The sequence below is a fragment of the Pinus tabuliformis genome, chromosome 7 (genome assembly GCF_031772625.1).
Source record: "Pinus tabuliformis cultivar Carrire ecotype Pingquan chromosome 7, CPIR1, whole genome shotgun sequence".
NCBI classification, from domain to species: domain Eukaryota; kingdom Viridiplantae; phylum Streptophyta; class Pinopsida; order Pinales; family Pinaceae; genus Pinus; species Pinus tabuliformis.
This window is the reverse complement of record NC_142293.1, coordinates 162774485-162846573: the sequence shown is the minus strand read 5'-3', so window position 1 is coordinate 162846573 and position 72089 is coordinate 162774485.

The following is a 72089-nucleotide window of genomic DNA, read 5'->3' as shown; positions in this document are numbered from 1 at the left end:
ACAGATAAAACCTGGAAGGTCACTAAAGGATCCCTGGTAATAGCGAAAGGAGAAAGGGTTGGTACATTGTACTTATGCAATGGTATTTCTAATTCTATTAATGCTTTAACCTCTAAAGGAGAAGATATGACATTGTGGCATCATAGGCTCAGGAACATGAGTGAGAAGGGGATGCAGATTCTTCACTCAAGAAACTTGTTTCCAAGTTTGAATCATGGTGATTTAAAATTCTGTGAGAATTGTGTTTATGGAAAATAGAAGAGAGTCAGATTCCTTAGAGTTGGGAAAGAAAAGAAGATCAAAAAATTAGACCTTGTGCATACAGATGTATGGGGACCTGTTGAGGTATCATCTCTTGGTGGCTCTCATTATTATGTTACTTTTATTGATGATGCAACCAGAAAAACCTGGATTTATTGTATTCAAAATAAATCTGATGTATTTGATACTTTCAAGAAATAGAAAGCTTTGGTTTAAAATTAGACAGGGAAAAGGTTGAAGTGTCACAGATCAGATAATGGAGGTGAATATTGTAGCAAAGAGTTTGATAGGTACTGTTCAGAGAATGGAATTTGCAGAAAGAAGACAGTTCTAGGAACACCACAAGAAAATGGTGTGTCAGAAAGGAAGAACATGACAATCATGGAGCGTGAAAGGTGCATGAGATTGCATGCAGGATTGCCTTTACAATTTTCAGCAGATGCTGTAGACACTGCTATTTATCTAATAAATATAGGGCCTTCAAGTTCCTTGGATGGTGGTATTCCAGATGAGGCATGGACGGGTAAAAAGTTGAACTACTCATTTTTAAAGACTTTTGGTTGTGAAGCCTTTGTCCACATTAACAAAGAAAATAGAACAAAGCTTGAGGCAAAATCAAAGAAATGTACCTTTATTGGATATGGTGTTAATGATTTTGGTTATCTCTTTTATGATTATGAAAAACAAAAAATCATTAGGAGCAGAGATGTCATATTCAATGAAAAGGTTTTGTATAAGGATCAACTGTAGGAAAAGAAACAGGAAAAAGAAAATAGAGAATACACAGTGCTTGACGATATCACAGGAAAAGTGATGGTGCCTAAAAATCATAATGATCAACAGCTAGAACAACAACCACAATAGCAACAAGCACCTCAAACACCTGAAAGTGGTGTTAGAAGATCTACCAGGATAGGTAGACCCCTTGAACGATACTCTCCTTCATTATATTATGTATCGTTGATTGATTCTAGTGAACTAGAATGTTATGAAGAAGTAGTGCAGGTAGAAACCAAGAAGAAGTGGGAGCAAGCCATGAAAGAAGAGATGGACTCCTTAGCACATAACCAGACTTGGGACTTAGTCAGGTTGCCTGAAGGTAAAACAAAATTGTAGAATAAATGGGTTTACAAGTTGAAGGAAGAAGATGGAGGTAGAAAAAGGTATAAAGCTAGACTTGTGGTGAAAGGGTTTGCACAGAAAAAGGGTATAGACTTTAATGAGATATTTTCTCTTGTTGTGAAAATGACTTCAATCAGAACTATTCTAAGTGTAGTAGCAGCTGAATATTTGCATCTTGAGTAGTTAGATGTAAAGACAACCTTTCTCCACGGGGATTTGGAGGAAGAGATATACATGTAGCAACCACAAGGATATGAGGTAAAAGGGAAGGAGAAACTAGTTTGCAAGTTGAAGAAGAGCTTGTATGGCTTAAAACAGGCTCCAAGGCAGTGGTATCTAAAATTTGATAGGTTTATGTTTGAACAAGGTTATACTAGATGTCACTCTGACCATTGTGTTTATCTCAAAAGGCAAAATGATGGCAGCTATATTATATTGTTATTGTATGTAGATGACATGCTTGTTGCAGATTCTAACATGCAAGAAATAAATGTTCTCAAAAGGAAATTGGCAAACTCATTTGCAATGAAGGATTTGGGTGCTGCAAAACAAATCCTTGGTATGAGAATAACTAGAGATAGGAAGAATCGCAAATTAACATTATCTCAAAGTGAGTACATAGAAAAGGTGTTGAAAAGGTTTAATATGGAGAATGCAAAACCAGTTGGTGTACCTTTGGCTAGCCATTTCAAATTAATTAAGGAGGCATGTCCCAAGACTTAGGAAGAAATGGCTGATATTTCTAAAGTTCCATATGAATCAGCAGTTGGAAGCTTAATGTATGCAATGGTTTGCACAAGGCCTAATATTGCACATGCAGTGGGAGTTGTAAGTAGGTACATGAACAATCCAGGAAAAGAACATTGGATCACGGTGAAGTGGATTCTCAAGTATTTGAGAGGTACCACAAATCAAGCATTATGCTTTGGTGGTTCAAACATTGCTCTACAGGGATATGTTGATGCAGATATGGCAGGTGACAGAGATAACAGGAGGAGCACTACAGGATATGTATTTACTATAGGTGGAACAGCTATCAGTTGGGTTTCAAAAATATTAATTGTTGTTGCACTTTCAACAACAGAAGCAGAGTATGTTGCTTCTACAGAGGCTAGTAAAGAAATGATTTGGTTACAAAGGTTTCTGGATGAATTGGGTAAGAAGCAGGAGTTGGGCAGGTTATACAGTGACAGCCAGAGTGCCATACATCTTGCAAAGAACTATGCATTTCATTCCAAGACTAAACATATACAGCTCAAGTACCATTTCATACAGTCAGCATTGGAAGATGGACAGTTGAAGCTGGAAAAGATACACACTAGCTAGAATCCCGCAGATATGCTAACAAAAGTTGTAACCAAGGAGAAATTAAGAATCTTCTCAGTTTCAATTGGTATTAAAGTATGTGTTACACTAAAATTTGTCACCATGACTATTTGCAGTTAGTATGGCTCCATCAACTGTCATACTATCCTCCTTGGCAAGTCTTATACCTCTGCTCCTCATGTCAAACCCCAAGAAAGAGAGAAAGTCCTTAAAAAGTCAATTAACTCTGGTTACGCAGTTTCTCTTACCCTTACCTGCGTGTACGCACCTCAAGTTCACAATACTTGCGTACTTGTATGCTTTGTCTGTAAAGGGGTGGGTGCGTACTCCTGTAAAGGTCAAAAGGCGCAAGTTTTACTTCAAAAAAGTTACTTGTGGTCGATTCTAGAGCATTCTAGAAGATGGTTTGACGTGTATTGAGCGCCTCCAGATGGTTCATGCATCCCAAAGAAAGGGGAACTTATCCCATCAAGAGGGGAGCTATCCCATTGAAAGAGGGGCTTATCCCATTGATGGTGGACCTGATTAACTTCCTCCAAAGCATTATAAATACAGGCATTGGGCCAGAGGGAGAGGAGGTTGAAAGCTGAACATTCCTAAGGGTAGATGCTACTGAAATTAGGACTCCCTTTTAGAGCTTGAGAGGAGAGATTCCAATCCTTTCTTAGCTTCATTTGGAAGTGGGTGAGCTGATCAAAGTAAAGGAGAACTCTTGCTGGACCCTGGGAGGGACCTGCACAACACCAAGGCACTGGTTGTAATGGTTTCTTTTGTTTCCAATTAATACAATTAAGTTCATTTTTCTCAACAAGTTGTTATATATAATTTGTTTCATAAACTCCTTGGTCTTTAGGATGAATATGTTTTATTATATGAGTTATTCAAGTGCTATGTAATCGTTTGCTTGTTAGTGAATGCAGGTTTCAAAGAGAAGGAGGAGCTCATCTGGATCGGAGAGGCTTGGCTGCTGTAAACAAGCGTTGGACTAGAGGTAAGCCTTAAACACCTGGTTGCTTTTATTCTAAATGCATATTTAGGGAAAGATAGTGCTTGATTGTTTTGTTTGTCACTAGAAAGCCTTAGCTTCTAGGGAGGTCGGTTTTGTCTGCAAAATTGACTCTTTCCGCATGACAGTATGATGAAGAAGATGAGAAACAACCATGTCCAAAGTGGAGTCATTGTCTAGCAAATGAAGCAGTGGTGGAGTTGCTATAATCAGTCTCCAAGTGGGAGATTGTTGGGTGTAGAGCCTGATTATCTTCTGTATGCAAAGGTTTCAGCTGGATGTATACCCCAGGAAGATTGTACACCCCTCCACGTGGGGTGGCTAATCCCCCCTAGAAGGCAACCCCTCATTATATATGAGGGAATTGTATTGCAGCTATGTATATCTATGTTTTGAGTGAGGAAGAGAGAGTAGATTGAGAGCGAAGAGGGAGTTACAGTGGATCTGCTGTAGGTTGTATCTCTTCAGTTTGTTGGATAATATAATAAAAGAAGGACTGGTTGTTTCTCCATGGATGTAGCCCAAACTGGGTGAACCACGTATATCTGTGTCTCTCTTGTTTTATGTGTTTTCTATGTTTATATTTCTGCAATATTGTATGTGTTCCATTGCTCCATAATATATAATTTTCCAACAGTCACCTTTCCCCATCAGATTTAAAGTTTCTACCCATTCTTCTTTCATCCCTTTTATTAAAATGGCTTTTAGGACTATTTTTGTTAATGTGGAGTGAGGGGATATTTGGAAATTGTACTGAAGCCGTCCGACATATTCCTCTAGAGTTTCATTATCCTTTGCAGACATTTTAAATATTTCATTTTTTAATTCCCTAGTCCTACAACAGTCTTGATATTTAGTGAGAAAAGAAGCTTTCATGTCATCCTAGGAGTTAATGGTTCTTCCACCTAAACCCATAAACCATCGCAAAGCTGTTCCTTTTAAGGTGGAGGGGAAAAATTTCAATTTTTGAGGATCAATGGTGTAATCAACCTCTGCACAAGACGTCAAACTCAAATAAGAAATCATTTTGATCCTTTGAGGTCATCCCATGAAAGGTTGGGATATCTTGCAAAGGAATAGATTTCATTGGGGTGTTGGCTACTGGGTTGACGATGGGATATTCAAATGTCATCTGACCTTGAGGTGGTTGATTCACCATTTGGTCGAAGATGTACCAATATTATTTAGGGATTTTCTGGTCAGGGGGTATTATCTGAGTGGGTGGAGCACTAATGATTTGAAGGGGATTTTCTGCACTGCTCAGATCTAGGATCATAAGAGATCCTAATTCAGACGGTTGTGGCTATACCTTAGTAGCTCCATTAGTTTCTCCCCCTCCTTCTCTCAAGTTACACAATTTTCCCTCTTGTGAGGGACCAGAGTATTGGTGATTTGGACTTTGGAAACATTTCTCAGATCCTTTATTTCTGCTATGGATCTCAACATAAGTTGTGGTTGGTGATTCTGCTACTTGAGGGATCGAAGTAGAACCATTTCCAGATGCTGTCTAGGGTCCTACTGACACCTGGGATTCAACTTTCATATGATTTCGTCTATAAAGGTTGGTCTCTCGAGGGTCGCCGATCCCTGGGATTTGGTGGTTTTTGGTAGTGCTTTCTAATTTATTGATATCATTTTTCCCTTAGTCATTCATTCCTACACAACCTCTATGCATCTTCTGAGAGTGGGCATTAGGAGAAAGCTTTTTTCTTTCTATGTATGCAGGTTCTTACCTCTCGTTTTCAATACCCAATTCTCTTCAGAGACACAAATTAACTATTATCTTTGACAACCTCCCGACAATGATGCCAAAATGTTGGTGCACTAAGATGACTATTTAAATCAATCTTAATTCCTACATTACATTATCAACCTAGGATTTGTCTATTTATTTCAAGGATGTCGACACTATCTGTGCAATAGAGATCAGAGGTTGTTACATAACTAAATGAGTCTAACACTTCATCAAATCGTTGCAATAATGTATTAACAAATCCTTAATTCTCGAAGTTCAATCAAAGACAATTCAAAGAATAAATCTCAAAACATACTCAAACCATAAATCTAGATCCAATCATAACTGATTTGCAAAGGAAATGAATTTCAAGCATGTGCACTAAAAGAAACCATATCTAATGGGCTACTATCTAATCTAGTAGATGGAAAGAAATACTACAACAATATAACAACAAGTAACTACTTCAATATTTAGCATAAATAGGAAAGAACATCAATCAATTGTAACACTCGGCTTAATCTACGCAATTCATTAAAAGAACAACATTAAGATGTGATGTAGTTTCACCTATTCAATATGTTAAAGTAACAATGTTTAAGGATCTATTTCAAAATGCAAATGTAAACTGTAAATAATAACTCGATTATGTAAAAGAACAATATTAAATATTTGCAGAAAATAAGGAAATAAGTATGAGACAAAAGGGCAATGAATCTTCTAATGACCGGGACCAAAGCCTCCAAAAGTTACTGCTGATAAAGCTCAGAACATGATTAAGAGAGAATCTTTGTATTTCTCATTAATTGAAATAAAAAAAGTACAGAATTATTGTAATGTCAAAATATGCTATGTTTAATGCAAAGATAAAATAACGGGTAAGCATCTTGATCCTTTTCACCCATCGAAGTCTAATGGAAAACTAATGGATGAAATAAAATCCCAAGGATCAAGAGATCCTCAAGATTTTGTGGCTAAATGATCATATTTCTGTTTGCCAAATTATCACTTTCTTTCCTATCTTTCGATAGCTCGCATATCCAAGGAATGGCTTTCTCTCCTAGTTTGGAACTGTCGTTCTATCGACTAAACAACAATTGTCCAATTCTGATTTCCTGTGCATAAAAACAAGAAAAGTTAGTCTTCTCGTGCTAACAACTTGTAATTTGTTAATGATTGATTTTACCTAACTTTCACAATCTTTTCTTCCAAATCCTTTCCAAGAATGAAGACAAATACATAGAAGTAAGTGATTTATCAAGTAATGTAAGGTTAAAAACATACCTTTTCTGTGACACAACAAACACTCACACAAGAAAACGAAAAAAAAGTGAAAGAAAAAGTGACAAAAGACGATAAAAGCAAAACTCACCCAAAAAAAAAACGACAACTCCACTGAAGGTTCCTTGAACTCCTCGGGAATGTTATAGCTCTAAGATCAAATGCAAAAATGAGCTCTAGAGGCGTCGATTAACTATATTTGAGAAAACAAGGGTTTATGACACACATGCCTAAAATCAAGGAAATCCGACACTGGGCGAAAATTTCTAAAAATAACAATGTGCCTTCTTCACGAAAGTAATAATGGATCCCTAATTCCTAGGAATTATTTTTACCCTTTAGTTTTCTTGGCTTTTCTGGGAAACTAGCCATGCATGCTACCGAGAAAGATTGCACAATTATGGGGAACTGTTAGCTCTGCTACAAACTTCAACATTTGGAGGACCAAATGTCAGCTCAGCCATGTGTTTATGCAAAAAAGGAGCTTTCTGCAGTCATTTACCTTCTTCTCCTTCAACTTCCTCATACTCTCTTAGCCCTCTGTATCTTTGTTTTTCCTCCAAAACCCTGTACAAACTCGCTTTCCATCAGGTCCCAGGGCACAATGTTAAACCCATGAAATTGTGATCGTGTGACCATGCACTTTTCATAAGCCCTTTTCCCTCATCGCTATAGGAAAATCACATCATGTGTGTATAAGGCCCAAACCCCTTGACTTCCGCCGATGCGATATTCCTTAAAAAAATAGTTAATTCCTAATCGGGTCTGTGGTCTAATCACAAATCGGAAAACGCAAAGGCCCAAGGTTTTCAAAGGAAAGTGCCGATCTAATTACTCCTTCTCCATTGGATCAATTCCGCCATGATCCAATGGCCCACGCCCTACAAACCAATCTCCACCGTCCGATCGTCCACCTCCTGATCCAACGGTGTTCGCTCTTCCCGATCCCGCGAGCTACGCCCTCGTTAACTTGTGGGGAAAGCGGTTTTCCGCTGGTCACATCTGCCACGTGTCGAGTGATGATTGTGATTGCGCACCCGTTGTACGAATACCACCATCCTCTAAAAGCGGTGCAGGGAATACCACTTACCACCCATCCACCCGTCCCCGCGCGTTAACCCCCGTGCACATCTTCCACCCGATCATCATCAGATCTGCTCGCCCACGATTCGACGGCTCATGATCGTCTACCCTGCTTCCGCCATATATCCTCCACTGACTATTTCCCGCCGTTGATCTGCGCGATCCAACAGCCTATCTTCCCCCTCAGTTTGCCCAGACGGTCCTCGTCCATAGCCATTCCAGACTCCCGAAGGACGAAGATGGCCTGCATTTATGTACTCGACGCAATTACTCCTCAACGAATGCATTTAACAGGAAGAATGGCCAAGAAGAAAAAATGACAGCCTCGAGTAGATAACGCATTTATCAGTTATGGAGCTTCACTCATGCAACACTCCACCTACTCAGAGAAGGACCGCTGAACAACAGAAAAGGTCAATTTTGTTCATTAAAGCACGCAAATTGTAGCAGAGACTCCATCAGAGAGTTAAGGTGGTTGGTGGTCCATTATGACCCCTCCACGCATAGCACAACAACATATATTTGTAATCAAACTCTATATATACCCAGAACACAGATGTGATGAGGGTTGCTAGTTTTAGTTTTGATGTTAGGTTCAACTTCTGGAGACTGTAACTACTGTGATACTTGCAGTGTCTGGTCTTCATTTTCAGCTAATACAAGCTTCTTTTGCTATTAATTTCTCACTTTCCATTTCTGCTTTGTTCTAGGCTGTGCCTGTTATGTATTTTTCATGTGCTCTTGATGTTTAGCATCAGAGGGGCTGTCATCCCACCTCTGTGTTAGAATATAGTATGTATCATTGAATGTGCTATGCAGGTTTCTGTTTACTTAGTGCTAGAGAGCTGTCATCCTGTCTGTGCATTAGGAAATAGATTTGCAGACCTCTTTACTGGTTGCAGCCGGCCATCACATGGTCTTGTGCATCTGCTGGTGTGGTTAGTATTCTCCATGTTCACTTAATCCTCAAACTATGAGGTGGTCTAAAGCCTTGTAGTCTAGAGGGGTTCACCCATGTCTGGGGTTAAGCATAGTAGAAGTGGTTATTTGGCTTGAATATGCATCATGCCTTCCATTCATCCATTTCCAACATTTTGTTGAGTTTGTAATGTTCTCGAGCATCTCCGAGATACAACCTAGGAGAGTTTCTTGGGGTGATAAAAGGAACCAGGCAACTTTCTGGTTCAGTGCATTGTGCAGTTTCTGAGCTCAAGGGATGCATTGTACAATTTTTGGGCTTAGTGCTGGGCTTCCTTCCATGACTGTGTAGTTTATGAGCTCAAGGCAGACTGCCAGTCAGGACTACGCAATTCCAATCATCAAGGTTGCCATCCCTCAAGGATTGCACAGTTTCTGGAGGCAAGCTCAAAACTATTGTGAAACCAAACTAGGAGATCATATTGTGAGTTAGAAAAATCATCTAGGTGTTAAAAAAAGCAAGCACAAGCACAAATAAAAGAGATAAGTCTTAGTCAAAGCATGAATTCTTGAATCAGTGTAATATGAGCTTGTTTGGATACGAAGGAAGGCTCTAAAATCAAAGAGTAAGAAAATTTTTGGAGGGTGGTTGTAGCCGCTACAACATTGGCGACACACTAGTAGAACTCCAGATCTTTGTATGGATCTTGTTTCATGAAAAATATGTTATAACTATTTTTGTAGTATTATTCAGTTCATCGATTATCACAACTTATTCACTTAGCTTGAGTTAAAGATATAGTCTCTACCATTCTCTTCATCGATAAAACACATACCAAGCCAAGTCAAATTGAGTTGTTTCGATTGGGGATAATGAGTATAGAAATGCACAAGTAAAAGAGATTGTCAGAGTCTTAGTTTTCATCTTTGGTGTTGCTTTGCTCCTAGTAGGCCTGGGCAATACCCCGACGAAGTCACTTCAGGAACACAAATATTGCTCCGCTTCCAACAAGCCTAGACAGTACCCTGGAGGAGTTTATTGCTTCACCTCTCTATGTAGGAATCCTTTCTCTTCTTTTTCCCTTTATTTCATTTTTCTTTTTTTCATTTTATTTGTTCAAAGAACTGTGCATAAGCACTTATTTATTTCATGGGGGTGGAAGAGGGATCCCAACTTATTGAGAGAAGAAGAGGTTATCCCTTCAGAGAAGGATATTTATATACACCTCTGACATACTTGTTAAGGTTTTCCTCCCCTCCTTACTCTACTCGACTTAGTCTACAAGGATTAACTGAAAAATATGTTAGGCCAGGAGTAACTCCATTTGGCAGAAAACTGAGTCGTATTATTCCATCAGGTATGTTATTGTTATATAAAAAAGGGTGTGACTGTTCAGTTCATCTCCTGATGACTGTTCACATTCCTAATTTAATTATTTACATGAATTCACCCAATCCTGAGGATTAGGTGTCAACATTCCCCCCCTTAATCTGAAGGGATGTTGGTGAGTCCAAGCATCATTCTGAATCTTTCAAGCTTTTCTCTTCCAAGTGATTTGGTGAAGATGTATGCAATTTGCTCATTTGTGGAACAATGATGGAGTGGATTGTTTTGGCCTCAACATGATGTCGGATCAGATGATATTTAGCATTGATGTGCTTTGTTCGATCATGGAACTTTGGGTTCTTGGCAAACTTTATTGCAGAGGTGTTGTCAATCATGAGTGGAGTTGATTGTACTTGTTTTACCTGCAAATCTTCAAGAATTTTCCTGAGCCACACAATTTCTTTTGTCGCTTCAGCTGCAGCCACGTATTCTGCTTCTGTTGTGGAATCTGCTGGAACTGATTGTTTGCGTGATCTCCAGGAGACAACTCCTGATCTAAGACTCATAGCATATCCTGAAGTAGATACCCCAGTTTCTTTGTCTCCATCGAAGTCTGAATCAGAGTATCTGATTAAACTGAAGTCATCCACCTGTGTGTACTTGATTCCAAAGTCTTGAGTTCCCTTCAAGTACTTTAGAACTCTTTTTGCAGTAGACCAATGTCCCTCACAAGGCTTTTGCATAAACCTGGAGAGGATTCCAACAACAAATGAAATGTTTGGTCTGGTGGTAGTTAGGTAGTTGAGACTTCCTACAAGTTGTCTATACTTTGTTGCATCCTCAAATTCCTTTCCTTCAATAGATGTGAGCTTCAAGTTTTGTTCCATTGGAGTAGTAAGAAGATTGCACTCTGTCATGCCAAACCTGTTCAACAAATCTCCAATGTATTTCTTTTGAGAAAGAAATATGGACTTTGGATGTTGGGTTACTTCAATGCCAAGATAGTAATGAACATAGCCCAAATCAGTCATTTCAAAATTTTTTCCCAATTCCTTCTTTATGGATGCAATGTAGCTTTCATTGTTCCCTGTCATTAAAAGATCATCTACATATACCACAAGATATACAAATTTTTTGCCAACTTTCTTGACAAATAAAGTTGCATCATCAAGATCGAAATGATTGAAATTGAGTTTCAGAAGATGCTCAGTTAGTTTTGCATACCAGGCTCGCGGTGCTTGTTTGAGGCCATACAAGGACTTCACAAGTTTGCATATTTTATGTTCATGTCCTTTCACAGCAAATCCTTCAGGGTGGGACATAAAAACATTCTCTTTTAGATCTCCTTTCAAGAAGGCAGTTTTTACATCCATTTGATGGACTTTCCAACCGTTTTGAGCTGCTAGTGCAAAGAGTGTCCGGATGGTGGCCCATTTTGCTATGGGGGAAAAAGTTTCCTCATAATCGACCTCTTCCTTTTGTGCAAAACCTTTTTCCACAAGCCTAGCATTGTGCTTGTCAAGTGAGCCATCAGCTTTGTACTTGTTCTTGTAGACCCACTTGCAGCCAATTGGTTTGGTTCCAAATGGAGGATCAACCAGATTCCAAGTGCTGTTCTTTATGAGGGCATCATACTCATTTTGCATCGCTTCTTTCCATTCATCATGAGAAGCAGCTTCTTTAAAGGAAGGTGGTTCAAAATCTGTAGACAAGTTCAATTCAAAATCATAAGAAACATCAATATCAACAGGTGAATTAGTGTCATCTACATCACCTCCATTTTTTCGGTTTGAATTTCTGGTTCATGTTTTTCCAATTTCATCAGGATGAACACTTTCAAGTGTCTTCGTCAGCCACTTTGGGGGACCTTTCTGAGATGGTCCAAGCTGCTCCGTTGATGGAGTTGGGACTGAATCAAGATTGAGTCTCCCAATTCTATCAATTACATCACTTAAAGCATCATCCGTTGTTGGAGTTTCATGCGGGGGAGATTGTTCTTCGGAAGAAGATTCCACATGTTGATATAGTATAGGAATCCCCCCTTCAAGATGTGGAATCCAATTATCAAATTCTTGAAATGATTTTGCTTTTGCGAATCTATCCAAGCGATCAAGTTGCCGCTCAACAACATTGTCAGTTTTGGATGATTCAAGAAAAATTACATCTCTAGATACAACAAACTTTTTATTTACTTCATCATAGAGTCGGTATGCTTTGGAGGTGTTTGAATACCCTAGGAAGATACACTTATGACTTCTAGCACCTATTTTGTTTCTATGTACCTTAGGTATCAAAGCGTAACAGGTGGAACCAAAGACCCTGAGATGTTTTACCGAAGGAACATGTCCATACCACAATTAATAAGGAGTCTTGTTTCTTATAGCATTAGATGGACATCTATTGTTTATATATGCAGCACATAGAACAACATCATCCCAAAACATTATCTTTACATTTTTGAAGAAAAACATGGATCGTACCATATTCAAGATTGTTCTATTCATTCTTTCAGCTACACCATTTTGTTGGGGATTATAAGGCATAGTTGTTTGATGTTTGATCCCATGTTGGCGAAGATAGTTTTCAAATTCATTTGATGTGTATTCTTTTCCATTATCAGTGCGAATAGACCCAATATGAGATTGTGCATCATTTTCAATCCATTTATGAAAATTCTTGAATGTTTGAAAAGCATCAGATTTGTTCTTCAACAAATAAACCCAACACATTCTGGTGTAGTCATCAATAAATGTCATGATATATTTATTTCCATTTGCAGAAGGAATAAGAATTGGACCACATAAATCTGAATGAATGAGTTCAAGCTTCCTATGTGCTCTTGAATGTGAATCATGAAAACACTGTTTGCTATGCTTTCCTAGAACGCAAGCATCACATTGCTTAAGTTTCCTAGGAATTGTAGGCAAACCAACAACACCATTTTTCTTCAATAAGCAGATACTGACATAGTTTAAATGTCCAAATCTAGCATGCCATAATAAACTTGATGGAAGTGTACCTTCTTCATGATGAGAAGTATATGAGAAATGTTGTGCATGAGCAGAGGTTCCTTGCAGTTTGAGAAGCCTTTCTTCTTCTATTCCCCTCATGACAAGTGAGTGGTCAGATGATTTTCTTACCTCAAGCTTGCCATCAAACATATGAATGGAGTGACCTTGCTGGCGGATGTGGACCAAGGACAACAAGATTCTCTTGAGCTGTGGGAGATATAGAACATGATCCAGAAGAAAGTCTAGAAGACCCGGCAGTTTAAGCCTGATTGTGCCAAGCCCTGATGGCTTGATTTTTGATTGATCTGCAAAGTATACTGCTCCATCAACATTGTCAGTAAAATCTTCAAAAAAATCTTTTCTATGAGTCATGTGACAGGTTGCTCCTAAATCAAGTAACCAATCATTTTTCCAAGAAGCAAGTGAAGCATTAAACAAATCTTCATTTACTCCAATGTTACATTGTGCCTCAACATAGTGAGCGGATTCAGGTGCTTTACCTTTGTCTGTATCATCAGTTTTGCCTCTCTATTGATTTCTTTTCTGCTCAATTTTGTCCCATGGTAGCTTGCATGTAGAGGCATCATGTGATCCATTTCTTTTGCAGCGAATGCAGTGCAGATTTGCCTTTTCTCCTTGAGAATGCCTGCCCCCCCACCTCTGAAATATCTTCCTCTTCCTCTTCGTCCACCTCTTCCTCTTGTAGAATCTTGAGTAGGATGCTTTTCTTTATGAGCAAGGCACACAGTCAGAAGATTCAGGGGTTGTCTTCTTTCCAAAAGCTTTCTCTCTTTCAGCAAACTTTTTCACAAGAGAGTCAAAGGTTATATCTTTGAGATTTCCATTTGCTTGTAATGACTCAAGATTATTGGAATAAGTAGGATAAAGTGCCTTGAGAAAAGCAATAAGAGGAATATCCAGCTCAACCTTAGTGGAATTGATATCATGCATTATAGACTTTACTTCAGATGCAAGAGCAAGAGGATCATTATTTTGCAGTTCAAGAGTGAAGAGTTTAATCATGAGTTGAACAACTTCAAGTGCAGAATGTGAGTCATAGAGTTCTTTCTGCTTTTGTAAGGCTTAAAAGGCAGTGGAATATGACGAAATATGGCGACTCACCTCTTCATTTACAGATGCTACGATTAATGCATAAGCTTTGCTGTTCTTGTTTTCCCAAATGACGAGTTCTTTGTCTAAGGTAGGCTGTACTGGGTCATTGTCTCCTTCTCCGACACACACTCCTTTCCACAACTCATTGAAGATGAGGGTGTGTTTTATCATCCGAGACCATTCAGGATAGTTCTCCTTGCCAGTGAGAACTATTCCTACCATGGATATGATTGAATGCATTCTGTAAAAAACTTTTGCTGATAGAAAAAAATACTTCTGCCAATATACAGTAAAAATGTACTCAAAAGGGCATTCTCAAAAGATTTCAAATCCACAATGTGACCCATATAAATCCATCATTATATAAATCCACCTCACATAAACCTCATATAAGTTCCACCATATAAATCTCATAAAACTTCACCATATAGATCTTATATAAATTTCCTATAAACTTCATATATAAATACCATGGTCATGACCATGTAGGTCAACGCATTCTTTGAACTGTAATTTACAGCGGTCAACCTCGGCAAAGCATCAAACATATGAATGGCACCAGCAATCAAATCAGACCCAACTGTCGGGACAGAAGCACAGAATCTCGGCCGAAAGTGAAAAAAAAATGCTTCAGGTATGGAAGTATGGGTGAACCAAGTCAGGCCAGCTCATGTATTAAAAAGTGATGTATTAAAAACACAACAGTGTACTAAAACAAGAGTGGGAGCGGTGTATTAAAACACACAGTGGTGTATTAAAAAACGCACAGTGGTGTATTAAAAACACATCATAACCATGTATGAGCTTTTGCCCTCTGACTTAACTGTCATTGTTTTACTGCTCTTTCACGTCCATGCTCTCGTAGCGGCGTTGCTGTTGTCCATGGTGGCTGGTGGAACTGTCGTCATTCCGTCCATTGTTCGATTCTTGGCCTCATCTTTTTGGAACGATATGAAAATATACGATGACACTTAGTACATAGTGTTAGCCTCCTGTTGCAACAGGTGTTCATCTTTCATGATTGACATTTTTACATGCCAAATATGTCATCTTTCATGCTGCAAGGTTCCATATTTCCAAAAGAGGTCAAAGAAAAGGCCATGAAAGTGTGCCAGTCCAAGTGCCACTGCTGTATTCCAATTTTGATGACTTAATCATTTTTGAAGAATGTTCTATAAAAGGGAGGGCCAAACAGCTTAATCTTGGCCTCCCTAGGTTTCAATTTCCTGTTTTAGAATATAGAGAACCATTATTTGTCCAAACAGCTTAATCTTGGCAGATCTGTAGATAGGTAGAGAATCAAAGGAGCCCAACTGCTTAATCTGGGCCCTTGGCAGAAATAAGTGTAGATTTAGATAGGAGGACAGTCAAAAGAAAAATTGTAAGGCTGGGTCTGCGAGTCTAAGTGCACCCAAACCAAAAAGAAGAAAAAATGTTAGGCGACTAGGCTGGGTAGGTAGCTGTGTGGTTGTAGAATCATGGCTTGTGATCCATTTCATGTTGTCAAATGTCATATTAAGTAAGATCACAAGTTGGAGGCAGTTTTCGTCTGCAGGAGCTCAAGCTGGACATCTCTAACTTCCCCATTCTTCCTTATCCCCAAAACACTTACTAATTTCCCTGAAGAGGTCAAGATCTGCTTGAGCCTCTTAGTCTCATCATGTTTCATAACATTTTCCTGAGTACAGATCTGCTTTACTTAGAGGCACTCATATCTTTTCTACAAGTTCTATTTTCCCTCTATAGCCTAAGGTCCCTTACCTTAGCGCTTTCTTGTCATCTCCATATTAACTCCTAACTCTATTATCTAGCGCCCTATCGGTTTCCCCTTCCCCTACTAAAACTATGTATAAAAATCCCAAAAATATAATAATACCCCCTCCCTGGCACTATAACCCTATTCATATAAGTCTGGGAAGTAGCAGTTCATCTGGGGCTGCTATTAGCCCATCCATGTCCTGGAGTTACTCTGACACCTGGTCAGAATAACAACCTTTACCCACCCCTTCGCCCTTAAAAACCTCACGATTTCTACCCCTACAGTCATTTTCCCAAAGATTAATGTTTAAAAGTTTCATTAAACATTAAGTTTTCCCCCCCCGCTTAAAACTAACACAAAAACCCACAAAACCAAAGTGTAAACCCCACCGTGCAATATTAATATGCGAATATTCCATGGGCCCTGATCCCTTATTCCCCTGCTGCCTTACCCGTCCCGCCAATCGTCCGATCGTCCGCGCCCCAGATCAACGGTGGGCGGGCCTCCCCATCTCTGAAGCCACCGATGGTTAGCATTCGGGAGATGGGCGGTATTCCTGCCGTACTCCCGCCACGCGTCGCCCTCTCGGCTGTGGTGGAGCCCCTCCTCCGATACCGCCGTCTGCCCAAAGGTGGTGCGCCCAAAACCGAAAACTGCTTCCACCCTCCTGTGTCAGCACAACGTCACCCGCTGACGTCATCTGCCTGCGTCGGCCTCCTGCCACCGTACTGCCAACTCACCCTGCCACGTCATTGCCACCATGTCACTGCCACGTCACCCGCCATACATGCTGATGTCACCCTGCTGACGTCATCATGCTGACGTAATCTGCCGTACTGGGTCCCACCTGCTGACGTCATGTTGACATCATCAGCAAAAAAGGCGCGAAGGCGAAAATCGTGCTTAGGAAGCCCGGATTCAAATTCCGAGGCAGTTTTTCACGCTAATCGCGCATGGCTACGGGAAATGGGCCAAAATGGAAAATCCCTCATTGTGCAGCCCCCAGTAAGCCCGAAAGGTGCAGAATGACCCGTTTTTCTTTGCGAGGCACTCAGAAAGGAGCAAAAAACAGTTCTAAAGGAAGCAAAGGGCGGAACAACGACCATTAAATATTGATTTGACAATTTCAGTACCACAACACATCGGAGAAGCGGCAAAGAGTATCAGTTGAATATTTTTAAAGAAAATTTGCAGTTCCCAAAGCAGGTTAACATTGAATGGCCTCCAACAAAGTCAAATAGAGTGGTGTAAGCCCATTGAAACTCTCAAATCACAGTTAAAGCATTTAAGGCTACCGAACAGCAATGGAGCAGATACCCATGCACAGTTATTGCAGAAAAACTACACCAAGCCACCGAGGACAACACATTAACTCAGTTTTGATACGGCTGCCCTCAGCGCAGCTCAAAGATATTTTGTTGCATTTATTGCTGTATAGGATTAGGTTAAAGTAATCATTTTCTTTTAGACCTGTTTAGGTCAAGCTGTAATAGACAATTTTTGATATTTTTCCCTATATATACCACCCTCTGTATTGTTTTAAGGGTTGGTTGGTTGATAGTCTTCATTAGAGACTCGCACTGGATATCTGAGATGTTTTACTTAATCAAAGATTGCTGAAAAGCTTGGAGAAATGACTGTCTGCTCTGTGTCTAATGGTTTGAAGAAATGAATGTGGAATTCTTGTGCTGCAGTATGAATCAATAAGTGTTTCTTACCTCTGTTATTCCAATTTCACATATGCTTAAGTTACAGAACAAAGGATTGGTTTAGAATTTGCTTAGCCGCACTCTATGCTCAGTTTCTGTGGCTTATTAATGTTTTCCTCTTGATTTAGGCATAAATATGAATTCCTTTATGGCTCATGTTTGATCTATTTCACATATGAATGACTGTTATCTAGGAATTCTTAACTGCTCCTAGATAGGGCTCATTTATCTCCTTTCTGCTAACCTGACTGAGAGATTCTTAATTGCCTCTCATTCCTTAGCCTTTAATCCATCTTTTTACCTTGAATGATTGTTTCATATGCAGCTATCTTGCTCCATATTCTTTCTTGTGACCAAGAAAACGCACCAGCAGTCTTACTCCTTGACTCCAAGCCCAATGGTTCTAAACTTTCGTGCTATCCTTGCCTCTTTACCTGAAAGTATCATCCTTACCACCAAAACTTAAAAAAAACCCCCTTGAACTCAATAACTAGCCTAAAATCATCTTCAACAAAGCTAAATCAGAAAGAGAGAGCCCTCTCTGATTACAGGTGGGCTAGAACCAGCAGTCCAAAGATTGGTCTGTGGTTACCTCGGCCTTATCCTTTTGTGCTGATCAAAAGGACAACCCAAGTGATAACATAATGGCGACTCCGCTGGGGACAATTAGTTGTTAAAGTGCTGTCTGCTCCTTAAAACTACAGATGAAGTCTGAATATCAGCTAGGAAGCCTTTGAAACTGTTCTTGCTTTGCATTTTCAGGAGTAAATAAGAGCTGCTTCAGTCAATCTTCATGCTATTTTTAAGCTGCAGATAGCTGTTCCCAAATTTTGATCAGTTCCTTGCTAATTCTAAAAGTGTTCCCAGAAAAATACCAAAAACAATTCGGAAGCTAGCTCCCAAGAAGAATCCACGATACACAAGGGAAAATCCAGACCCAAATCCCCCAGCTGCTTTTGAAAATCCGAACCTAATCCCAAAGATCCTTAGGAAGCAAGAGCAAAGAGAAGATTTTGCTGATCTGAGTCCTGAAACAGTTCACCCTAGCAGTGTTCCTACCCCAGTTAAGGTTTTATTTCGTTCAACCCCTACTTCCCCTTGTTCATCATCCACATCTCAAAGCACTCCATCCACACCTCCATTCACTACACATACTACAACTACCACTACTGTTGTTCCAGTTACTCCTATTATCCCTGTTGTCCCAGCTGTTCCTGTTATCCCAGCTGTTCCATTTATCCCTGTGAATATGGCTAATAGATATGCACCCCTGCAATTGCCTGCTAATCCTGGGGCCTTGCCTCAAGATTACCAATCCAAAATTACATATTTTGATAGTACTGGTCCTTTCACTGCACTTCAGCATACCAAGAAGATGCAGGACTATTTTGAAAACTACGAAATAGATGATGATAGCATGAGAATGAAAATTTTTGTTCAAAGTCTAACAGGTGATGTAAGAACTTGGTTCAGATCACTTGCTGCAAATTCTATAACCACTCCGGATGAGCTTTACCAATCCTTTACCAACAGATGGGAGAAAAAGAAAGACCCCTTGCACATACTAGCTGAATATGATACAATTAAAAGAGGTACTCAAGAGACTATGTTGGAGTACTGTGCAAGATTCAATAATGTCTATAATGCAATACCACAGAACTTAAGACCACCACCTGACCTTGCCTTGTATAAATTCCTTGATGGATTTGACCCGGATATGGCATACCAGTTAAAAGAAAGAGCCCCTCAGACCCTTGCAGACATGTAAAATGTTGCTGTTAGCGTAGAGGCCAACCTAATTGCCAAAAGAAACAGAGCTAGAATGGAAAGAAGAACCACCTTTAAGGAAGAACCCTCAGCCTTAGAACAAAAGCTTGATGCTATCATCAGTGGCATGCAAAGGCTGGGAGACAGAGTAGAGAGTGTTGAGAGGAAGTCATCATGGGAAGGACAACAGTCCAATACCATAAGGAACCCAAATTTTAGGAAAACGCAGAACACAAATGTTGGTAGGTCAAGCCCAGATCATGACATAAGACCCCCTTTCCAAGAAAACTATGCTGAGGCATCCACTTCTAGTGAACCCATAGAAGACACTCACATGAATCTGATGGATCTAAAGGGTGAGCATCAAACTTTTCTGAGCCAAGAAGACCAAGATGAGCATGACTATAGTCAATTTCAGACTAAGTCTGGTGAGTCTTTTGATTTTAAACAAGGTTATGATACTGTTGTGTATGAGGTCCACAAACAATATAAGCTGAGAACTAGGACCATTGACATTTCTGAACCTAGCAAACCAAAGGATGGCAAACAGCCCAACAAGATTAAAAGAAAGGCTGTCATAACAGAACCAGCTGATATACCTGTCCCAAACCCGCATCAAGTGACGGTAGAAGACATAACAGAAATGCAACCTTCTATTGATCAGCCTCTGCCACCTTCTTCCTTTGAGCAAAATTCGACCAGTATTCCAAAAAGCTCTCCTAAAACAGAAAAACCGCAAGCAATCAATTCCCATAATGCTGATGAACAAGAGCAAATCACTGGTAATTCAAAAAAGAAGAAAAAACTACAATTATCAACAGCAAGACTCCATTGGAAAAGCCATTTAACTTAGAAGCAGAGATTGGAAAACTTAAGATATCTATCCCCCTCTCAGAACTTGCCAAACACGATGTATATAGGCAACAAATTCAAAGGTCACTTCAAATCCCAGAGAATAAGGATGATGTAAATGTTTTGGATGATACCCCTGAACTGTTGTTTGGTCCAGAAGTTAATGGAAAGTCAACATATGGACCTATTTCACCCTTCTATGTTAGTTTGCATATACATGACAAAGTTTTGCACAACGCTATGTTTGATTCAGGAGCATCGCACAATCTTATGCCCAAAGCAGTTATGGAAAAGCTGAACCTTGATATCACAAGACCCTACAAAGATCTATTTTCCTTTGACTCAAGTCAAGTCAAGTGTTTAGGCCTCATCAAAGACTTGTGTGTCTCCTTAGTCCAATATCCCAACAAGACCATCCTCATGGATGTGGTGGTGGCTGACATCCCACCAAAGTACGGTATGCTCCTATCAAGATCATGGGGAGCAAAGCTCCAAGGATCCCTTCAGTTAGACCTCTCCTATGCCACTATTTCAGTCTTTGGGCAACCAAAGAGACTGTACAGAGAAACACTCATGAAATATATGGTAAGTAGTGAGAGCAAGCCTGAAAATTTTCCCATTTACTCAATCCATTCTGATATGGATTCTTTTATTTTGTTTAATGATGATACAAATTCTCCAACTGATGATGAGCCTTTGGCTCTAGAACAACAAGCACACATCAATGAAGAATCGGTTGCACATACTGATGAAGCTGTCAGAACAGTTAATGCAACCAGCATACAAGAAGAAACTCCCCAAGCAGAAACTGCAAATCTGCCCAATCCTAAAAGGGCTGAAACTCTTAGTACTAACCACAAGCAAGAAATCACATGGTATTTAGAGTTTGATGGCTCTGTCAACAAGTTAGGAGCAGGGGTAGGTGTATGGATTCACAATACACATAACAATCATGCAGAAGGCCATGCCTACAGACTGAACTTTAAATGCACCAACAACATGGCAGAGTATGAGGCTCTGCTTTTAGGCCTTAAACTGCTCAAAGCTTTAGGAGTTGCAAAAGTGTCCATTTTAGGTGACTCTGATTTAATCATACATCAGATGAAAAGTAACTTTGTCACCAATGACAATAGAATGAGGCCTATAGGACTGCTGCCACTAATATACTCAATGCATTCACTGAATTCAAGCTGGCCAAGATTTCAAGAGAGCATAACATTCATGCACACAGCCTAGCCACTTTTGCTAGTACATGCAAGCTTCCCTTTGGGCCAAATCATCATTTTACAGCTGAAATAAAACATAGGCCTGCTGTCCCAAATAAAGTTAAAGATTGGCAAGTGTTCGAAAATGATGCCCAAATTAATAATTTCCTCACACTTGAGCCTTAATTTTCAAATATTAACATTGACATGTATGCTATGAATGATTCCCAACATCAAACAAATGAAATTCAGTAGGCTGTAACAGCTGCAACAACCAAATAAATCCTAACTGTTTTTGACAACACAAACATAGAACAGCTGAAACAAAGGCATTTGGAGGAAATTGCCAAAACAGAGGCAGAGATCATTGACTTAAAGGATAACTTTTTGCCTACTGGCCTAACTCCATTAGAAGACATGTTTGATGCAAATGATGTTCCTAAAAAACCGAAAATGCAACCATTGAGTTCTGATATAAAAGAACACAACATTGGGACAGTAGAGAAACCAAAAATGATCAAACTATCCAAAAATTTGCCGCCTGATCAAAAGCCCAAGTATATTGATTTATTTAAAGAGTTCCAAGATGTATTTTCTTGGAGTTATGAGGACTTGAAGTCCTATGACACCTCAGTAATTCAACACACCATTCCCTTAAAACCAAACCAGAAGCCCTTCAAACAAAAACTGAGGAGAATCAATCCTGTGCTTCTCCCTTTGATTGAAAAGGACGTGAAAAGAATGTTTGAATCATGTATCATAGCATCCATCAGATTTTCTGAATGGGTATCCAATCTTGTTCCCACAAGAAAGAAAACAGGTGAGATTAGACTTTGTGTAGATCTGAGAAATTTAAACCAAGTCTCCCTAAAAGACCACTATCCTTTGCCCAAGATGGATCACATCCTACAAAGAGTAGTGGGGTCATCTAGAATCTCTTTGCTAGATGGCTTTTCAGGTTTCAATCAAATACTTGTTCACCCGGATGACCAAGACAAGACAGCCTTTACTACACCGTGGGGAACATTTAAGTATGTAAAGATGCCATTCGGACTTAAAAACACTGGTGCTACCTTTCAAAGAGCAATGGATATTGCATTTGCCAAAGAAATACATGATTTCCTAGTTGTCTACCTTGATGACTTGACCCCATTTTCCAAATCTGATCAAGAGCACCTCAAACACTTAAGGCAAATATTCATGACATGTAGGAAGTATGGCATTTCCCTGAATCCCAAGAAGTCTCTCTTTGGCCTTGAAGAAGGCAAATTACTTGGCCACATCATATCAAAAGATGGGATTAGAATTGATCCCGAAAGAATCCAAGCCATCCTCCAAATCCCATATCCAAGAAACATAAAAGAGCTGCAAGCATTCCTTGGAAAGATCAATTTCCTAAGGAGATTTATTCCAAATCTAGCCGAGCTGATAAGATTATTAAGCAACATGTTAAAAAAGGATGCCAAGGTAAAATGGTCTCTTGAAACCAAGCAGGCCTTTGAGAGTATAAAATCTGCCTTAACCCAAACCCCTGTCCTCACCAGCCCACAGTTTGACAAAGATTTTATCATATTTTCATTTGCATCTGATCACACCATAGCTGCTGTCCTTCTGCAAAAGGATGAATAGGGAGATGAAAAGCCAATTGCTTTTTTCAACTGAGCCTTAAGAGATGCCCCTTTGAAGTACCCAATCATGGAGAAGCAGGCCTATGCACTTGTTAAGGCCATCAAGGATTTCCGAGTGTACATTTTATATTCACATGTGATTGCCTATGTCCCAAACGTTGTTGTAAAAGACATATTGACTCAAGAGGGATTAGAAGGCAAAAGAGGCAAATGGATTGCAAACATCCTTGAGTATGAAATAGAAATAAAACCAACCAAACTGATAAAGGGACAAGGTTTAGCCAAACTGATGCTCGAGACAAACTTTCAAGCCTTAGACATTAACCAATTGGACAATGAACAGGAGCTGGCGACTCCACAGATTAGTGAAACCTTTTTGCAATCCCCATGGTATGCTGATATATGTTTTGTACTGTTAAACTTGTTTGCTCCCCCAGGATTGTCTAGAACCAAGAAATGATTTTTGAAAATGAAGGCTTTAAAGTTTTGTGTCATAGATGGTGCATTATTTTGGAGAAATCATGAAGGTATATTGCTTAATTGTTTAACCATGAGTGAAACTGACAAAGTCATGAAAGAATTCCATGCAGGTGACTGTGGAGGACATCTATATTGGAAGTCCACTGCTGATAAAATTTTAAGGGCTGGTTTCTATTGGCCCTCTCTTTTTGCAGATGTAAAGAAGTTTGTCATGTCATGTCACAAATGCCAAATCTTTGAGGGAAAAAGAAAGCTGTTGCCCCTGCCCCTGAAACCCATCTCAACTGAAAAACCTTTTCAACAATGGGGTCTTAACTTCATTGGAGAAATCCATCCCTCTTCCTCAGGCCAGCACAAATGGATTTTAACAGCCACCGACTATTTCACCAAGTGGGTTGAAGCCATTCCCTATAGGCAAGCCAATGACACCATCATTATCCAATTCCTTGAGTGCAATATCCTTTCTAGATTTGGCTGCCCTGAGAAGATCATCACTGACAATGCGCTGCCTTCAAATCCAAAAAGATGATAAATTTTTGCCACCAATTTCATATTACCTTGGGCCACTCTACAGCCTATTACCCCCAAGGTAATGGCTTGGCCGAATCATCCAACAAGAGCCTCATCAACATCATAAAGAAAGTGCTAGAAGAAAACAAGAAGAACTGGCACAAAAAGCTGGTAAATGCCCTATAGGCAGACAAACTTTCAACAAAGAGATCTATTGGGATGAGCCCTTATGAGCTAGTATATGGCATGGAGGCCAGATTTCTTTCATCCTTGGGCATCCCTACTATCAGACTGTTACAGGAAATTCAGGCTGAACCAAATGACATTCAAAGAAGGATTAATCAGACCATTCATCTTCAGCAAACTAAAGAACAAGTTTATGACAGAGCTCAAATTTTGCAAGAGAAACTGAAAAGATGTTTGATAACAGAGTTAAGGCTGAGGATTTCTACATTGGTGACAAAGTTCTAAGGTGGGACTCATGAAGAGAAGACAAGGGCAAACATGCCAAGTTTGATTTTTTATGGAAAGGGCCATTCGTTATTTCTGCCGTCAAGGAAATAACACATATTTTCTCAAATCTATAGAGGGAAGCACTGCTGAAGAAGGCCCTGTTAATGGCCGTATGCTGAAACATTACCATGATCCCTTCTAAGGGATACGATGCAGCTCTGTATATATTTCTTGTACAGTAATATTTGTATATATCAGCACTTTGTTTATTTTTCCGAATGGTGGAGGAGCAGCAGTAAATTTTGTAAAGACACAGCCAATGCAAGTATTCCAGTTTTAAAAAGCTCTGTCTCTGCACTAAATTCAACAAAACAGAAAGAGTAACACTGACACATCATAGCAATTCATGGCAAAAAGAAGCTGTTTGTAATCTTGCAGTCTTAAGTTTCATATCAGCAGCTGTTTCTAGACCGAGGCTAAGGCAAACACATCAGTTTTCATCCATGTTCTGACACTGTTTCAAAGGCACAATTCTCAAGCAAACATTCTACATAATAGCAAGCATGCAGAAGAAAGTAGGCAGTGCTATGCATTTCACAATATTTCAGTTGAGGAGAAGGTTGTTCATATTACAAAGTTGCAATTATCTAACAGCCAGCATAAAGAAGTTTTTCAATCTACAATAACAACAGAAGATCAGGCAGTCTGACATGCTATTCTTGGCTTTTCACAAGGAAAAGCCATCCCTAAGTGGAGCCACTGTTAGCCTCCTATTGCAACAGGTGTTCATATTTCATGATTGACATTTTTACATGCCAAATATGTCATCTTTCATGCTGCAAGGTTCCATATTTCCAAAAGAGGTCAAAGAAAAGGCCATGAAAGTGTGTCAGTCCAAGTGCCACTGCTGTATTCCAATTTTGATGACTTAACCATTTTTGAAGAATGTTCTATAAAAGGGAGGGCCAAACAGCTTAATCTTGGCCTCCCTAGGTTTCAATTTCCTGTTTTAGAATATAGAGAACCATTATCTGTCCAAACAGCTTAATCTTGGCAAATCTGTAGATAGGTAGAGAATCAAAGGAGCCCAACTGCTTAATCTGGGCCCTTGGCAGAAATAAGTGTAGATTTAGATAGGAGGACAGTCAAAAGAAAAATTGTAAAGCTGGGTCTGCAAGTCTAAGTGCACCCAAACCAAAAAGAAGAAAAAATGTTAGGTGACTAGGCTGGGTAGGTAGCTGTGTGGTTGCAGAATCATGGCTTGTGATCCATTTCATGTTGTCAAATGTCATATTAAGTAAGATCACAAGTTGGAGGCAGTTTTCATCTGCAGGAGCTCAAGCTGGACATCTCTAACTCCCCATTCTTCCTTAACCCCAAAACACTTACTAATTTCCCTGAAGAGGTCAAGATCTGCTTGAGCCTCTTAGTCTCATCATGTTTCATAACATTTGCCTGAGTACAGATCTGCTTTACTTAGAGGCACTCATATCTTTTCTACAAGTTCTATTTTCCCTCTGTAGCCTAAGGTCCCTTATCTTAGCGCTTTCTTGTCATCTCCATATTAACTCCTAACTTTATTATCTAGCTCCCTATCAGTTTCCCCTTCCCCTACTAAAACTATGTATAAAAATCCCAAAAATATAATAATACCCCCTCCTTGGCACTATAGCCCTATTCATCTAAGTCTGGGAAGTAGCAGTTCATCTGGGGCTGCTATTAGCCCATCCGTGTCCTGGAGTTACTCTGACACCTGGTCAGAATAACAACCTTTACCCACCCTTCGCCCTTAAAAACCTCACGATTTCTACCCCTGCAGTCATTTTCCCAAAGATTAATGTTTAAAAGTTTCATTAAACATTAAGTTTTTCCCCCTCGCTTAAAACTGACACAAAAACCCACAAAACCAAAGTGTAAACCCCGCCGCGCAATATTAATATGCGAATATTCCCGCGGGCCCCAATCCCTTATTCCCCTGCCGCCTTACCCGTCCCGCCAATCGTCCGACCGTCCGCGCCCCAGATCAACGGTGGGCGGGCCTCCCCATCTCCGAAGCCGCCGATGGTTAGCGTCCGGGAGATGGGCGTATTCCCACCATACTCCCGCCATGCGTCGCCCTCTTGGCTGTGGCGGAGCCCCTCCTTCGATACCGCTGTCTGCCCAAAGGTTGTGCTCCCAAAACTGAAAACCACTTCCGCCCTCCTGCGTCAGCACAACATCACCCGCTGACGTCATCTGCCTGTGTCAGCCTCCTGCCACTATACTGGCAACTCACCCTGCCACGTCACTGCCACATCACCCGCCGTACATGCTGACGTCACCCTGCTGACATCATCATGCTGAAGTAATCCACCGTTCTGGGTCCCACCCGCTGACGTCATGCTGACATCATTAGCAAAAAAGGCGCGAAGGCGAAAATCGTGCTTAGGAAGCCGGAATTCAAATTCTGAGGCAGTTTTTCATGCGCGATTAGCACCTAGCACTAATCGTGCATGGCTACGGGAAATGGGCCAAAATGGAAAATCCCTCATTGCGCAGCCCCCAGCAGGCCCGAAAGGCACAGAATGACCCGTTTTTCTTTGCGAGGCACTCAGAAAGGAGCAAAAAACAGTTCTAAGGAAGCAGAGGGCCGAACAGTGGCCATTAAATATTGATTTGACAATTTCAGTACCACAGCACATCGAAGAAGCGGGAAAGAGTATCAGTTGAATATTTTTAAAGAAAATCTGCAGTTCCCAAAGCAGGTTAACATTGAATGGCCTCCAACAAAGTCAAATAGAGCGGTGTAAGCCCATTAAAACTCTCAAATCACAGTTAAAGCATTTAAGGCCGCCGAACAACAATGGAGTAGAGACCCATGCATAGTTATTGCAGAAACACTACACCAAGCCACCGAGGACAACACATTAACTCAGTTTTGATACGGCTACCCTCAACACAGCTCAAAGATATTTTCTTGCATTTATTGCTGGATAGGATTAGGTTAAAGTAATCATTTTCTTTCAGACCTATTTAGGTCAAGCTGTAATAGCCAATTTTTGATATTTTTCCCTATATATACCACCCTCTGTATTGTTTTAAGGGTTGGTTGGTTGATAGTCTTCATTAGAGACTCGCACTGGATATCTGAGATTTAATCAAAGATTGCTGAAAAGCTTGGAGCAATGACTGTCTACTCTGTGTCTAATGGTCTAAAGAAATGAATGTGGAATTCTTGTGCTGCAGTATGAATCAATAAGTGTTTCTTACCTCTGTTATTCCAATTTCACATATGCTTAAGTTACAGAACAAAGGATTACACTCTATGCTCAGTTTCTGTGGCTTATTAATGTTTTCCTCTTGATTTAGGCATAAATATGAATTCCTTTATGGCTCATGTTTGATCTATTTCACATATGAATGACTGTTATCTAGGAATTCTTAACTGCTCCTAGATAGGGCTCATTTATCTCCTTTCTGCTAACCTGACTGAGAGATTCTTAATTGCCTCTCATTCCTTAGCCTTTAATCCATCTTTTTACCCTGAATGATTGTTTCATATGCAGCTATCTTGCTCCATATTCTTTCTTGTGACCAAGAAAATGCACCAGCAGTCTTACTCCTTGACTCCAAGCCCAATGGTTCTAAAACTTTCGTGCTATCCCTGCCTCTTTACCTGAAAGTATCATCCTTCCCACCAAAACTTAAACAAAACCCCCTTGAACTCAATAACTAGCCTAAAATCATCTCCAACAAAGCTAAATCAGAAAGAGAGAGCCCTCTCTGATTGCAGGTGGGCTAGAACCTGCAGTCCAAAGATTGGTCTGTGGTTACCTCGACGGTATCCTTTTGTGCTGATCAAAAGGACAACCTGAGTGATAACACATAGCGGTGCCTACCATTCATTAAATTTTTCTAGAGGCACAACACAAAGCCCAAAAGTGAGGAGAAAGGTATCGTATAGCTTGTGACATAGGCGGTCGGAGGACAAGACTGCAGAGAAAAATGGTGTGTGGTTCCACTGTGCAGTGGTTCATAAAGTCATGAAGAGCACCACGATTTCATAGGAGCGGTAATCCATTCGGTTCAACTAAAAAAATAGCACCAATAACACACTGTCAATGCAATGTAATACCACCAAAATTGCTCAGACAAATCGACATACCATAAAATTGTTTCTCCAACCATACAAGTTTCGATCCTCGACTGTTAGGAGGGAAGAGAAAATGCAGACTGGGCGGACTGGTCTATGCGCAAAGTTTAGAGAGTGGACAGAGGGACAGAGAGCCCGGCAGTGAACATACTGCATGAAACCATGTCAGACCACCACGGCAGAGGCAGCGCTGGTGCGCCAGAGAGCATTATGGACAGAGGCAGAGAGCGTAGGTAACTCAGGACTGTACCACGTCAGGATAGGATAGAGGAGTTACAGGAGCATAAGAGCTAAAACAAGGAGCTGGCTTTGATACCATGTCAGGCCAGGAGTAACTCCATTTGGCAGAAAATTGATTCGTATTATTCCATCAGGTATGTTATTGTTATATACAAAAGGGTGTGATTGTTCAGTTCATCTCTTGATGACTGTTCACATTCCTAATCTAATTATTTACATGAATTCACCCAATCCTTAGGATTAGGTGTCAACAAAATCGAAGACTGATTACAGTAGGTGGTACTAGTTAAAAGTGCAAGCTTCATGATTTCACTTGTGACTTTCTCCAAAAGGAATGTATTTTCCATCAGAGTATCATCGACCGAAAGAAATGAAAATTCACATAAATAGAGGGAATAGATAGATAACAAAGCGTTGATAGCAGGAAAACTTCCTCTTGGACTTCACCTTGCTTTTATGGGAAGAAAAACACAGTATCATGTGGAATCTATCCTATGATTGAAAAGAAAACAAACATAAGAAAAGGAAAGAAGCTGAGTGAAAAGTGAAAGAAAAAATTTCAAAGAAAAAAACAAGAAAAGAAAACAACTAACCTACTCCTAACCTAATAGTGAATAGGCCAAACTCATGTGAAGGGATACTTCCAATATAACGTTTGACGCAATGGCTAGCCTATGTGGGCAAGGGAATGTATTCCAAGAAAGATATACGAGAAAAAAAATAAACAATAAAGATAAGACAATACAACCCAAAATGTTCAAAGTTTGAAAGAATGCGCATAAAAGAAAGAAAGAAATGTGCATGGTAAATATTCTACGAGTGCATGGTAAACATTCTTCGGGTGCATGATGGTGTGTAGACACATTCCGACCTAAAGACATGCAAGAAAAATATTTTGAATTGTGGAAATGGACAAACATAAGGAAAGAAAAAAAAGTCCAACTTGCAAAATTTATCGCCACGTACGACTCCTCCAATGAATGAGTGATAGGATCATGTAATACAGTTCGAGGATGTGAAAATTGTAAGGCAAACAGATTTTCAATAGGTGTTATAGAGTGATGAGGAGCTTGGAAAGATTCAACACATTTTTCATCCAAAGTGGAACTAACCTCAAGACTACGAGAACCTTACATAACCATGAGTTTGGGTTGAAGTGCCTCGACAACTTGGGGAAGTTCTAACTCATCATAAGGTAGATCGTCATAGATGAGTGGTTGGGAAATATTAGCAGTGGAAAATTCAGAATCATGACCAAATGAATCAATGAAGAGGTTGCGACATCCATGATCAGAAAGTTCAAGATCAAAGATGGAGACATCCTCATGATTTGATGAATCAAAAAGAGGGGAAGATGAAAAATGATAAATTTCACCCTCTAAATTTTCAGAAAGTTGAGATGAGAGATTGGGAAGATAAAGAGTAGAATATTCATGCTCTCCACATCTAGATGAAAAACGAACATCCCATGTGTTCTGTGAATGATCAGAAGTAGTAACATCATTAAAAACTAAATTTTCACAAGATTCAACAAGAATGAAAAAATCATGGAAAATGTTGGGATGATGAAGGAGAGGTGTAGAAGGAAGAAAATCATCGTTCATCATAGTTTCTTGTTTAGCTATGGGCTCCCACACATAATCATCACGAATGATATAGAAAGTTGGGTAACTCAACACCAACTACATCCAACACTTGATCCTCATGAACATCACAAGAGAGATTCAAAACATGTGAATGAGAAAACTCACAATCTGGTGGATCAGAGGGACAAAGGATGGAGGACGAGGAGATAATGCTTCATCATAACCATTAGATTCATAGTACAAACCCACACTATGATTCTAAGTATGTGAAGTGGGAGAAGATGGTGATAGATCAAGAAATGAATTCCTAATCTCTCCCACCTCAACTTGCAGAACCAGAGTTGTTTTATGAGAAGGGGATGGAGGGTCAGTTGGATAAACAACCTTGTCCATCGCAGATTTAGAATATCTAACATCGAGGTACATTGGGAGAATTTCAAAGGATTCAAGCTCCTATGGATTTTATGAAATTTGAAAAAGATATTGAAATCTCCCTGACAAGAAAGGAAAATCAACTTCATCTTTGGGAAATTCAAAACAAAAATGTATGAAACAATTGTGAAAATTATGCAGTGATTGATCAGGTGAATTTTGTAATTGCAAAATTTGTTGCACAGATGTTTACAATCATACATATCAAAAACATGAAACAATTACATGAAAATATGTTTGAAGGAGTGTATGGAGGCATCAGGAAATGTGCGACACGATTCCCTTACGCACCCTTCAAATGTGAGAATGAAGAAACTACAAAAAACATCTTCATAGTGGATGTTGTGCTTTGTGCAGAAATCAAGAAAATGTGTGGTGTGCTGAAATAAGGTTGTTTCACTCTCACCTTTGAACTTTAGAGTTAAAAAGATATCTATGATACTTGCCATCACTTACAGACTTATGTTTCTGGAAAAACATGTAGGGGTTATCATTGTGGAATAATTCATTAGATGAGTGCATAAATTCAAAACACACTTCAAGGTCTCAACTTGTCATATGCCCTCCTTCTGGCACCATAAAGGTTTATGGTGTTGGACCCACCAACATTAAAGGGATCTCCCCAATATGATGTCCCAACTAGACCTCACATCATTTGAAGTAGGAGTCGTAGTAGTGGGTGGTAATGTTATGCCTTGAGTATGAAAATGTGAAGAGTGAAGTATGGTAACTTTGGGTGAGAGAAAGTATGTGACCTTGCAGAGAGTTAAGTGTGATGCATGAATACTACAACACATGAAGGGAAAAGGAAGTGCACCCCTTGGAAGCCTGTAATAGTACACAGCTTGAAAGGAACACATGAGTGCAATGACATCACAAGCTAAGATACCTAATAGTTCACAAGTTAAAGTGATGAAGTAACAAAACATCACGCATTCAACAAGATTCAAAAAAATACAAATTAAATAGTTCATAAGCATAAGCATAAGTTAAATAGCATACATTGCAAACACAACAAGAATAATCCTACTATATTCACAATGTATGCACAAAAGTGTGCTGGCTCTAATTTTATTATTATAAGCGAAAGTTCCATTCATACATACACCATTGATAGACCACTATCCCCAATAGTGTAACATTAAATTCAAGAAAACCTCCTCCTCCAAAGAAGCATACTCGCTCTATGCTATGGAGAAGCCAAGGCTCTTCACAATACTCCCAAGCTCCTTCTAAGACTAAGCCTCTCCAAAATCTTGGCTCCCAAAAGCCCATTACATGAGTTATGATGTTCTATATATAACAAGAGGGGGTGACTCTTCAACTCCCCTTTGTGACATTTAGACTGCCTTCATGACTCTTCATCTTATTTAGAAAATGACTCATTATATTACATCATGAATCTTAACTATAGTTATGTTCTAATCTAGAGTCAATGAATTGGGGTTTATGAATGATTCGGCATGTATATATACATGTATTGTAACATTGAAAGGAATATAATGAAAAATCAATTTGGTAGTCTCGTTTTTGGGATCCAGGGGAAAATCTCTGTGTATATCTATTTTATGTTTTATGCTCTTGCCATTGTTTATTTTCTGTTTTTATAATTTGTATGGAGGAAATTTATGTATGGGATTAAAACCTACATTTGGTATTAGAGTTGTTTAGGCTTCAAGGGGACACCTTTGCTGCTGAGGGTTTTTTCTCGGGCCTGTGGTAGACCCCGTTCAGTAGGAGATCTATGGGATTGATTCTTGTGCTTAAAGAAGATGGTGAGTAATGGAAAGATAGAGATCGAGAAATTTAATGGTGAGATTTTTGGGTTGTGAAAACTCAAGATAGGGGATCTTTTGGTGGATAAAGATAAGTGGATCGTGATAGATCTAGGTACTAAACCAACAACAATGCCAGCTTAAGGTTGGGCGACGTTGGATCAAAAGGCAAAGAGAACAATATGATTGTGTGTCTCATATTCAATGTTTCTAAAAACATCAGGGGAAGCTTCAACGAAGGCTTTGTGGGACAAGTTAGGGACTTTGTATCAATCTAAGTCTCCAGTGAATAAACTATTCCTACAGAAAAAGTTGTATAACCCGAGGATGAAATATGGAGAATCGGTGATAGAGCATCTGAATCACTTTAATATTGTGGTAAATGTTATTTCCTATCAGTCATGTCAGTCACCATTGATCAAATGTTCTCTTACAAAGTTTTTTACTAGGGTCTTAGGTCAAATTTTTATGGTTTCAAATAGCTTTTCAATAAAAATTTGGTCACTGGCTAGTGTGTCTAGGGCTATTTCCACTCTCTCAAGAATTTCATATGCCGGTCACTTTCATCACTCATTTGAGTCTACCATCATGAAAACATCATTAACATCACTTCAGTCACATCATCATGGTCTCCATTCATCTCAGTGTCACCATTAGGTCATTAGGATTAAGGTCACAAAATCAATCATTTCATGTATAAATCTGACAAATGAGGAGTGAAAATAGGTAAATTTGTTCAATAACACTTGATTTCAAATGAAAATTATGTTTTTATATGTAATAATGTTCCTATGGTTCTAAAGTTACAAGAAGAGGTCATAAGGCTACAAAACTCAAAAAGAAAGGGAATTGGTGAGGTGGGCCATCCTACCTCATTAATCACTTAGACACCAAAAGAAAATTATAAAAGAACATGGAGGAGCTCATTCACAGTCATTTGCACTTTTCTATCATCCTAGCATCAAGCTCCCCCCTCTCATCTGCAAAAAATTGTGATTCCATAGCCCTCACTGGAAAAAATTGGCCCTCGTTGTGCACTTGGACAGCACGCTACGCACAGGAGGCCTTCGCTGTGCATGAGGCATAGTTGTAAAAAATTGGTGTTTGACCAAAAAAATCAATTTTTCAAAGCTACACTTCAGTAATTTCATCCTTTGGGCTCTATAACAAGTAAGTTTAATCATTTTCATAACCTCCTTTGCCTCATATGTCAAGATATTGATGAAATACTTCTTCTCCTATGGTTTACATGATTTTCATGGTTTGATCTTAAAATGATGAATTGCTACCATAAACCCTGGATTCCTTATCCCCACACCTCTATTTGCATCTAATACACCATATCCATCCATCCATCACAAAGCATTTTCCCCTCATTTTCTATTAGATTCCTCTAAACCCTAGTCTACCATATCTCTTTCTAGGGTAGGCTTATGTTTTGGCCTTTTCCAGCCCCTCCCCTCACTCATTTCCAAAAATTCATTCTTCCCTTACTCACTAACATCATCCCCTACCCTCCTAAATTTCATTAAAAATTTAGGCAACTCCTAAGTCCATCATACCACCTCATTCCCTCACAACAACAAATTTCACTGTTTTTTCTTGCCTTTCACCTAGGGTTTGAAGTATGGAGCCTGAATCATCACCATCAAAGAATAGGAAGTACAAAAAGGGGGGGAGATACTGAGGATTGAGCCCTATAATTGCAATGAAATCACCTCCTCCCCATTTGTCATGAAATGCTTTGAAGATGTTAATTGTTTAGGGTTTTGTCAAAGACTGCAGGAAGTAGGTTATCATGAGCATCTTACAAGTATATTTTCCCTCACCTTGAAAGAATACAAGATCACCATTGTAGGGACTTATTTCATGTTTTTAGTGGATGTCATCTCTCAAGCTACATGCATACCAAACCATGGTGAAAACTGGTTCAAAGGCATGAAACTAGACCTAGAAGAGTACAAACCCTACTTGAAATCACAATACAAAGGAGCTCACTCACATGATTTCCCATTTAGATACTTGTTGGAGAGATATGCACCATTGATGAAGGTTGTCATGAATTTCTTCACATGTGAGGGAAGATTTTCCAAGTTATATCAATACCACATAAGGCTACTCATGCACTTTACAGCTGCCAAGTCTCTCAATTTGTGCAACTACTTGTATAGGAGCCTAACCAAAATGTCTGAAAGGGTGAAATTGAAAGGAAAAGAGAATTACCCCAACCTCTTTCACCATAGCCTGATAAAGGTTATAATATTCCATCAGTTGAGAGAGAAGAACATGACATAGGACACCTTCATTGAGGCAACCTTGAAATGCATATAACCACTTCACCAAGCTAGCACCAAAGCATGCCAACACAACCCATGGAGGTGGGGTCATCAAGAAAACAGATGAGGTTTCCAAGGCACCTAGGCCTGAGGTGACCAAGACATATCAGATAGGCAGAAGGTTTGTGTTTTGTCCTAAAATTGAGGAAGGGGCCAATCCTACTACATCAATAGAACATGGATCACCATCACATCATGAGGTTTATTCACATTATGAGGATCCCATTGAGCATGAATTTTACCTAGTTTACTTGGAGGCACAAGATGAGCGTCAAACCATATAAAAGGTCATCAAAGAGAAGGATTCTTATATCATGGAGCTCACGGAAAATTTGGCAAGGGCCAAATTCATCATTTCATTCCTTGCGCAAGAAAAAATCAACTTAAGGCAAAACAGCTAGTCATGGAGAAAGAGAAATTCGAAGCCAAGAAACAAGAGATGAAAGGCAAGGTAGTGGTGGACCATGAGGACACTGAGCAACATGAAGGACACGTGGAAAGGAAGAGACCAAGGACAATGGGTCTTAGGAAGGCACTTCAGAGGGAAAGAGAGCAAAAGCCACCAATGGAAGAATTGACCTTTGAAGAGAGGATTACCATGGAAATAAATGAGGATAGGGAGTTTTGGCTTGAAAAAGTCAATTTCCACCTTGAGAAGTTCCTTGACAAGGCCAATATGGATAACAAATTGCAAAGGAAAATGATCATCCACTACTACAAGGAAAATCAACTTTGCAAGGGAAAAATCAAGGAGTTGAAGGCCCAACTAGATGAAACCCTAATCAGCCAAGAGGAGAAGGGTAAGTTATATTTTCTTGCTGATGCATCCATGGTTGCATAATATACCTCATCAAGCATCTCTGGACAAATTTTGGGAGGATTTGGAGAAATTTTGTGTTTTGGTGCATACTGGTGCAGACTTGCAGTTTTTGGAAATTTCTATCTAGGAGTGCAACGAGCTCACGCTGTTCTTCTTCCTCAGGGATCCAAATGATGGAAACTCAACATTTTTGGAAAGCGTATGACCCCCCTATAAAAACCCATTTGAAGGCCCAACTAGATGAAACCCTAATCAGCTAAGAGGAGAAGGTGTTATAGACATTTTTGGGCACTACAACCCCAATCATACATGTCCATAAACTAAGGGCTCCTAAGTCCCTAAAAGTGTTGTTCCATACCCTAAAAGAACAAGGTCAGCTGATTACATCATCTCCCAGAAGTTCTCCACAGGAAACTGCTCAGAATTGGTCAAAACTGGACCATACAGGTTGCTCAGTGCTAAGCGTGTGATGCATCCCACCTGCCCAGTGTAAAGGGTGTGATGCATACTGAAAATCCCTTTTGTAGGGTGCGATGGGCGAGAGTGGACAAATGGCAGAGACAGTTTGTGAGGTGGATGATCACAGAATCTTCCAGAAACTTCTCCCGTGACACTTGCCTCTCTGAATTCGCCCAGGGATGAGTAAGAGATCATCAATCTCCAAGTGGAATCAAGAACTATCAGAGAGAGGACACTAATCAAAATCCTAGAAGCTGACTCACCCCCCTGCAATCATCTATATATGGATCCCTCATCTCAGAGATCTAGAGGCTAGAATTTTGTATCTTGTAAGGAAGTGCTGTTGGTTTCTTGTTGGAATATCATAGTGTTGGGTGATATAAGCTTTTCATGAGGTGAAAGAAGGGATTTCATGCTGGAGGATGATGCTGGGTCAGAACAATTGGTTGTAATCCTCTTTGCTATTCTTGATATTAATAGAGCTATTCAAGTTTTCCTCCACATTCTTCTATGTTTGATGATGTATGCATTTTTGTGGTCAATATACATCTGGTCCTATATTGTTTATGATTGTAGATCACTGTTCTTCGATAGTATTATGCTGCTTTGATTCCAAAGGTGCTCTTTGAAGCCAGGTAGACGAAGGAAAAGCGGCAAGGATTTGTCAGAAGGGAGAGGAACCGAGCAAGGAACCAAGCGCAAGACTGAGGTTGGTGTCCTTCATTCCACTCTTATCTACTTCTCATAAAGGAAAACGAAAGTAGTTTTAGTTTGTTTGTTTCTAAGATATCTACCAGTCTTAGTGGGACTAGCAGCTCTGAGTGGACACTAGATTTCTCGATAACAAAATGGTGACTCCGCTGGGGAGCGAATAGATTGTTTGTTTGTCTATATTTTTTTTGTTTTATAAACTTACAGACGGAGCCTGAAGTAAAGCCAACTAGCCTTCAAAATGCATTTTCTATGCAAGTGCAAAGTAGATCAATGTTGCTTCAGTCTATCTCCGGGTTTTGTTTATAAACTGAACAATCGATTTGAAAACTTTCTAATTGCCCTAGTGGTGGCTCTACTAACCTCATTAGATCAGCCCCTGTGATTTCTATTTACTGTACATCACTTGCCCGGCCTAAATCCCTGAAATGAGCTGCAAACTGTGACTCGGAACGTAGTTGAAGTCTCGTCCCTGGACCATCGCACCTTTTACTCTTGGGAATATGGATGCATCGCACTTCCTGTGTGCAGTAGGTGTGTTGCATCTCACCTTCCTTGTGTTACAGGTGCGATGATCAGACAAGACCTCTTCTGCTCTCAGATTTTGGATTCTGTGTTCTCTCTCTTTAGCTCTATTCAGGAGTTTTGCTATCTGTGATCAGTATACCATTGTCAAAACCCCCTTCCTTTCCATCATTCCACCTCCATTGTGCAAAGAACTATGAATGTTTTTATGTATTTTCCGCCATTTCCAGTTCTCTTTTACAAAGTAGTAGCATAGTCGAACTGTCGTCTTTTGATTTGAAAGTGTCGCAAGTGTCGTTTTCAATCAAAGAAAAGAATTCTATTGTTCTTGATGGTCGATTATATAGTTACTCTTGTATTTGATTTGAATTAGTAGTTTTTCAAGTGTCGAAAGAAGTTTTCAATTCAAAATCTTCCTTTCATTTTTTGAAGAGAAATTTGTTAGTACTGTCTCTTTGAAAAGATAATTTAGATTTGTACTTAGCATTCTTCTTGTCATTCACACATTAAGAAAGCTGAAAACAAATACATGCATGTGCATTTGCATTTAGACTGCTTGTTGGTTTGATTTAGGACAGTGCATCTAGTGTGTGCTCTCTACTCTATGTTGAAAGAATATCATCTCTCTTTCCTTAGTAGCTAGGATTTTCATTGCAAAAAGAAGATTAAACGATTGTTTATCATCTTAGATTGCATTTTAGGAATTTTACATCTACATCACATGGTGAACTTGAAAGGAAAATTTCTTAAGAAATATCAACTGTAAAATAAATTTAATGAACCTAAAAATGCTTTGGAACCTAATGCAACATCTAGAATTCTGGGCTAGAGACGTATTCCAGCATCGTAAAGCCTAGTAATTGTCGCTTTCACTATTGGTTGGGTGATTCCTCCTCTTTGAGACAACAAGTGCCAGTACGGACTTGTGCTCCCACGTACTGTAGAGTATATATTGGGAGACCACAATAGGCTATATCATTTATCCATAGGAAGCCGTGTCTTCCGCCCTATCGATTGCAATGCACTAAACACAACTTTCGGGAAGATTGACTGCCGTATCGTAAAAAGTATTCTACAGTTTTGTGATTGGTTTGGTAATCCCTCTGTCTAGATTTCTAGAATAGTCTCTTTTGTTCCTTTTCAGACTCCTTAAAGGAAAAGGTCCATCTGAGCACTTGTCACTTCAGGCTCATTAAAAATCGAAGGCGACTAGAGTCATATTTTGTTTTTTCTCGACTCTTAAAAATTGAAAAAACAAGTTGTGTCAAAGCATCTAAAATTTATTTTAATTGGAATAATATCACCATTCCCACGTTGGACTTAGGTTGAGGAAAATGGAGTCCACCAACCAAGGATTTCCCCTTGGTGGAAATCCTAGTCCTTTCTCCTCTTGGGGAGATGTTGGTGCACCTCAAATGGCCACATTGTCATTTCCAGGATTGACGATTGGCTTGCCAATATGGCTCTTCTCAACCTTCGTCGTTCAGAACATTGTGATTCCTGAGCAATCAAGTCAGCAACTGGATGATACTAAAGTTACCCCCAAACCTTCTACCTCATCCGATTCTTCCTCTCCTCCTTCCTCTTTGCTTGATAAAGCTGGTAAGGCCAAAAATCAAGTAACTAAGAAGGAGAAGAAGGGGAAGGAGAAGAAAGAGAAGAAGAAGAAGGAACCAGAGGCACAAATGGGTAACTAGGAATCGTCTAGTGAAAATCAACACACTACTCCATCCAAGCCTAAATCTCCATGTGTCATTTGGAAAGGAGACCACTATCATCAAGATTGTCCTTGCATCCCTCAGATCTTAAGGGATTGATCTCCTTGTTTGCACAACCCGATGTCATCAACCTCTGAAGACCATGTTGAAAGTACACCATCAACTAGTGAAAACGAAACATTTGGACAAAAAAGGAAATGTAAATTTCCTTGTAAATTTTGTGAAGGCGATCACGCCGTCCACTGTTGTCCCTTCCTAGACGAAGCTAAAAGAGTTTTGGATAACCGTCTGGCCTTGCCGCTGCGGCTTCCTCCTGGATACAAGAAACTCTTGCCGAGTCCATTGCTAGTTGAAAATCTGACCGACACACCATTATGGTTGGTTGAAACATCTGTCATTGAAGATAAACCCACTGAATCCATACCAGATGAAAGTCAAAAGGTTGAGATGGCAATCAACCCGGTCTTGTCTTCAGAAGGTCTATCTTCAGATGACACAATCACTGAAGAGAATGAGAACGACACCGTCCAAATTATTTTCGTAAACACAGGCTTCGATGAACATGGGGGCAGTCTACCCATTCCTTTACTGCAGGAAGGAAGTTCGTCAGAGTCATATCCAGCCATCTATTTGGTTCCACCTCCAAGCAACCTAGTCGTTTGTTTCGATTGGAATCTACTAGGTAGACCCCGGGTATCAGCCAATGTACCATTCCAAATCATTGTACAAGCTTACAAAATGATCATGGTCAGTACCATCATAGATGAAGGGGCTTCTGTGAGTATCCCTTCCTCAATTGCTTGGGAAGCGCTTGGTTCGCCATCGCTTCTACCTGAGATGAGAAATCTGACAAGCTTCGACAAAGGAACCAGTAGACCGTTAGGGATCCTTCCCAATGTGCCCATAACGTTGAGAAGAAAAACCGTTTACATGAACGTAATGGTATTCCGAGGACCTCTAGATTATAATCTACTCCTTGGGCATGACTATATTTATTGCATGGGAGCCGTTGTCTCCTCACTCTTTAGAGTAATGTGTTTTCTGCATGAAGGCCAAGTTTTCAAGCTCGTAGACCAGCTTTCGTTCCCTGGCTCACACATAGCAAATAGTCAAATGCCATCCCTAAATGGTCTTTTCACACAAGGAATGTCTCATCAATCTCCAGTCCGTCCACTTGAAGAGCACGAGTGATTCGGGAGGACATGACTGAAACCCAGGGGGCATGCACCCTGGTCTGTTTCGGTAGGAAAACTGTTGGTATAGGGTAGGCTTCTGTGGAGGATATATGACTAGTCTGACACACCTATCCGTTTAGGAAAATGGGATTAGACTGGAATAAGATTCCCTTGTCAAAGTTATGTGAGTGGAGGCGACCGTGCCACTCACCTTTGTCTATTTCGGTAGACATTGCCAAGGAAGCATTTTGTCTGCAACATGGATGGAGAGCTTTCGTATGGTAACCTGGAAACTTTTTGCTGTACCTGGGGGCATGCAAACCTTTTTGCATGCAAGAGAAGAGCGACCATTTATTTTCATAGTTTGTAGTTTCTCAACCCTTTAAACTCGTAGGATTGGTCGTTCCTAACTCGCATAAAGAAAGGATTCGGGGCAAAGCTTTGAAAGGTGCAAGCTCCATAAAAAATGGCATCTTAGATGAGATATCCTTATTATACGACTGGCACAAGTAGTTTTTGTGTGGATTTCAAGCTCGTTGAAAATTAAACATAAGAAATGAGCAAACATTCCCCCAAAGTTTAAGCTCATTAAAAAATGAACAAATTTCCGGTAAATAACCATTGTGAATGCATTATCATAAGCTTTTGAGCCCTGGTCGTGTTCTCATCATCATCTCCACTCTGTTTTAGCTGATCATTCACCTCCATTTGATTGTTTGCCCCTTTTTGAGGAACAGCTGCGAAGAGTGATCCTGTTAGCCATCCTTGTGACACTACCGTGACTGAAAAATTCCAAACCTTACTGGAACCAGCTGCTACCTGAAATTATCACTCGTTCCTCAAAACCGAGTCTTCGTTAAGCTCTTTTCACCCGACTCGTAAAATATGAAAAGATTGCTGAGTGATTGGCCTCTCCAGCTCGTTAAAGAGACCAAAAGTGCTATCCCTCCTCTAGATTTTAATATTTTTGGACCTGAGGGATTATTACACAAAAAGATCGAGCGCTTGTCTTGTTCGGCTCGTTAAAACTACCGAAAATTCATCCCTTTCGTATTATTTTATACTTTTTCGGACTTAAGGGATTATAAGATGAAAAAGGATTATTGGAGTTTCCTTTATGTCCCTTTCAGACTCTCTAAAATTGAAAAGGACCAAGTTATCTTTGTCGTTAAACTCGTTAAAACCAAATAGCAACAAACATGTCCATACAGACAAGAACGAGTTTCACTATCGCTAGGCTTGTTAAAATATAGCGATGGGTTTGCTCGAAGGGAAAATTATAGAACAAGCATATGTTATCCTCCTCAAGCTTGACAAAAATAAAGAGGTACTGGTCAGCAATGACTGGGGAAAAATTGGGAAGAAAACTTGAATAAACTTTATTGGTAGCAAGTCGCTCTTGAACATGACACTTTCACTCCGCATTTGAGTCAGGTTGGGTTGTTCCGTTCACTGGTCATATCACCATTGGTCGATCACACCATCCATATTTGGGGTTAATGCTACCAATCCATGTCAGTATCACTGGTATGTTCAAGAGAAGTCGCTTAGAGAATTCACCTGTGCCTCATTCGCTGCAATACATTCACACTCCATTCTTTCATGACCGCCACCCTGAACCTTGTATCATCAGATCATTTTCACCTCCAAAATCATTTACTCCATTCCATTTGTTTAGTCAATTTAGTGTTATCTAAATTGCTAGTATTAATTGTCAACCCGGGGCTCGTAAGCTGATGAAGTGAAGGTGTACTATATGTACTTAAGCAACCTCTTAGAGTTTTTTTTATCATTGGGGGTGTTGTTTGTGGTTAATTTATCTTCCTAAGATGGAGTGGTGATTTATAAATAGATGAGTGATAGTGTGTGATTAGTGATCTCTAACTACTTGCTTGAAAGGAAATGCTTGAAAGAAATAAATAACTTGAAATAACTTGAAAGCAAAGAACCACTTCCAATGGCACTAGACACCATTCATGCTGCTGCAAATAAAAGAAAAGAAAGTCACTTTTAAAACCAAAGATAATGATTATCTCTCCCTAACTCCCTGCTTCAAACACATAGTGCTGTGTAAAGCACGATTAGGAAGTAGCTCAAGTTGAGTTAGAAAAGTGATTAAAAATGAGAAAAATCTACTTTAAAGACTAGTGATAACGTTTTGCTCTTTCTAACTCTCTACTTCTGCCATATGTACTATGCAAAGTATGATTAGAAAGTAGTGAAAGATTAGTCTAAAAAGCACTCAAAGCCAACTGCAAGTTAGTGGTATTCTGATCCTTAAAAGATAACAATTTATGATAAAAGATCATTCATGTGTTAGCAGAACTTTGAGAAATAAGACTAAAAATCAGCTATAAAAACAAAGGCAGCAACTTGAACCCATCAACTTCAAATACCATTAATTTGTAAAGCAAATACACAAACATAAAAACAAATCCCGGGCTAAAAACCTGCAAGGAAATAATACTGATCAGCTTGAAAGAAAAGAAATCAAATAAATCAAACTATACATGTTTAAAGAAATGCTGAATGAGAAAATAAAGAAATGCTGAACATAAAATACTTTACAGAGGCTAACATGAAGAGGGGCCCTCCATTCATTCAGCCACAAGAAGACTTAAGGAACTGAAAGCTTCAAAACAACACTATTTCTATTGCTCCATTTGCAGAAATGTACAAAACAGAGTGCTAGAACAGCACTATAAAAACAGAGTTTACAAATGCTCTTAAAATTATCACAAGTTCAGAAAGTACAGCAGCTAAAAAGTAAAATAAGCGTACGCAGACGCAAGTATATATAGGCATCTGAAGGATGGCCTAACACGTACAGCTAATAACTGAAAAACAACTAACTGTAATGCGTATTTAAGGTTCATTGACACATCATAAGGCTGCGTGGATGAGCTGGAGGTTCTGTCGTCATGGGCAATGAATCCAGTGTTGGATCATGTCCCCTACCACCTGCAAAACGCGGACAAGTCACCGTTTGAGCTGACGTGACCTAACAGCTTACAATCACCGTTAAGCTGCCTTTATTTGACCGTAACTTGACCAGTTTTGACCGGAGGTACAGATGACGTGAATGGCTGAAAAAATGGCACAGGAACCTTGAGCACGTTGATACCTAAGTGCCCATGTGGCTCATTTGGCAAACTGACACGTGGAACCTTGAGTTTAACAAAAAGGCTGCGGGATCATCAGATGGCTGCGGAATCGCTGAATGGCTGCGGGATTGCCAGACAGCTGCGGAATTCCTGCAAGTATGTCAAAATCTAAACAAAACAGTCACCCATTAGCAAAACTCACTTGATCATGCTTAATGACACCTAATGTAATGATCTGGGTGGTTTTACAGTGAAAATGAGGCAAAAGTGAAGAAAAGCTGAGGAAAAACTGAGGGAAATGGTAGACAAGTAGGTGTAAAGTAGAGGCTCTACATACCCCCACTACGAGGGTATTGCATGTCCTCATGCAATGAAAACACAGCTCAATCCACCTGCTGGGATGCCTCTGCTAAGACATCCAATCTCCTCTTCTTCCTCTGTGTGGAGACATTGACTTTTGGTCTCTTGAACATGCATCTGAATTTCAAATTGATTAAGGCTCTGTTTAGCCTTCTACATTTCTTCTTGAGTCTCCTATTTTTCTTCTGCCACATGCCCATGTGAAGCATGGTGTTATCTTGGACCATTTTGTCAATATCAGCTTGCTGCTTCATTTTTTCATTTTCCTGCTTAATGTGGCGATTTAGCACCTCAAGTTCATAGATCTCTTGTTTGAGTATGTCTATTTGCTGCTCATGAGGTATGATATTACTTGGGCCAGCAGTGTTCTGCTCCAATGTTTCAAAATAGTTGTACACCTCTTGCTGAGCTGGGTCAACCATTGGTGACTTCCTTGGACTGTGTTCATGCTCAATTTCAGTTTCAAACTCCGGCTGAAATGGACTGTCCTCCCTTGGAGGAGTAGCTGCATCACGTTGTGGACTATCCTCAAGGTCTGATTTTATAGCACCCTTCTCAGGTGTGCTTATATCAATGAAAAGTGTCCTTGTGGCTCTCCCTTTATTCTGCAATCTGCTGCTCCTTCTTACAGTGGCAACACTCTGTGTTTCTTTTTGTGCCTTTTTCCTTGGTTTCTGCACTTTTACTTTCTTGGAAAGGGCAGTTTATTCATGGAGTTTGGCCAACCTTTGTGCTAAGGGCTGACTATCTTCCTCACTAGAATTCTCTGGAGTCTGATAAGTTTCTTGAACTATGGATTTTCCCTTGTCTTGCTTTTGTTTCTTCCTATCTTCTTTTCTCTTCTGGGCAGCTTCTTGGGCAAGTTCTGAGAGGGTTTGTGTGATAATCCCTTGAGCTATTGGATCACTATCCACAGTAGGTTCAGGCTCAATCTCATGTTCAGAATGATGTACTTCAGTTTCCTCTTCAATCTGTCTTTGGACAGTTCCCTCTAAGATATCAATTTCAGGGGTATCCTATTTTCTTTTTCTTCTACTTTTTCTAGGCACAGAGGTTTCTCCAGCTTCTTCAAAATGATTTCTCACAAGGAATTTCTCCCAGGTGTCTCGTTTTGCTTTTAATTGTTCCTCCACTAACATCTTAACAAGACTATGATGATAGAGATGTGCTTCAATGTTTCGTGGATTCCTTTGGGCCATGGAACACATTTTTCTAAGGCTTTGGAATAGAAAGTAGGGAAGATTTATATCATGTTCTCCTTGAAATTGCAGCATAACTTTACCATGATAAACATATAAGACCCCAAATCTCCCTTCACAAGTGAAAAATTTTTGCACTAACAACAGTAAAATTTTCCATTCTTCCTTAACATAAGTGACAGGAATTCCTTTTGTGAAGACACTGGTATCCATACCTGGGTTTTTTAAAATCTGCTTCCATTGTTGATCTTAAACTGACCGGTTTTTAAACCACCTTTCTCCGGTTTGTGGGAGAGATGTAGCTTGTGCTATGCTGCCCTCACTGACTGCAAACGTTAAATCACCCACCTCCACTTGACTGTCTTTATCTCTGAATGACCTTGCAAAGGCCTTTGTAACTTCCTTGTGGTAGCCTTTAAATTTCTTGATGCACTGTAGCCAGTTGGCTTTCTGCAACGCCTCCTTAACTTGAGGATATGCTTCCAGGAATTTTGAACCTTCTTGTTCAGCCCTTAAAAGTTTCCCCATTGACTCTACGGCTCTGTTCTAAAACACGACTTCAATGGTGGCTTTACACAGAAAATTCTCGGCTCTGTTCAGAATTTTGTGGAAAAGAGGTTGTATGGTTTCAGCAATAGCCTTAGACACAGTGAGTTCACGGCTTGAACATCGTGAAATGGTGGATTAACAGCTTTAACACAGTGGAACAGTGGCTTAGCAGTCGTAATACAACCGTAACATACGTTCACTGGTTATATGTATTCACTGTTTCTCAGAATTAGCAGAGAGGAAAAAACAGAGTATGGTTTATGGAGGCAACGTAGTGAGTGGAACGGAATGAAGGAAATGAGAGAATGGAATAGCGTGAAATGGAGTGTTATGAGCGTAGGAGGGTTTCGAAATAATGAATGGAAACGGCTAGATCCTTAGATTTCGGCTGTAGGTTTACACATGGCTACGGGATGAGGACTTAGAGAGTCGTAGTACATTAGGCTACGTCACTAGGGTACGAAAGCCTTAATGACAGAAGCAGCCGTAAGTGATTTTCAAAATCGTGGTAATCAAGGACTGATAGACTTGAGAGATACATGGATATATGGTCGCATGGTAGGGAAAATGGGTAATCATTACAGTTAGTGGCAAAAAGACATAACCCAGAAAACTTTGCGTAATGAAATAACTGTAAGTTTAAGATTTAAAACATACCTCAGATCCACGTTTGGTTTGCCTTTTGATGATTTGCCACTAACCCTTTGTCAACTTATTGCTGTTACATGACTCTTTCCTCCTTGTTATTGATGATTTTTGAACTGTAAAAATTTCTCAAACAGACTGTGTTTCTTTGTGCAGGTGCAGAGGGCTGCGGAAAGGCTAAACGGCTGCAGAATTGCCAAATAGCTGCGGGAACTGCAATGGTGTCCTCCAGCTGCACAAAATAACCTTAGTTGCCTAAAAAAAACCTTTATTAATGAAATGAAATGGAATGAATGGATGAATGGGTGGAAAGCAGTGAGGTGAAGTGAGAATGGTTAGATGGAATAAGATGGTGAAATGGAATGGATGAAATGGCGAAATGAGATGAAAGAGAGAGAGATTTTTTTTTTTTTGGAAAACATGAGGTGTCAGGTGACCCTGATTTTCACCTCAGGTTTTCTGCATGAGACTGCGAATCAGAGATTGGTTTTCAGGCTCATACATTTATTCTTTTTTTTTTTTTTTTTTTTTTTTTTTTTTTATTTTTTTATTGAAATTGAAAGAAACAGAGATTAGGCTGATGGAGGAGAAGAATTCTTCTCCACCAGCCTCATTTCAGAATCGCCTTGGAACAACTTAACAAACTCCTCTTTTGAGAGTGGCTTGTGGTAAACTTTCAACCGGTGGCCATTCACAATAAAGGGAGTTTGAAGTTCATCAATAGTCTTCATTCTAACTGCTCCATTATTAAAGACTTCATCAATCTCATATGGCCCAAGCCAATGAGTTTGAAATTTTCCTTTGAAGTCCTTAAATTTGGAATCAAACAAGAGTGCCCAATCACCCTTTTGAAACTTCTTTTCTTTGATATGTCGATCATGCCATTTGATTCTTTGGTGCTGAACTAGATCGGTCCTTAGAATTGCATCTTGTCTCATTTCATCTAGTTCATTTAACTGGTCCATTCTGTGCTTCTGGGCTTCTGATAAGCTCATCCCCAATTGAACTGCTGTCTTGAAGGTCTTTCTTTGGAATTCAATGGGGAACAGGACTTCCTTCCCATAAACAAGTTCATAGGGAGAATGTCCTGTGGTGTTCCTCCATGTAGTTCTATAGGCCCATAAGGCTTCAGGAAGCCTTTCCGCCCAATCTCTTCTATGAAGATGAACAGTCTTTGTGATGATGCTTTCAAGAACTTTATTTGTAGATTCTACTTGACCATTCGCTTGCGGATGGTATGGAGTAGATGTTCTATGCTTGATTTTATACTCCTCCATCAGCTTCTGCATCATCCTTGATGTAAATTGGCTCCCCTGATCTGTTACAATTTCTCTTGGGACACCAAAACGAGTGAAAATATCCTCAAAAAGAAATTGAACAACTGAATTTTCAGTAGCAGAAGTCAATGCTTTAGCTTCTACCCACTTAGTAACATAATCAGTACAAACCAATATATATCTCTTTTGCTTGGATGGCGGATTAATTGGTCCAACAAAATCTAGAGCCCATTTCTCGAAGGGTTCGATGCATACCTGTGGCTGTAGTGGCATTTCATTTGAAAGAGTTGGTCTCCCAACTCTCTGACAACTGTCACACCTTCTAACATATTGCTTTGCATCCTTAAAGAGAGAAGGCCAATAATATCCTAAAGAAAGGATTTTATAGGCTGTCCTCTTATCAGCAAAGTGTCCGCCACAAGGTTCGTCATGACATGCCTTAAGGATGTCAGGCATTTCATCCTCCCGTACACATCTTCTGATCATCAAATCTGGCCCTGTTCTGAACAATTCATTAGAAATCCAAGAATAATGTGAACTCTCCTGAATGATTTTCCTTTTCTCATTAGGAAATAAATGTAAAGGTAGCTTTCCAGTAACTAAATAATTAGCAATATCAGCATACCAAGGAGTTTTGGTAGTTACTGCAAACAAATACTCATCTGGAAATTTATCCTCTACAGGAGAATCCTCATTAGTGTTTTGGATTCTAGACAAGAAATCAGCTACTGTGTTCTGTTTACCTGGTCGATCTAACACAGTTATGTTGAATTCTTGTAAAAGCAAAAGCCATCTTGTAACTCTACCATTAGTGACTGGTTTGTTCATGAGGTATCTAATGGCAGAGTGATCAGTGTGGACAAAGGTTTCATAGCCAGTTATATAATGTCTAAACTTGTTTATCACATGAACAACAGCTAGAAATTCCTTTTCAGTAACAGTGTAATTTAACTCAGTAGGAGTCAAATTCTTACTTGTGTAATAAATGGCATAAGGGATCAAATCCTTTTGTCCCAAAACAGCTCCTAAAGCTGTATCTGAAGCATCAGTAGAAATGTGGAAAGGGAGTTTCCAATTTGGACCCCTTAGAATGGGTGATTCAGATATTCTAATCTTTAAAGTTTCAAAGGCAGATTGACATTCAGGATTCCACTTAAATTCACAATCTTTAGTAAGGAGTTTGAAAAGAGGGGATGCTATCTTAGTGAAGTTTTCAATAAATCTTCTGTAATAACCAGTAAACCCAAGAAAACTTCTAACATCTCTTTGGCAATTTGGAATAGGTAACTTAGAGATGACTTCGACTTTAGATCTATCAACTTTGATTCCATCTCCTGAAATATGATGTCCTAAAACAATCCCTTTAGTAAACATCATAAAACACTTTTCATGACTTAAATAAAGATTTGTTTCCTTACATCTTACCAGTACTTTTTCCAAATTTGCCAAAGCTTCTTCAAATGTATTACCATAAACTGTGAAATCGTCCATGTATACCTCTACACAATCATGAATCAGATCTGAAAAGATTCCTAGTACAGCCCTTTGAAATGTAGCGGGTGCATTGCACAATCCAAAAGGGAGTACTCGGTAGGCAAAAGTTCCCCAAGGACAAGTAAATGTGGTTTTGTCTTGATCTTCAGGTGCTACCTGAATCTGGTTATAACCACTAAAACCATCCAAGAATGAGAAATACTTTTTACCTGCTAAAGTGTCTAGTACCTGATCAATAAAAGGTAGAGGGAAATGATCCTTTAAGGTTGCCTTGTTCAATTCTCGATAATCAATGCAAACTCTCCATTTACCATTCTTTTTGGGCACTATAACCAAGGGAGAAACCCATTGGCTATCTGAAATGGGGTAAATGAAGTTTACCTTGAGCAATTTCTGAAGTTCTTCTTTCACAATTTCCCTAAGATTTGGATTCATCCGTCTTTGTGGCTGCCTAATAGGTCTGCTGTTTTCTTCAATATAAATGTGATGAATACAAGTCTTAGGGTCGATTCCTTTCATGTCAGTGTATTCCCATGCAAAGGCAGTGGAATGTTTTTGCAACAGTTTAGTTAATTCTTCTTGTTGTGGTCTTTCCAAGTTCTTGTTAATGTTTAATGTTTTTCCTGGAAAGATTTCAACTGTAGAACTACCAAACTCTTCCATTGAGAAGAGAGACATCTGTCTAGAGGAGAGATATTCAATGTCTGCATCTAACTGAAACTGTGTAGAGTCATATTCTAAAGGTGTCTCGAAATTTTCTAATGTATTTAGAATTTGACTGTCCTCACTAATCTCAGAGATGGTTAGAACAGGTTGAAGAGTATCCTCATCATCGATCCACTCATATTCTCCTATTTCTGTTATTGCCTTTGCGGGAGGATACAAGTTGAATTTCTTGGTAGAATTACCATCTGATATATACATGTCCCCAGACCTACAACTTATGAAAGCATCAGCTGTGGCCAGCCAAGGTCTTCCTAAAATAAGAGGATGTCCTCCTAGATTGTTCTTGGGAGTTAAAATCATAAAATCAACTGGATACTCCCAAGAGTCTAGTGAGACTGGAATATCTTCCAATACACCATCAGGTTTGATGATTGATCTATCTGCAAGTTGCAGCAAAGTAGGTGTAAAGAGAAGGTTAGGAAGCTTTAACTGATCCATGGTCTGTCTACTCATGATGTTGATAGCGGCTCCTAAGTCAATCAAGGTATTTGGGATTTCAACCCCATTAATATGAGTTTTAACAATAGGGCTACCGGGATCCACATACTTTTGCATGGTAATCTTACCCATCATAATGTCTGCAATTTTTCCAACTAGATGTATCCTTTTGGTATCTCTGGTTTTCTTTCCTGTTTTTTCCAAACTCAACTCCTTTATTGTCTTTGCTAGGATGGGAATTTCCTTAATGGCTGTTAACAAGGGAATCTTGATACAGACATTTTTCAATTCATCTAGAAAGTTGTAGTCAGGCAACCAAATTTGCTTTTCCACCCCCTGGTCAATTTGTAACCTTTCAGGGAAAGGCGGTGTAGTTGAAGATGTAGGTTGCTCAACTAAGGGAGTTGATTCTTTTTCTTTTTCTTGAATGTTTGGATTTTGAAGGGATGCTTCAGAACCCTTATTAGCTTTAAGAGATTCTTCCTCAAAAATGCTTGGCTATTGAACACTTGTAGAAGGTTGATCTAGGATTCTACCTGATCTGAGTTGTACTTCATTGAGGGGAACAACCATATAGGTAGGGAATGGTTGACCTTCCATCACATAAGCATTTTGAGGATTCCTATTATTTGGATTGGGTAATGGCTGAGAGGGAAGTTGATTTGGCTTCTACTGGGAGAGTTGAGAATTTTGATTTTGTGGAGGAGGTTGTTGTTGTTGAGGGTATGGCAATGATAATTGTTGACCTTGATTTGGAAGTTGGGGAGCTTGCTGATTCTGAAATGATGGAGGATATTGATAGAATTGAGCAAGTCTCGCATAAGGATTTTGCATGCTTTGCAACCATGCTTGAAAAGCATTTTGTGGTTGAGGCCAAGGTTGTTGCCAAGGATTCCAATTTGGTTGGGATTGAGAATTCATAGAGTTGTTAAACCCTTGATTCTGTTGTCCTTGCCAAGGTCTCCTTGCAATAAAACAAAGGGATTCAAGCGTACTTGGATCTTCTTGAAAGACTGATTTGAGCCCAGGGATTGAAGGACAATCCTTGGTCTCATGGGTTTCTAAGCAAATTACACATGTTTCCACAACTTGTGCTTCCAAGGGACATTCCCTTAAAGCATGCTTCTTTCTACACTTCGGGCAAAAGATAGTCATAGCCTCAGCTTCTGCTTTTTGTTTATTTTGAATCTTAAGGGTATCAATTTGTTCACTAAGACTCCCTAAGATGTCAGTTTTAAATTCATCAAGCATATTACCGATTTCAGCCCTACTCACTGATCCTGTTGTATATTTATTTGCCCTAAGGAGAGAAGGATCTCTAGGCCCTTTTTGAGTTTTTGATTTGCCCCTTGAGAGATGGATACAAAGTTCTGCTATATCATTGAGAGAAAGTTGAGAAATATCCCCTTTCCCCATCATGTTTAAGATATCTATCCATTCATCCCTAATGGCTTTTAATAAGAGGGCTTTTAAGGTCTCTTCATCCAAGGTACTCATTTTTGCTCTTTTTAAGTTATATTGAAATCTCTCAAGTAAATCTTCTAAGCTCTCATCTTCTTTTTGCATCATTTTAAAAACCTCGTCCTTGTGATTAGTAGGCATACAATAGTCCAAATACCTATCCAAAAAGGTTTGTTTCATTTCATCCCAAGTCCTAATGGATTGAGTAAGTAACCCCATGAACCATTTTAAAGCTTGATCTTTTAATGTTGATGGGAACAGCTTGAGTTTCTGAGTATCATCCAGATAGTCATAGGTTCGACACACAACTTCAAATTCAAACAAGAATGTTTCAGGGTCTTCAGTTCTTAACCCATGAAAATTTGGGAGGACGGATGGTGATATGTTTTTCATGGTGGCTCGGGAATCCTCATTAACAATGGGAAACCCAAATGAGTTATCCCCATCTCTATTTCCTCCAATGGGACCTCTACCTCCTCCATTATTATTGTTATTTCCTCCTCCTCCTCTACCTCTACCTCTACCACCTCCTTCTTCCTCTGCCATGATGATTCTCCTAGGGATTTCAAAATCTTCTGGTTCCTCTACAAAGGGTGAATGAGAAGAGATTTCTCCTTCTTCTTCAGGTGAGTCTATTTTCTCAATTACAATTGGTTTTCCTATAGGAGAAAGAGAAGAGTCTCTTCCTGGTTCAAACTCAATAGAAGGTGTAGGAGAGTCAACTCTTGGCTCTTGAATTCTAGGAATTCTAGGACTGGGAGTTTCGGCTGGAGATAAGGGAGGTGTCTCTTGTCTATCTCTTGAAGCAGATGGACTTGTAAAAATTGAACTTCGAGCTCTAGCTAAAAACCTTCCTCTAGAATCTCTAGCTCTATGCATGTCATTTTTTATTTTATCTTCAAGTCAAGTTAATAGTTCTTTTTCTGATCTTCCAGGTCACTCTAGGTGCAAGAAGAGAGCATACTCAAGAAACTATTAAATCAATAACTTTCTCCTTTCTGATCCTCCAGATCACTTTGAAGTGCAAGAGGAGAGCATACTTAGATAGGCTATTAACTTCTTTTCTTGAAATTTTATGTTTTTTTTTTTCTAAGAATATGGCTACTTAATTTCACTTCCCCGGCAACGGCGCCAAAATGTTTAGTCAATTTAGTGTTATCTAAATTGCTAGTATTAATTGTCAACCCGGGGCTCGTAAGCTGATGAAGTGAAGGTGTACTATATGTACTTAAGCAACCTCTTAGAGTTTTTTTTATCGTTGGGGGTGTTGTTTGTGGTTAATTTATCTTCCTAAGATGGAGTGGTGATTTATAAACAGATGAGTGATAGTGTGTGATTAGTGATCTCTAACTACTTGCTTGAAAGGAAATGCTTGAAAGAAATAAATAACTTGAAATAACTTGAAAGCAAAGAACCACTTCCAATGGCACTAGACACCATTCATGCTGCTGCAAATAAAAGAAAAGAAAGTCACTTTTAAAACCAAAGATAATGATTATCTCTCCCTAACTCCCTGCTTCAAACACATAGTGCTGTGTAAAGCACGATTAGGAAGTAGCTCAAGTTGAGTTAGAAAAGTGATTAAAAATGAGAAAAATCTACTTTAAAGACTAGTGATAACGTTTTGCTCTTTCTAACTCTCTACTTCTGCCATATGTACTATGCAAAGTATGATTAGAAAGCAGTGAAAGATTAGTCTAAAAAGCACTCAAAGCCAACTGCAAGTTAGTGGTATTCTGATCCTTAAAAGATAACAATTTATGATAAAAGATCATTCATGTGTTAGCAGAACTTTGAGAAATAAGACTAAAAATCAGCTATAAAAACAAAAGCAGCAACTTGAACCCGTCAACTTCAAATACCATTAGTTTGTAAAGCAAATACACAAACATAAAAACAAATTCCGGGCTAAAAACCTGCAAGGAAATAATACTGATCAGCTTGAAAGAAAAGAAATCAAATAAATCAAACTATACATGTTTAAAGAAATGCTGAATGAGAAAATAAAGAAATGCTGAACATAAAATACTTTACAGAGGCTAACATGAACAGGGGCCCTCCATTCATTCAGCCACAAGAAGACTTAAGGAACTGAAAGCTTCAAAACAGCACTGTTTCTATTGCTCCATTTGCAGAAATGTACAAAACAGAGTGCTAGAACAGCACTATAAAAACAGAGTTTACAAATGCTCTTAAAATTATCACAAGTTCAGAAAGTACATCAGCTAAAAAGTAAAATAAGCGTACGCAGACGCAAGTATATATAGGCATCTGAAGGATGGCCTAACACGTACAGCTAATAACTGAAAAACAACTAACTGTAATGCGTATTTAAGGTTCATTGACACATCATAAGGCTGTGTGGATGAGCTGGAGATTCTGTCGTCATGGGCAATGAATCCAGTGTTGGATCATGTCCCCTACCACCTGCAAAACGCGGACAAGTCACCGTTTGAGCTGACGTGACCTAACAGCTTACAATCACCGTTAAGCTGCCTTTATTTGACCGTAACTTGACCAGTTTTGACCGGAGGTACAGATGACGTGAATGGCTGAAAAAATGGCACAGGAACCTCGAGCACGTTGATACCTAAGTGCCCATGTGGCTCATTTGGCAAACTGACACGTGGAACCTTGAGTTTAACAAAAAGGCTGCGAGATCATCAGATGGCTGCAGAATCGCTGAATGGCTGCGGGATTGCCAGACAGCTGCGGAATTCCTGCAAGTATGTCAAAATCTAAACAAAACAGTCACCCATTAGCAAAACTCACTTGATCATGCTTAATGACACCTAATGTAATGATCTGGGTGGTTTTACAGTGAAAATGAGGCAAAAGTGAAGAAAAGCTGAGGAAAAACTGAGGGAAATGGTAGACAAGTAGGTGTAAAGTAGATGCTCTACACCATTTCATAGATGTGGGATTCATTAAGGCCCTCCTACGGCGGGTCGATTCTTGTCGACATCAGCTCATTATCCAAGAAGTTGACTTAGGAACAACCCTTTCAGTACTTTGAAGCTTGCGTGCCTCAATGGCAAATTTCTCACTTCCGGCAACAGGTTTACATCAATGGCCTTCGACCGAAAGATTTTGCGTGGTGTTCGATGCCAAGTCCCTTATTCACACCACGTGAATTGTACTGTAGTACCTTGAGGGTCATCATCGTTATTGGTGATTCCTCTCGCACCTGTTAATAGCTTATATCATTAGCTGGTAATCAGGCGATGTCTTTCCATGTTCGACTCTAGAACATCTTTCACATGGATCGAATTGTACTCCGAGTGAAGATTGAATGGGTTTGAAGACCCCGGATCTAGTTTCATCCATTCGGCTGCGATATATTTAGGAAAATAAAAACATCAAATGTACATTGTTGCTGCATAGATGATCATTCGAAGCAAAGGATGATGACTCTATTAGAATCATCAGTCTCTCGCACAGACGGTTGTTTGTCTTATGTACATGAAAATGAATTTATAAAGTTGAGCATGGGAATGCATGCCTCAGCTAGATCATGAAAAATACTATGAAGATAATGTATTGTGTTGTATCTTATTACAGGTCACCTTCCAGCTCGAAAAAACTCCGGATCCTCATGATAAAGCATTTCACCCGACATCAAAAGATTAACGAACTCATGCTTTAGGGGGAAACTGTTATAGACATTTTTGGGCACTAAAACCCCAATCATACATGTCCATAAACTAAGGGCTCCTAAGTCCCTAAAAGTGTTGTTCCATACCATAAAAGAACAAGGTCAGCTGATTACATCATCTCCTAGAAGTTCTCCACAGGAAACTACTCAGAACTGGTCAAAACTGGACCATACAGGTTGCTCAGTGCTAAGGGTGCAATGCATCCCACCTGCCTAGGGTAAAGGGTGCGATGCATACTGAAAAGCCCTTCTGTAGTGTGCGATGGGCAAGGGTGGACAAATGGCAGAGACAGTTTGCGAGGTGGATGATCATAAAATCTTCCAGAAACTTCTCCTGTGACACTTGCCTCTCTAAATTCGCCCAGGGATGAGTAAGAGATCATCAATCTCCAAGTGGAATCAAGAACTACCGGAGAGAGGACACTAATCAAAATCCCAGAAGCTGACTCACCCCCTGCAATCATCTATATATGGATCCCTCATTTCAGAGATCCAGAGGCTGGAATTTTGTATCTTGTACGGAAGTGCTGTTGGTTTCTTGTTGGAATATCATAGTGTTGGGTGATATAAGCTTTTCATGAGGTGAAAGAAGGGCTTTCATGCTGGAGGATGACACTGGGTCAGAACAATTGGTTGTAATCCTCTTTGCTATTCTTGATATTAATAAAGCTATTCAAGTTTTCCTCCACATTCTTCTATGTTTGATGATATATGCATTTGTGTGGTCAATATACATCTGGTCCTATATTGTTTATGATTGTAGATCTCTATTCTTCGATAGTATTATGCTGCTTTGATTCCACAGGTGCTCTTTGAAGCCGGGTAGACGAAGGAGAAGCGGCAAGGATCTGTCAGAAGGGAGAGGAACCGAGCAAGGAACCAAGCGCAAGACTGAGGTTGGTGTCCTTCATTCCACTCTTATCTACTTCTCATAAAGGAAAATGAAAGTAGTTTTAGTTTGTTTGTTTCTAAGATAGCTACCAGTCTTAGTGGGACTAGCAGCTCCGAGTGGACACTAGATTTCCCGATAACAGAATGGTAATTTAGATTTTGCTGACGCATCCATGGTTGCATATTATACCTCACCAAGAATCTCTGGACAAATTTTGGGAGGATTTGTAGAAAATTTTGTGTTTTGGTGCATACTAGTGTGGACTTGTAGTTTTTGGCAATTTCTGTCTAGGAGCGCAGTGAGTTCACGCTGCACTTCTTCCTTAGGGCTCAAAATGATGGAAACTCAACATTTTCAGAAAGCGTATGACCCCCTATAAAAACCCATTTTCCCACTTTCCTAGTTCAGTGCCCAATTTTTGAGAAATTTGCAAAAAAGAGGCCAAAATCACCTTTCTACCCCTCTTTTTCCATTTCGTTGCACACCCGGAGAAACCTTGGGAGAAAGGCCATATCTCAGCCAAGCATGAGTCATTTTTAGTGAGACAATACTCCAAAGACATATACACTCTTACAAATTTCCATAACGGGCTTCAGATCGGCATTTTGACTTCATAAAAGAACTAAAAAATGGCCTCCAACAGCTCGCTACGCACCTAGAAATTTCTGAGATTTTGTAAAATTTTCACTGTGTAATTTTTTGTAATTCCTAGTTCGACTTTGGTAAAAGTAAAAAGGATGATGTAAATGATGTAATTGAGTCATATTACTATAAGTATGATGTTATAGTGGTTAATTAGTCTTGTTAAGTTGTTTTAATGTAAACTTAGGCCTCATTAAAGAAGAAAAACTAAAGTCAAAGTCTAAATGAAGAGTTTGTATTCAACCTTCTCAGTTTGACTTGTTAGTTGAGATATTCATTAGAATTGTTCCACCACTCATGGATTTAACCCATGAGGGTGGGGAAATTATTTATTTTGGTCTATATGTAGCATTTTCTCCGTCAGGGAGAAGGGTTGGACAAACAAAGAGAAAACTCTTGTAGCTTTGTGCTTGAGCATTTTCATGGAATCAAAGGAACAATTGTAGCTATTATCTAGGAATTCATGTCCAGTGAGTTTGTGATGTTTTACTTTTTCTGTTATAGTTTCATATGAAATATATTCATCTTCTCTTTCCATTCATAAGATCTTCAGTGGTTTTTCCTTAAGTTTATAGGCGTAATTCTTTTCTTTAAGCTTCTGTGGTGGTTATTTGGAGTAGTATGATCCAGCTTATCCACAGTATTATGTTAATGAACATAATATTGTGGATAATCCAGATCATACTACTCCATAATTCTTTTCATAAAGCTCTGTTTTGATGGGAATCTCATTATGTGTTATTTTCTTTCTTGCTTAATGAATTCATGATATATATGCTCATTAAGATCTCTTATTTCTTCTGAACACTACACTACACTGACAACCATAAGCCATCACAAAACTATTGCTACCTTGCTCCTTTATATATTTGTTGTTGTTACCCTTTTGATCTACTAGGAACGAGATCCCCCAAGGACAGTTTTGGGGCTAAAATCCCATGTTTTGGGTCTAGGTTTGTAATAAACTTGTAAATACTCCACATTGTGGTCACAGAGTGTGAAGGTTTCGTGAGTCATAAAGGGTTGTTTTCCCTTATTTTTGTAAAATAAAGTCGGCTGTAAAAGATCTACCCATGGTCTACGGACCATGGATTGTATAAAAAGATCTAAGTAAGTAAGCTCTAAGTAGTTGAGATAAGTCTTATAGAGTCATATCTATGAAGTAAGGAGTCTAAGTTTCAGGTCGTAGTGTAGGTAGAGGCTCTACAGCTGAGTGCGCAGAGGCCTAGGGTGGAAGTTAGTGGCTGAGTTCACGGACCCCTGAAACTGTGTGCGCAGGGCAGATAGAGTCTGTAATCACTTGAATATATCAATAAAGAGAAGTATTCTGCAAATTCTGTGTCTTTGTTCTAATTAATTCATCTTGTCATGTTGTGTATGAATTTCAATTATAATGCTTATGTGATGCATGCATGTGTGCAATTACGTGGGATAACTGAACGAAAATAAGGATATCTGTTTACGTATTGCTAACTGTGATTATTTAATAATATAAGTAAGATTCTTAAGGTAACCTGATAATTTGTGCAATATGCTGCTTTAACAGCGCAAAAGTACCTGAACCGTAGGTTAGGGCTGCACGAAGGCCAATCGTATGCCTTTGCAGAGGTACTGAAGGGTGGAGTAAAGGGTTAGACAGATAGAGCCCTAGATCTTAATGACCTACATGAAAGAAGGAATAAGAGGAATAAACTGACATCACAACCATCTCAAGGTGCGGAAACTCGGTTCCAGCATCCCCCCATACTGCTTTGGGTGAGACTTCAGTTTGTGCTCCATGGGCTGATGCTAAAAGGGCTAGTAGTGTAGGGATTTGTTTGGATAATTAATGCTGAACCTGGGTTAGGACCCAACTAGCCAACAAATGGTTCCGTTGCCAGGACCGGAATCTACATAAGAGATGTGTGATGTCGTATCACTGGAATCCAACTAATAAAGAGATCGGAGACTGGTTGGATAGGAAGATCCACAAATTCGTGGTGCAGGAGAACAGAAACCCACGACTGACAAAGGAATAGTGGATGGACAGGTACCTATATACAGAGATCCACGAGATATTTTTCTACTCCTTTCTAGTTGCGTTATACGAGTGGATCGCGAAGCTAGCAGATAGCCAAGGAAGGTGGAGAATTAACGGTCCTGTTGTTTGGACCCCAGAGTTAGTACAGAGATTGGAAGCATCCGAGGATAAGATCACTTGCACTGTCGATCATTGGCTTGATTGCATCCTAGGAGATTTGTGATTGAATTCACGATCGATACCTTAGTTAACTACAGTGAGGTGGAGTGACGCTTTTTTAAAGGACTGTGAGGTAAGTACTTGAAATATTTGAATACTTGGATTAAAATGTTATTGTACGAAAAGAGGGTTATGAAATTACCTTGATGTTCAGGGCTATGTGAAGTAGAAAAACTTACAGGAATTAAGGGAGAAAGGGTCCTAAATATAGTCCATTAATTTCACCTCCACGAGGTGACAAAGAGGGAGTAGTGTAGGCTTCTCCACGAAATGATATTCAGTTAATAAGACAAGGATTCCCGCGACTGCCACCTCCACCCACACAACCTCCAAATTGACCACCATCACCTATGACTTTACTCATACCACCTCCGCCTCCACCGCAGTTTAGTATGGCAAATTCAGTGAAGCTGCCATTGTTTAAAGGCTTGGGAAATGAGGAGCCAGACCAATTTTGGTTCATGGTGAAAGATGTATGGGAAGCTCAGGGCATTACAAATGATCACATGAAGAAGGAAACTTTGGTTAGTGTGCTACAGGATCACGTGCTAACCTGGTACATCAAATAATCTAATGATAATCCGAATGCTGGAGTGGTAGACATCCAGACCGCGCTGAACAAAGAATTCAGTAGGCCTAAATTTGAGGCATAGTCGATTGTAGGGTTCAAGGAAATGGCAATGAAACCAGGCGAGACGCCTTGGGAACTAGATCAGAGGTTGAAGTGTAAAATCCATGAAGCTAATATGAACTTGACAGACGAACATCACCGTGAATGGTTCATGGCTTCACTCCTGCCACACTTAAGGGTTGCGCTGTCACAATAGAAGTTAACGACTTAGGCAGAGGCCTTGGAGATTGCAATGAGACTACATGAAACACCAATGCAAGATCCAAATCTAGAGGTTTAGCAAATCCATGCGCAGTTGAAAAATATTTGCCTTAAGATGCAAAGTTTGAAGTAGAACAGAAAAGTTCAACCAAAAGTGCATGAAGAGGTATGGTGCCTGAAATGCAAGGGTTAGGGGCATGAAAAAGACCATTGCCTATTATTTGTGAACTATATTGTAGGAGGAGGACCAATGCCTTTGAGGCAGGAAGCTCAGGAAGGACCAAGTGCAGGGCCTACATTGTGCTGTGCTATATGTTAGGTAGCAGGAAAACATGCCACAGATAACTATCATTTGTTGCAAAAGTTTTTATAAACACTGCAACAACTGTTTTGAAACTTTTGTAGGTCAGTTGAGCATGATGAGTGCAATTGTAGAAGCTACGAATTAATGCTGGATAGAACACCAACCTATAGGGCCCGGGAAGAAATGCGACTCCCTGACCAGAGCGTGGGGATGATGCAGACAGGTTTTCAGGGGTGTGGATGAGGCCGAGGCGGAGGAGGACCTAGCAAAGGTCAGGGGCAGCTGATTTGCTGTAATTGCGGAGGACCAGGACACTATGCCCTCGATTGCAGTAACCCAACGCATCCGTCATGTAAGTATTGCACTCGGTTTGACCAAGAAACAGAAGAATATCCTACGTTGATAGAGAGGATACACGACAAAGGGGCGCTACCACCTCAGCTGACTCAGAACTTGTAGATGATGAGGTCTGAGCCACACGAAGAGGATCCGAACATAAATATAGTGCTCCAAAGTGGAATCACAATAGGAGATGATAAGGGGAAACAACCCAAGGACAACACATGGGTTCACAAAGCTCCAACGAAGGAGACTGAGTTCAATTTGGAACGCGCATGTGAAACATTCATGGAGGCAAAGAAGAGCTTCGCTGAGGCCTCCACCTCAGGGAGCAAGGATAAGCCTGATCAAGAGATGGACCCTTCTATGATTACAACTTTCTTGGAGACCTGCATGAAGTTATTGCATGATCATAAGGCTGTGAAGGGGCTACAGGAGCTTATAAATAGATGCGTCAGAAACAATCTAGGTGAGCCGCGCATAGTACGAAAGATTGGTAAGCATAAAAAAAGGACGGGATGGGAGATGAGATTGACTGCGCAGATAGGAGAGTATGAGATGGATCAAGTTATCATGGTCTTGGCGTTAGACATGAACCTCCTACCAAAACAGACTTGGGAGAAGATGGCGTGTTAAAATTGGAAACCAGGGAAAAACTTCATGTGGGTCATCTTATTCATGGCTAATAATATTTTTATTAGATTCCTCTCATCGAGAGGTGTGGGATTGATATAAAGATCATCCAATTCCGATAAGTATTCATGGAGATATGAATTTATTTTGATTATGGAATTATTATCAAGCCGACCTACAACTCATGTAGGCTCAGAAGCCCAACAGTCGCATCTATTCACCCACCAACGTTGTGTATAAATATAAGAGGACTTTTCCTCATTTGGACTCACTCATCTCATCACAAATCTCTCTTTCTACTGCGCAGATATGAGTCTCTTCTCAACTGCACTGAAATGGGTCTCTCTCTCTCACACATGTGAAGCCGGAAGCTGTTGAATTTGAAGCTGCAACTGCATAAGGAAAGATTGACTTGCGTGGCATAGAAGATCTCTTCTTTAGAACTACGCTGTAGGTTCATCTAAACCTCCTTTGAAAGCCACAACTTTTGGTGGTGGAATGAAGTCAATCCGACAAACGGTTTGCAAGATATTGACTGCCCTAGTTTGAAGTTGGAAACTGTTGAAACTGAAGCTGCAACTGCAGAAGTAAAGATTGACTTGCGTGGCCTAGAAGATCTCCTCATCTGAACTATGCTGTAGGTTCATCTGAACCTCCTCTGGAAGCCAAAACTTTTGGTGGTGGAATGAAGTCAATCCGACTGTCGGTTTGTGAGATATGGTCTGCCCTAGTTTGATAATGAAACCGCTAATGCTGATGCTACTGATCTAGGTTTTGCTACTGCTGATATGAATCAGATTTATTGTACTATTTCTCTCTGCTGAATTATTGAAGATAAAAGAAGATTTGATCAAAGGGTTTCCCCACACATTGTGGGGTTTGTCCCTGGCTAGCCACCACATCTTGTGTCTCTTGTCTTGGCTTGTTTTTTGTCGATCGTTTAATGTTCTATCTGCACTTTACTTTATGTACATGTGATTGCTAATCGGTGGAATATAATAAGAAAAATAAGTAAACTGTTATAAGCATAGAACATACCATAACTTAACATGGTATCAAAGCTGAGGTGAAGACAAAGCCCGAGCAAGAGCAAGAGCAATCATCGAAGAGAATATTGGCAAGGCTATCCTAAAAGAACTATGGGGTCCTCAACACTCTTTCCTGCTGAAGACAAGCTCTGTGAGAAAGATGACTATCACTGATGGAAGATGTCTATCGATCTAACCCTTGAGAATCAAGTAGTGTTGGATCATGTGAGAGGCAATATTGCTGAGCCTCCATCAAATGCATTCGCTGTTGCCTAGAACAAATGAAAGAATGGAGAAGTCAAAACAATAGAAGATCATCTGGGACTCTATCGACAAGCACTTGGTGGCCTACATCTCTGAACTGGACACCTCCAAGGAAATCTACGATAGACTGGTGAGTTTATTTAAAGTTAATGATGCAAATCAAGTTTTGTTTCTTAGAAATAAGCTAAGGGAAATCAAGAAGGGTAAAGATGAAAGTATGCAAGCATACTTCTTAAGAATCGCCGAGATCAAGAACGATCTCCTATCTATTGGGGAAACTATTACTGACAGAGAAATGACACTCACAACTCTTGGAGGATTTCCATTTGAATGGTATGTGTTCAGGACTACCCTTTTGAACTATAATGTAATTCCTGGTTTCGAGGAATTAATGGCTAGATGCATTCAAGAAGAAACAAGGGAAGAAGTGCAAGAAATGCCCATGCCTAAAGGTCCTCCTGCTGCCGTTTCTTCTCATGCAAAGAAAAGAAATAATTCCGGGACTAAATCAAAAGGAAAGGCTGGACCTAAGGCTAGAAGAAAATGACGATGTTACATTTGCGATAAAGCAAGTCACTATGTATGAGATCATGAGCATCATGATGAATGAGATCATGGACATAAAGAGCAACATGATATCATGGACATATAGAATAGCATGATGATGATGCACACTAGTTTGAGCAGCATTATGATGGATAAAATCCTGGACATGGGCAGCATGATGATAATCATGATTAGAGAAGCATGGTACAGTATGCAGTGGTGCAACTCGAAATCCCTCTTATGGAAAGGTATGTATATGGAAAAATAATGTTAAAGATGCCTTTACTCTTGGGTTTAGTGTTGATTCATTATATCAGGTCGATGGAAGTCCGCTAGGTGTCATTTCTTGTGACACAACTCTTTAGTCTAAACTTTGGCATCGGAGGTTTGCCCACCTTCATTACAAATCTCCACCCGATGTAAGACAGATGATAACAGGGATGCCTGAATTCCAGGTAGAGAAAGAAGGTGTATGTCCGGGATGTGCCAAAGGAAAACTCAAAAGGGGACCATTCCCCTCAAGCCAAAGCAAGACCTCCGATATATTACAATTGGTTTACTCAGGCATACCTGAGGTTGGCATTAAGAGGGAGACTACTACACTACATACTCCTGAGCAGAATGGTGTGGTGGGAAGGAAGAACCACACGATGATGGAAGCTGTCCGGGCCATGCTACATGATCAAAGACTTCCAAAGTTTCTATGGGGTGAAACTACAATCACCACCGTATATGTACAAATCGATGCCCTCATCAAGCATTGGGTTCCTAAACTCCTGAAGAAATGTTCACCACCGGTTAAAGGGAAGTCATGATTAGTCATGATGTCACCTTTGACAAAGATATGGCTCTCAACAAGGTGGGAAATCTGCTGACTTTGAGTAGCTCTCAAGAAGCCAACACCAGGGAACCGAAAGAAAAGGATGATGAATCAATGCCTGATGTAGAAGAACCCATGGATCCGATTGATCCTCATCCACATGAGCCTTCCTCTTCTAGAAAGAGGCCTTCATGGCTTAGGGGGATACTTGACGATGCTGAAGGACATGCTGCACCCTGAGGAACCTTCCATCAAAGTAAGAAACTTAACAGGTATCAGGGATACCTGACCATCATGAGCATGATCATACAAAATGAACCTTCATCATTCTCAGATGTCATCAAGCATTAACTATGGAAGGATTCTATGACCATAGAATATGAGTCTATTATGGAGAATGATGTCTGGGAAGTATTTCCCAGACCCTGGACAAGACAATTGTTACTTCAAAATGGCTTTACAAGATAAAGCATGCAACAAATGGAAGTATGGAAAAGTATAAGGTTCATTTTGTTGCTTGTGGTTTATCCCAGAAGGGAGGTATAGACTATGATATTTGCACCTGTTGCCAGATATACGACCATCTGCTCGATCATAGCCTTTGCCGCTTCACAAGGATGGAACCTACATCAGATGGATGTCAAGACCGCGTTCTTGCATGGTTCTATAAAAGAAGAGGTCTATGTGGAGCAACCTGAAGGATTTGAGATTTATGATTGAAAATCTCATGTATGCAGGTTGAAGAAGGCTCTCTATGGGTTGAAGCAAGCACCCCGAGCATGGTATGAGAGGATCGATAGCTACTTGATGAAGCTGGGATTCACTAGGAGTGAAGCTGATCCTAACCTTTACTTTAAGGTTGAAGATGACAAGCCTCTCATACTGGTGTTGTATGTGGATGACCTCTTTCTAACAGGTGCAAACCCTCTCATTCACAAATGTAAGAGGGAGATGGCTTTTGAATTTGAAATGAAGGACCAAGGACTTGAAGTATGGCAGAAGCCAAGGGAAATTTTCCTATCTCAAGGAAAATATGTGGTAAATATATTGGAAAGATTCGGTATGATGGACTACAAGCCTGTGACTACCTCGATGATCTTAATTTTTAGAAGTTATATGGTAGTGATGTCGGACCAGACTTGGGAAATGCCTCTGAGTTTCAAAAACTCATTCACATTGATGTTCTTGGTGAACCTCCGTCCGAACATATGTTTTGCAGTTAGCATTGTGAGCTCATATTTGGTTGAGCCTCACTGGGTTGATGCCAGGAATCTTCTGAGATGTCTTCAGGACACAGTCTCTCATGGATTAAGATACACTGCCGAAGATGTGAGACTACTTGGATATGCTGATGTTGATTGGGTAGGCAGTGTGGTGGATCGTAAGAGCACTTCCGGGTACAGTTTCACCTTGGGATCTGCTTCGATATCCTGGATGAGCAGGAAGCAGAAGTCAGTGGCTTTGAGCACTGCCGAAGTAGGATATATTATAGCAGGATTGATGTGTTCTCCTGTGAGGATAGGATTGATTAGTTCTCCTGTCGAGGCATCCTACCCATGCAGTCTGGGACTCATGGGAAGTACCTCTCATCTGATCAATAAGCAGGGAAATGAAGTTAGGGACCATAGTAGTACCAATGGACGCATCATTGTAACTACCGTACTCCCTATGCTAAGATGACCTCCATTGATCTGGGATCAATGATACTGGTTTGGGACCAGTGGTAGGAGTTGTACCATACTATGACGCTGACTTCGGGTCGGTTGAGACTGGTCTGGGATCAGTGGTACATACTCTGAGACTGACTTTAAGTCAGTGGAGGATGATATTGGTCTGGGACCATTGGAGTTGTACTCACTATGACGCTGACTTTGGGTTGGTTGAGACTGGTCTGGGACCAGTGGTACATACTCTGAGACTGACTTTGAGTCAGTATGATACATCCTCGATCATTTCTTCTTCTTCATAATTCGGACAAAAGCAGAGTAGAACAGAACAAAACAGTACAGATCAGTGCAGGGCAGAACAAGACAAAGCAGAACAGGCAAAATAGAGCAGAGCAGGGCAAGGGTCAGGCTGTACAAAGTCAGTGCATTTGATGGATGAATAGTAATGACCGATAGACAGATTGCAGATGAAGTTCTCCATGGTTGCGAGGGAGTGTTAAAATTGGAAACCAGGGAAAAACTTCATGTGGGTCATCTTATTCATGGCTAATAATATTTTTATTAGATTCCTCTCGTCGAGAGGTGTAGGATTGATATAAAGATCATCCAATTCCGATAAGTATTCATGGAGATATGAATTTATTTTTATTATGGAATTATTATCAAGCCGACCTACAACTCATGTAGGCTCAGAAGCCCAACAGTCGCATCTATTCACCCACCAACGTTGTGTATAAATATAAGAGGAATTTTCCTCTTTTGGACTCACTCATCTCATCACATCTCTCTCTCTCTACTGTGCAGATATGAGTCTCTTCTCTACTGTGCTGAAATGGGTCTCTCTCTCTCACACATGTGAAGCTGGAAGCTGTTGAATTTGAAGCTGCAACTGCAGAAGTAAAGAATGACTTGCGTGGCCTAGAAGATCTCCTCTTTGGAACTGCATTGTAGGTTCATCTGAACCTCCTTTGAAAGCCACAACTTTTGGTGGTGGAATGAAGTCAATCCGACGAACGGTTTGCAAGATATCGACTGCCCTAGTTTGAAGCCGGAAACTGCTGAAACTGAAGCTGCAACTGCAGAAGTAAAGATTGACTTGCATGGCCTAGAAGATCTCCTCATCTAAACTGCGCTGTAGGTTCATCTGAACCTCCTCTGGAAGACGAAACTTTTGGTGGTGGAATGAAGTCAATCCGACTATCGGTTTGTGAGATATGGTCTGCCCTAGTTTGATAATGAAACTGCTAATGCTGATGCTACTGATCTAGGTTTTGCTACTGCTGATATGAATCAGATTTATTGTACTATTTCTCTCTGCTGAATTATTGAAGATAAAAGAAGATTTGATCAAAGTTTTTCCCCACACATTGTGGGGTTTGTCCCTGGCTAGCCGCCACATCTTGTGTCTCTTGTCTTGGCTTGTTTTCTGTCGATCGTTTAATGTTCTATCTGCACTTTACTTTATGTACATGTGATTGCTAATCGGTGGAATATAATAAGAAAAAGAAGTAAATTGTTATAAGCATAGAACATACCATAACTTAACATGGGGAGACCCACACTGCAGTGGTCTCTAATTTAGCTAAGGATGGTGAATCAACAAAAGATCATCCCCATGGGGTGGCTGTAGGGGGTGACTAGAGATATTGAAGGTGCGAGCGCACTGGCTGAATTTGAAGTAATAGAAATTATGAATGATAGAAACCCCTACCCTGCGCTCCTTGGAATTGATTGGGCTACTGATATGAATAAAGCAATCAACCTAAAGAAGCAAAATATGATATTTGAGAAGAAATCACTCTGTGTAATAGTACCCCTAGATCCTGCTGAGGGATTGCGCTATACTGAACTAGTGCACGATTATGAGAGCGATGACGATATGGACTGTATCTATAAGATAACAACGTGATACCAATATTGGGTGAATCCAACAACGGATGGACGAATTACATGGGATCACAAGTGTTCCTACACCTCTAACTCTGATGAAGAATTAGAGCATTGATAGAATTAGTTACATGAAGTAACTACCCTGAGCTGTAACATAATGACCTGATCGCTGCACTATGTCATCAGAGGTAAGGAGTCTGCCCACTTATGATGGCCTGAATGATGTAGATATCTTTTTGGATGCATTTGAGAGGGAGGTACCAGAAAAGCAGCGCTTCCAAGAGTTGGACTGGGCACTGCGCACTATGCCCGCAAGATGGTGGGGTACGCATAAGGGAAGCTTTGATTATTGGCGTGAATGTAGGAGGATTATGAGAACACACTTTGGGAAGACAAAGGTACAAATAATGGAAAAGTATGATGGGCAGGATGAATTGCGTGAGAACTTGGCCAAATGGGCTAAGGCTTATGGAGAGAAGCCCCAACTTGAATGGGTGCACTTGTTCTGTCACACCCTGGATGTCATCCCAATGAACTGGTATGTAGAAACAGAGCTCCGCCATGGTACAGGTGAATGGGATATTTTGTACGAAGGATTCATAATGAAATTTAGCTATGAAGATGGGTTTTACTGTATTGATGAGATGCTACAAGAGGTAAAAGCAACAATCTTTAGGATACTGTAGCATCCTTTGGACCTGATTCAACCTAAGTGGGCTACTCAGCTGAGTCACATCTTAGAATGCTATAACATAATCGTTGAAGAAGAGGATGAGGATCCTCGAAAGGTTAACATCCCTGAAACAGAAGGTCACCACGAGGTTGAAGGACCATATATTGAGAATCCAGATATAATCAAGCCACTGAAAACAAAACAGATAAACATTGGTACGGAGGCAGAGCCCAAATTCGTGAAGATTGGAGATTACTAGGATGATGAGACGTTGGATAAGGTCGCTGAATTTCTCCGCGCATACCAGGATTTATTTCCTACCAAGTTTACGGATCTAAAAGGGATAAATAGGGACCTAGGTGTTATGAAGATCACATTGAAGCCCAACATGAAGCCGGTTAAGAAAAGACCTTACCGTCTCAATTCGAAGTATAAGGGGAAGATCTGCATAGAGCTAGACAAGATGCTCGTGATAGGCATCATTGAGCCCGTGGAAGAATCTGACTAGGTAAGCCCAATGGTGGTACAGGAGAAGAAGCAGAAGGATGAAATAAGGATATGCGTGGATATCAGAAAGTTGAATGACGCTTACGTACATGATCCTTTCTCAACTTCGTTCACGGATGAAGTGTTGGACAATGTAGGTGGCCAGGAAGCATATTCCTTCACTGATGGGTTCTCTGGGTACCATCAGATCAAAATCGTGCTAGAGGATAGGAGCAAGACAACCTTCATGACTGAGTTGGGTTGTTTTTAGTACACTGTAATGCCATTTGGGTTGAAGAATGCGCCTATGATTTTCTCGCGCTTAGTCGTTGTTGTGTTCAAGGAATTTATTCATATGTTCCTGGAAGTATTATTTGATGACTGGACTGTGTTTGGGATGGTGAAACGGCATGTTGCCAGTTTACGCCTGATGCTAGATACTTGTTGAAGATAGAATATCGCACTTAATCTGAAGAAGTGTCTGTTTTGTGTTCCTTTTGGGACCCTGTTGGTTCATGTGGTTTGCAGACAGGGACTGATGGTAGATCTCGCAAAGATCGTGGTGATACTGAACTTGGAGGCGCCAAGGAGTGTGAAACAGTTGCATGCTATGCTAGGGCATACAGGATATTAAAGAAAGTTTATCAAAGGCTATGCCCAGATCATCGCGCATATGGAGAAGTTGTTGAAGAAGGATGTCACATTCTGCTGGAATGAGGACTGTAAGAAGAGATTGGATGTATTGAAAGAAAAGATGGTCACCACGCCAATTTTAGTCTTCCCAGATTGGAAGAAGGAGTTTCATGTACATTTCGATGCATCATGTATAGTGCTGGGAGCAGTATTGACACAGGCTGGTTGAGGAGACTTGGACCATCCTATGACGTTTGCAAGCAGAAGGTTATTGAAGGTGGAGAAGAACTATTCCACCACCGAGCACGAAGGGTTAGCTATGGTATACGCATTCCAAAACTTTAAACGCTACTCGCTGGGAGGCCATTTTAAGATGTATATGGATCACTTTGTGCCGAAGTACCTGGTCAATAAGCCTATGTTGGGGGGGGGGGGGGGAATCTACAGGTGGTTTTTATTGTTCTAGGAATATGATTTTAAAGTTATTGTGAAGTCTAGATGAATGAACGTGGGACTAGACCCTCTGTCACGCACCGAAATAGGGGAAGAGCCCACTAATTTGGAAGAAGGATTGCCTAATGTACAACTATTTTCAATGTGCATTTTGGATGGTGATTTTTAGGATATCATACACTTCCTAATGATAGGAACTACCTTGAAAGGCTACACCATCTAGCAGAAGGAGTTAGTGGTGCATGCAACTAATTTTTTTTGTCATTGTTGCGCATCTGTACAAAATGGGTTTCAATGAGATATTGTGATGGTATGTACCAAATTTTGAAAGAATCAACATCCTCGTAGATGCTCATGGGGGCGCCGCAAGAGGAAATTATGCAGGGAGAGCAATCGCGTAGAAGATTCTACACACACGGTTGTGGTGGCCAACCCTCCATTAGGACTCAAAAGCATATTGCAAGGTGTGTGATGTGTGTCAAAGGACTGGTAGGCCATCGCAGAGGGATGAGCTACCTTTGAATCCACAAATGACGTTGCAACCCTTTGAGAAATGGGCGATAGATTTTGTGGGACCTATTCAGCCCTAAGGAAAGACGGGAGAAAGGTACATTATCACCACGATGGAGTATTTGATCCGATGGGCAAAGGTATAATATGTGAAGGATTGCACTGGCACAATTGCTACAAAGTTCCTCTTTGAGTAAGTACTGATGCGATTTGGCTGTCCAAATATTTTGATGAGTGATCGCCATACACACTTTTTGAATGAGACGATTAGCGCGCTAATGGAGGAATTTCAGGTATATCACTAGAAGAGCATGCCTTATTAGCCGCAGGCTAACGGGATGGTGGACACATTCAATAAAGTACTAGAGAACACACTCACCAAGGTTTTCAATGCTCCGCAAAGTGATTGGGATGTATGCATACTCATAGTACTATGGGCCTATCAGACAACATGCAAGAAGTTGACTGGACAAACACCCTTTTGGGTTGTGTATGGTGTTGAAGCAGTAATGCCCATGGAATATATTGTGCCTAGTTTGGACATAGCGACACTCACAGGTATGACGAATCGCGGAGCCATCGAAGAAAGGCTTATACAATTAGCTGAGCTTGAGGAAGAGAGATTTCTAGCTGGATTTCACCAACAGGTCCAAAAGTAGCACGAAAAAGCATGGCATGATCAACACATTAAGCTGTGCACCTTTAAGGTAAATGACCTTGTTTTGTTATATGACAGCAAGTTTGATAAATTTCTAGGGAAGTTTAGGATGCACTGGTTAGGGCCCTATGTCATTATTGAGATTACCGATGGAGGAGTGGTTTAGTTGGTCAACTTGAATGGAGAACCCTTCCTAGGAAAGGTGAATGGCAGTTGATTGAAGCCATGCACTGACAGTCCAGCCATGTGACTAGATGATGTAGCATAGTCTTAGTGCTCTAGGCAGATGAAAGTAGGCACGGGACCATAAACTACACTACCCAGGTTGGGGAGCTGCGTGATTGGAGGATTGCGGGAAGCAAGGAAGTGTCACAGGGTTAGCAACAACGCGAAGGGAGCTGCGCTACCGAGGGAAAAATCGGGCAGGTCAGCCAAGAGTGACCGTTAAAGTCACTGTTCATGATTTGATGGGAGAAATGTGGCCAAATGGAGTGGGAAAGTGACATTTAAGACAAAATTTATGGCTCAGATCCTTGAAAATTTGCCGCCAATTCGACATTAATGAATCGAATTTTGGGGGAATGGTTGGATTTGAATTCAAAATTCCCTATAAATTACAAGTGGTTATCTAGCAAGAAGCACTTGGCATTTTGAGAATTGAGCTGTTGAGCTCTCAGGCACACATGAACCGAGAATTCTTTGAGGCTTTGAAAGCAACTCCAGCGTTTTCAAACTTACTAGAGATGTCACGAACACTGTTGGAAAGCATTATGTTAGCACCCATAGAAGCTATAGATACCAAAGTAGAGGAGTCAGTGCCAGAAGTTGAGATGGAGGCAAAATTAGTTGCTCTAGAGGTTGCCAAGGTATTAGCCGAAGTCCATAAATCACGAAGAACATTGAGACCAAAGCCCACCCTAACCAAGGAAGCCACGAAGGATAAGAAGGGCAGGCAACCTGTAATATTGGTGTGCACATTTCCAAGAAGAAACCCACCGAAGCCTACCACACAGGAGAAGGGAAAAGCCATAAATTTGGAGCCGGAGGAGGAAGAAATCGAAGACATCCTGATGTATGATGAGAATGTTGGAGTTGAAGTGGAGGAGGTTGAAGCCCACGGTGCTAACCCTATTACTCAGTTGCCTGAGTATGTCCCTCCACACAACGGTAAGACCACGGTGCCGAAAGACATCGATGAGAGCAAGACCCCCTTGCAA